The 60,948-nt window shown below is 35.3% G+C and overlaps 4 protein-coding genes and 1 pseudogene across 4 annotated transcripts in view; 1 reads left to right on the top strand and 4 right to left on the bottom strand.

Annotated features, from left to right (window-relative positions):
- Nucleotides 1-1,178: 1,178 nt before the first annotated feature.
- On the bottom strand, nucleotides 1,179-21,951 carry LOC18435281 (exopolygalacturonase). The gene is made up of 8 exons (XM_088852674.1): nucleotides 21,791-21,951; nucleotides 18,133-18,349; nucleotides 17,761-17,961; nucleotides 17,622-17,675; nucleotides 2,693-3,007; nucleotides 2,143-2,432; nucleotides 1,685-1,910; nucleotides 1,179-1,516 (listed from the first exon to the last, which is right to left on the bottom strand). Exons 1-8 carry the CDS (start codon nucleotides 21,949-21,951, stop codon nucleotides 1,289-1,291), a joined length of 1,692 nt encoding a protein of 563 aa, XP_088708800.1. The 3' UTR covers nucleotides 1,179-1,288.
- Nucleotides 21,952-25,771: 3,820 nt separating this feature from the next.
- On the bottom strand, nucleotides 25,772-27,541 carry LOC148779608 (exopolygalacturonase-like). The gene is made up of 3 exons (XM_088852672.1): nucleotides 27,368-27,541; nucleotides 26,322-26,636; nucleotides 25,772-26,065 (listed from the first exon to the last, which is right to left on the bottom strand). Exons 1-3 carry the CDS (start codon nucleotides 27,539-27,541, stop codon nucleotides 25,772-25,774), a joined length of 783 nt encoding a protein of 260 aa, XP_088708798.1.
- A 13,802-nt stretch (nucleotides 27,542-41,343) lies between these two features.
- Nucleotides 41,344-42,281, bottom strand: LOC148779607 (exopolygalacturonase pseudogene; annotated as a pseudogene).
- Nucleotides 42,282-49,495: 7,214 nt separating this feature from the next.
- LOC18435279 (exopolygalacturonase) lies at nucleotides 49,496-52,386 on the bottom strand. Its single transcript, XM_006845326.3, has 5 exons — nucleotides 52,185-52,386; nucleotides 51,139-51,453; nucleotides 50,592-50,881; nucleotides 50,085-50,310; nucleotides 49,496-49,916 (listed from the first exon to the last, which is right to left on the bottom strand). Exons 1-5 carry the CDS (start codon nucleotides 52,356-52,358, stop codon nucleotides 49,689-49,691), a joined length of 1,233 nt encoding a protein of 410 aa, XP_006845389.2. The 5' UTR covers nucleotides 52,359-52,386; the 3' UTR covers nucleotides 49,496-49,688.
- A 7,648-nt stretch (nucleotides 52,387-60,034) lies between these two features.
- Nucleotides 60,035-60,948, top strand: part of SCPL29 (serine carboxypeptidase-like 29) — a 4,596-nt gene continuing 3,682 nt past the window's right edge. Inside the window, exons 1-3 of the mRNA XM_006845325.4 lie at nucleotides 60,035-60,416; nucleotides 60,528-60,635; nucleotides 60,900-60,948. The exon at nucleotides 60,900-60,948 is cut by the window's right edge and continues 47 nt beyond it. Of these exons, the coding sequence (XP_006845388.2) occupies nucleotides 60,146-60,416; nucleotides 60,528-60,635; nucleotides 60,900-60,948 (428 nt within the window). The 5' untranslated portion in view covers nucleotides 60,035-60,145. The remainder of the gene's footprint in view (nucleotides 60,417-60,527; nucleotides 60,636-60,899) is intronic.

Here is a 60,948-nt window from a genome sequence, read left to right as displayed (position 1 = left end):
ATTCTAATTGAAATTTACATTTTCTCTTCTCTATAGCGATATATGAGAAATGGATGCTATCGGCACCACAGCAGTGGAATCAAACTTTAGACCTAATAGGTTGGCCCCATGACTTTTTAGATTTGAGGATCCCCATTGGCAACAACTACAGCAGAGCAAGTATTCAAATATCCACAAGATCTATATCAATTTTTGAGCTAAAATTTTTATAATGTTTAGTGCCATCTTAGTGATTTCCCATGCTCAAATTATTTTTGAGACAAGATTTCAAGATGATTGCTTTACTTTTTTTTATAAATCCTAGGTCTTTTTGAAATTGCACAAATTACTTCGCAATACTCTTTTCAAAATATTTGATGTGTCAAAAGAAAAAACAACACTGCTGGGAGGACATTTTCTCGTTTCCTAATGTCAATACCGCATTCACACGCTAATATTCAAAAGAAAAATGTCAATCGCATTGGCATGTGCATAATCGTGACCTAATTGAATGGTTATAGTCGGAAACTTGTACCATGATTTGTTTTTTTACCTAGGGGATTGTCCATAAAGAAACCATTTATCTTTTGTACATAGAGGTCACAATCATTCTCACTTATTAGATGTCAAATTAGATGGCTTAGGGTGAGTCATGAAATCTAATAATTTTTTTTTGGACTCTATTCAATGAAGTGATATTTTTGCCTCTAGGTTACATCATTTATTTTGTCCACATGGGACTCAAATTCGTGCATATAGGGAGAATTTGATGGAATTTTGTGGCCCTGCGGGTCCACCATTCTCCATCCCTTGTTGGTTCCTCTATTATCAAGGAATTCTGTAAGGGCTTTGGACTCATCCAATTGCGTAGAGAATTTTGAATGAGTCAAAGAGCATCTCCGAATCAAGGTTTGTATGTCGCATAGAAGAGAGATGCAGCTTTTGATTTTGGTGAAAACAGAGCAAAGAAGCTCAGTTCCTCTCAAAGAAACAAGTTATGCTATATATGTAAATTCACATTTTATGTTATATTTGATTTTTATGAGTTGGGTAGATGACACAGAATTTTTTATATTTTTTTCAGGTGAATCAGTGGGGATGATGAGCCCCTACCCGTTTTATTGAAATTGAAAAATAAGTAACACATATGACACACAATTTTTCACTTTCACATAAAAATATTCAATTCTGATCATATATATGGTACGTGCCACAACCCCATGTGAGGAAAGGCATCAAGCTGATAAAGACAATGGAGCATCCTCGTTCCAATAATCTTTGAAACCAATAGAAAGAGTGAGGATGGATTCTAGATGCAAGTTGGTGGAATTTGTATCCCAGTAGAGACCCCTTTTACATTGGTACATGAGGCCGACGAAGCTTCCCCTTGTCCATTGTACTCCAATTTGATGTCATCAAGCTTAACATTTTGGCACGGGAAAGCCTCACTGCACAATAGATTTACTGCAATTTTAGAAGCAGAGGTTCCTCTTATATTCTTGAAACTTAAATCGTTCATCTTGACTCGAGAGGGACCCTGCAACAAAAGCATGAGAAGGTTTGTTAAAAATCAGTTCTTCAGTGAATCTCAATGTATCGAACTCCATGGATGAATTAAAACCTCTATCGCACACACACACTCAATGCATGAGTGCTCTTGTCTTGCAAAGCCTTATGCAAGAAGTGGTACTCTTAAATGCTTTACCATTTGTGGGCAAGAAGAGTAAGGGCAATATTGCTGATCTACGATGATGGGGTTGGCCACATTGTTCATCACGATGTCTTCATATGTGAAATTGGAGGCCGAGCTGCTGTCTGAGCCTGCCCATGTCTTGATCCTCAGACCATTGGTGGTGTCTGAGATGGTGCAATTCTCCACATGAAGCCCTTGCACATCCTCCTCTTTGGGGAACTTGGCCAAGCTTCCAACACTAAAATTTATGAAGATATTTCAATGAGGCTCAATTTATTTTCATTTAACCTGAAAATGTCAGTTTAAATTCTTTTGTGTGTGTCGATTTTAAAAACAAAAAAAAGTTTCAAGTTTTCCAAAGTAAGTAAGAGCCTAGATGTAATTATTTCTTTTTCTATCTCCTAATTCTTTAAAAATTTGGATTCCTTTCCTCTTTTAAGATAAATGTTAAAAATAATGTCATAGCTCACCTAATGCCATGTCCTGGTCCACAAAACACGTTCTTCACGGTTACTTGGGTGCTTCCAGGCCCAAGGGAAATGCAATCATCACCGGTTCCAATGTGAGCTCTTGAGATCGTGATATTGGAAGATGATCCGATATGGATGCCATCAGTGTTGGGGCTGTCAGCTGGAGCTGAGATTTTGATGGATTGGACATTCAAGTTCTTGCAGCGAAATAATAACATATGAAAGAGCTTGCTATCCACTGAATGTATGCCCCTTATCTCCCCGTTTGTAATGAAATTGAATTTCAATGACTGCAGAAGTTTCAATTATCATGAGAAAACATTCATAATTCTCAATGAATTGTAACCTTGACAATTAGAAAATTTGTTGGTCTCTTCTTTTGTTGTTTTTTTGTTGTTGCGCCCTTACACAAGGTTGAAACGACAAATTCCCTTCAACTAAACATAAGACTACATCCAACAATGCTATAAGTTATGTAGTTAGGGTAAGTCTTCTAACCTAGAACAGTCTTATAAATGAGAATAGGATGGAGGAGGGAGATCATTTGTACCGTAGGGAGAAGTTTGCAGTGGGCTTTCTTAGGACACTGGTTGAGGCTCCATGCAGATGCTCCCTGGCCATCAAACGTCCCGCCCCCAGTTACCACGAGGCCATCTACATACTGGAACACGATCCATTCGTCGGAAGGGTATTTGCTCATATCTGTCAAAGCCTTCACTTTGCCCTTCACTTGTACAACCATGGGTGAGGCACTGGGGCACGGACCCTTGAATAGGACTGGACCAACGAGGAACGTTCCTTCAGGGATCAAAAGGCGTGATGGCCCTTTCCACTCGCATGCAGCCTTCCAGGCTGCTCCGAAAGCCTGAAAAACTTTCAAGCCACTATAAGCCAACTAACTTGAGGTTTGCAAAATGTAAACATTGGTATGTTGTTGCAATGGATGGACAGTTTCTGTTGAGTAAATCAAAATTTCATTTTGTTTTCAAAACCTTAAAAATGCTTTTTATATTTCATATTTTACACTCAAGTCCAACTTTTTAAGAGTGTATATTGTTATTTTAAAGTGTTGGATTACTCAGACAAGCCAACTCGGATGCCCGAGTAACTCGGACTTGCCACCCTAGCGAGCCTGAGTATCTCTGACCTGGATGGTCCAACTTAGGGATCTAAAAAACAAAAAAAAAAATTCAAAACATAAGAAATTTATGTGTAATATATTCTTTAATGAGAGAGAGAGAGAGATGACTTGATGAAGTTGATTGATAGGTTAATGGATATTTATTGTGAGAAGAAAGATGCTAAATGTATTTGCTAGCAAACCATACACACGTTTTTTTATGTAAGTGTTTTGCAGTTACAACTTCTCAACTCCTCTCCTCATTTTGTGTTAGCCTGCCGCCTTCTCTCTGTTCCCTTCATCTCCAACTGATTTTGTTTCTCTCTCTTTCTCTTCATCTGATCAGTTATTTAAGTATTTAATCTCATGTATGTTCATCATTGTTCCCGTCCTATTATTGGGCATGGGATTTAACAACGCTTCTCTCATGTAAGATAAGCCACACTCCTTTGCAACTAAAACTAAAACCAAAACCAAAACCAAAACCCGTTCAGTTTTAGTGGAACCTCCCCACATTTGTATGGTGGCAACTTCTTAGCCTTCGAAATGACCCGCGGTGGCAACTCATTACGCCCCTTTTAGCGGGGTTTTAGTTCCTGTTGATTCGGATAGGGAATAGTCGATCTAGATCTAATTTGGTTCTATGGGTGATTTAGATCAGGAATTGACGATCCTAATCGGATCTGATTTGTTTTGAATAAGGTCATTTCAAAGAGATAATGTAGGTCTAGTTCTAATTTACTGCAGCGAAAAAAAGAGTCTAGTTTTATAGAAAAACCCTCCCCACCATTATTTTCAACAATTAAATGAGAGAGAGCTTATGAAGAGCATCGATGTTTTAATTTAGAAATTTAAAAATGAAACACCACTGCATTTAATAGCTGTTTGGCGACCGTTAAGATGAGACAATTAACAATAAAAATATACGTTTCTTCGGGGAAATCACAACAAGTACACATATTTCTTTGTTGGGTGCGGTTTGTATAAAGCCGAGGCTCTTAACAATCAAAATAAAGCGAATTATCAAATAGTGTCAAGAAATGTGGTTTCAATACTAGAAATCTTAGTGATAGCCTTAAAATATATTTTCATCTCTAATTATAAAATTTAAGCTTCAAAAATAGTATAGATCGAGTCGATCTATGAAAACTTGAAAATCTTGAAAATTGACGGTCCAAAATACATTACAAGATGCACCATTTCCAAAACTTGAAATCCTTTTTTTTTCTCATGTCCATACATCTTGAGGTCGAAATGATCAATTCGATGATATTTGGCATCAAAACAACCTCTTCTAATAAAATTTTTAAAGTGTGCCCTAATTTGATTGTTTAGAGCCTCGCACTTGTATAAGCGTTTTCCTTCTTTGTTTGACTGCAACCTATACACTTTACATATAGACATCAAACCACTTGTTCAAGTCACGAGTTGATAAAAATTTTGGTTCTCTCTTGAGTTCTAGTATTACTAAAAGGATATGTCTTCCTAAAAGAGTCTGCAAATTAAGACTAAAAGAATATGTCTTCCTAAAAGAGTCTGCAAATTTTTTTTAGGGGTAATTCAGTGGGAAAGACATGCCCTTACCCATTTTTTCAAGTAAATTAGAAATTTTTAGAGGTAATTCAGTAGACCCGTTTTTTCAAGTAAATTAGAAATTTTTAGGGGTAATTAAGTGGGGAAAACATGCCCTTACCCATTTTTTCAAGTAGATTAGGAATTAGTTTTTTAAAAGTATTAGTAGGTTGGTGTTAGTGGTGGGAATGGAAACCACAATGTGGTGACTAGGAAGCATCTACGCAATGCCTATAGATGAAAGGTGACAGTGATTTCGTCCATTTGCGAATCACCGTCCAAAAAAATTGGAGGGTGTGTGTTTTTCGACCGCCACGGACCTAGCATGTCTGTGGCAGGTCGGGTACTGTCATGGACATATGAGGTTCATGAAATCCAAAAATTCATGCGGAATCGTAACGGACGGCACCATCTGTTGTGGGTCCATTCAATAAACCACCACAGACATAGCAAGTCCGCGACAAAAGCAAAACACTGTAGCATTTTGCCTATAAGTGTTTTTTAGGTTTTTTCTAATTCGACCGTTTGTTTTGTTGTTTTTGAAGGATAAATTGAACTCTTGGGTGGGGGAAAATCCAATCTCGAGAAAGAATCATCAAAACCAAATATCCTTATTATCATTTGTGCATTCGCAGTTCTCTCTCTAGTCTTCAACGGTGAAATTCGCACTCTACAGTATAGTTTTGTAGTCGTCTTCATTAACATAGTTACCCCACTGCCAGTGTTCCTTTACTTGAACTGAACTCGAAAACCGGCCAAGGGCCAAGTCTGAGTAATCGGTAGTTCACCCGGCCTAACAGGTCAGGTCCCAGCAGGGTAAAAAGGTGTTTAAAAATACAAAATAAATTTAAAAAAAATTTAAAAGTAAATTTATAACATGATTAAACAAACCACTTCCAAATGAAGTAGAAAAGTAGTGAAAAAAATGGATATTAAGAAATAGATTAGTGCCCACAGGTATTTTAAAAATAACCCAGAAAAGAATGAAAAATGTAAAAAAATTATATTCATGACCAAAACACTTTCCACTCTTTTTCAAATTAATAAAAAACATTAAAAATCACATTACAAATAAATTCCTTATTTTGGGGGATTTTATATATTTTTTAAATTTATTTTTTAAAATACCTAACCGGATCACCTAAATTGGCCAAAACCGGGTGCGCCCGTGACCTGATTTGACCGACCGGTTCCGAGTCAATCCGACCGGGTTGTCTCGCACTGCTATATGCATTCATCAAATTGTTGCCTCTTTTTTTAGGTGTCACATTTGTCTCTCTACTCTTTCGCACAATAGTTATGCCTTTACTTTTCAATGGTATCGCACTTTCACTATTAATTACTTTTAGTACTACTGAATTCACACACCAATCCCCGAACCGTGACAGATTTCTTTCAATCAAAAACTTGTTTGGCTATCGGTTGAATCGGTTAACCCAAGAAAATATTATTAAATAAATAAAATACAATTAAAATTAAAATAAGAGTTTATGGGTTGGGAATTGAAGGCACCTAAAAAAAATATTGGGTAAATTTTAAAAAAATAAGAACAATATATAATGGAAGTTTTTTTCGGGGGAGAGAGTAGTGTTCGGACTCATACCATTTCAAAACCAGTTCGGTCCCAATCAATCCCAATTCTAATTGTCTATCCAAATCAGGAATTGCCGGATCAAAATGCAAGAGGACTTTAGGAGTATGCAATGCAGTTGACATATTTATAGCTACTTCCACCTGCTTCAGATCATCTTTGAGTCCTTGCTGCTACGAGATCATAATGGAACGATTCTATCAACTTACTTAGAGCCGACGGGTGCAAGTCCAGTGAATGAGGCAAAAATAAGATATATTTAAAAAACCCACTATAAGGCGCCAGTTTTATACCATAAAAATAAGACGCACCTCAAAAAACCCATCATGAAAGTTTATTCTAATACTGGAAAACACTTCAATTGATTATCTTTACTTCAAGATGTATAGTCGTGAAAAAATAAAAATAGAATTTCAATTTCTAAAATTGTGTAGCCTACAAAACCTTATCGAGACCATCCATTTTCAATAATTTCAAGTGTTCATAGATTTACACAAACTGTACCACTTTTAAGCTTTAAAATTCACAAATAGAGGTGAAAGTAGATTTTGCAGCAGCTTCAGTAGAGGTTTTTGGCACCAAAACTACATTTTCTAACACGGTTTAGAGGTGTATCTTACTGTAATTGTTTAAGAACGATGGGTTTTATAAAACACTTCCCTCAATTAATACAAGTAAATGGTGTAAGTAGCATTTCAAAACCCAAATCGGTGGAACAAATTGTTCACCGACATATATGTGTCAGATCATTGGATTGCGATCTAGATCAAGTCAAGATCAGTTTGAATCGATGATTTAAAAAAATATTGAAATAAAATAAAAAGTAAAATAGAGATTTATGATGTGGGGATTTAGATAGGACTTAAGAAAATATTAGATAACTTAAAAAGAAAAAAACATATTAGTAGATTTTAAAGGGGAACCAGGCCGAAATCCATACCATTATGGAATCAGTTCGATTGCGGCCAATTTCTATCCAAATCAGCAGATCGAAAATCACGGGGCTTTGAAACACTCAGTGTAAGTAAGAATAAAGTGTACTATGGATGCTCCTTCTATTGATAGAGAGACATACAAAATAACCAAGCAGTAGATGACCTAAGCCAATTTTGGTATGAAGTAGCACCAAATTATATTGTTCAAAATAAAAAGTAAAAAGAAAAAAAGAAATAAGGGCAACACTTTCCCTTCTTAAGTATGGTCGACAGAGGGAAGGGGCTAAGGTCGTGGTGGTAGCACCCCACACCTAGTCACCACGTTATGGTTTCTATTCTTATCATTAACACTACTCCACTAACACATTCAAAAAGGTAACTTCTAATCTACTTGAAAAAAAATGGGTAGAAGCATGTATACCCCAATAAATTACCCAAAAAAAAATATGGTCTACACAGCAAACCATCCATGAGCAATGCTTCGCTTACTGCACAAAAAAAGCCACCCTTCTCATATCAATTCGTGCGGTTGAGGGTAAAAACCGGGAAACATGTCAATTACCAATTACACATCGCAATTTAGCTTATTAATGACGATCCAGTCATTGATTGGACGGTGATCACCCCTTGGACCACATTGCTACCGCAATATGGAAATTATGGTATCACAATGTACTATCCCGCAATAAAACCAAGGCAAAAAATCCAAGTAAATTTAAGGGAAATTTAGGCTAATATTTCTTAGTTTACGTGGAATTTAAAAAAACATGTCCTGTGAGGGCTTGTCTTCATTTTATTTGTGTGTATTTTTATATTTTTTGGACCACTCATTAAACGATTGAAAGTGGTTTTGAACTGTTACTTCTGGATCGCTCATTGTGAGGACTCAAAGTGCTATGGAACTCGAGAATGGGGTTGGGGTTGTGGTGGTAGCACTACTTATGCCCCAACTAAGGTTTAGGCATCAATTCTTATATAACGCCTTCAAAAACCACCAAATCGCCTGGTTCCCATATATTTTATCTTTGAAGTATTGTCTCACATATTTTATCTTTGAAGTATTGTCTTATGCAGGCAGGACCACATTTGTACAAGGAAAATTGTTTCATGAGGGCTGGACCTCATTTCTACATATGAAGTCCAGGAAGTGTAAGCATCCATCTTAAAGCAAACTAAAGGTCCAAATGTGTTTTTATTAGAATTATTATTTTTAATTTTTAAAATTTGTTTATGTTTTCATATTCATGATCTCCATGTTAGAGATCACATGTCTTTAAAAATTAAGTCTTAAAATCCATCTCAAAAATAGTTTTATTAATAAGCGTATGTGAGCTTGTCCGCATAGAAACTGAGTCCTTTGCACAATATGTGGTTCAAAGGTTGGGTTATTCTAATAAGGGTGAGGTTTGGATCATTCTAATAAGGGTGCAGTTTGGGTTATTCTAAAATGTTTGGGTTATTCTAATAAGGGTGCGGTTTTTATAGAGCCGAGTCTCTAAACAATCAAATTAGAGCCTACCTTCAATAATGTCGAGAAATGTGCTTTCATTATTGGAAATATTTGTGATAACCTTAAAAAATATTTTCATCTTTATCTATAAATTATAAAGCTTCAAAAATAGTGTAGATAGACAGATCTATGAAAACTTGAAAATTGACGGTCCAACAAAGTTCACTATATCGAAAACTTGAAATCCATTTTTTTCTCATGTCTATGCATCTTGATGTCGAGATGATTAATTTGAGGATATTTAGGCATCAAAACAACCTCTTCTGGTGAAATTTTTGAAGTGGCTTCTAATTTGATTGTTTATAGCCTCGCCTCTAAGTAAACTCATCCCGTCTAATAATAGAAGGGGGAAGAGAGAGAAGGTTTGCATTTTGAGAAACCTGACGGAACGAGTTTTGAGCAAGTTGAGTATGTGGGGTTGGTGAGGATGTGGAATGAGCAGTGGTTTCGCATGTGGTCAGGTCCAAGCTTAGTCTATCCACCCTCAATTCGTCAATGCAAAACATGCAACTCGTTTACATGAGACGAGGCATTATTAATTGCATTCAATTAAGAAGCTGCCCAAGCCCATAATTTATATAACGCGCGCTCGACTTGGAGGAGTTTAACCCGCGTCGCCTCGCATCCCCATTTGCGTGAGTGAGTCTACGTTTTCTCGATTTCGATCCCGTAGTTGGCAACAATGTTAGATTGCATATGGGCACTGGCCGATCCGGTTATGGTCGATTTTCATGATCCGGTCGAGTATTTTAGAAAAATAAAAAATTATATAAAATTATAAGAAATAAGAGATTTGTCTGTAATGTGGTTTTCAATATTTGTTTTTATCATTTTAACAAAAATTCGAAAGTATTTTGGCAATGAATAATTATTTGTATATTTTTTTTTTCTTTTTTAATTATTTAAAAAATCCTCCTCGGTACAATTTGATTTTTTTAAATTGATTTGTTTCAATATTTTTCAACTTCATTTGGATGAGTTTTATTTAATTATGCCTTAACATATTTTTTTGCATTTTTTAGTTCTTAACATTCTTTTTGAGAGGTCGGGACTTTCTCAATTAGGTCATGTGAACTGGTCACTTTACTAGGTACTTGGACTCGGACCTGACCCTTGCCCAGTTTTGAGTCTGGTTCAATTTGTCAAACACTGGTTAGCAACTACAATGCTCAGAATGTGAGACGTAAAATGAATGGCGTACAAATATGTTCCAAAATCATAATCGTAGTGATAAAGATTATTGTTGTAAAGAAATTGTGTATGTTGTACTACTAAATTTTTTTTTAACTAAAATCTATCTCCAAAATGGACTTTAGGAGGGGGATTGTATATCATGCATGGTATCAAGGCCTAACCAAATCATAGTTATCGGGAGCGGGAGCATCGGATCGACAGCTGCCCAAAGCTCGAGGAGCGAGGTCTGATGAGAGTGAAACTAGCAGATTGAGATCCCGAATGAACAGGGGGCATGTTCCCAATACATCAGAATCTAGATCCTTATTTAACGAGTACGCGTTCTAGGTTAAATGGGATCGTATTCCTATATTCGTTAGGATCGCGTTTCTATCGACAATAAAATCACAACCCCATCTAAGAATGATTGTCTTCCTATTTGGAAAGGATTGAGCCCCATTCAAGGAAGGATCGTGTTTTGTGCATGATTAGTTCGCTCTCCCATAGCGGAGCTCCACTTGTGTACAAATTTGGCTAAAAATATAATTATTTCGTTTTAAAAGATACTTTTATTTTTAAAAAATTCTTTTAATAAGTTCTGGGAATGTTGGGATGGAATTCCGGGAACGTAGGGATCGTGCTTCTAAAATTTTAGGAGCAGGGATCTAATTTATTCAAGAACAAGATCTACAATTTTAAGGAATGCGTTCCGTACGAAAGTGGGATCGTGTTCATTTGTGCATGGGATCGAGAATCCTATAAATAAGTGCCAGCTCCCGAAAACTTTAAAATAAGTTCCAGGCAAGATCCCGACCACAGAGTGCCAGCGCTGGGTTTCAGAGCAGGAGCGCCACCCTAGTTGGGCGCTCCCAATAACTATGAACCAAAGCAGTGGTAGAATCGGTTGGGTTGTTGATTTCTGCCTCAGCTAGTTTGATCCGAGGTAAAATAGGGTATGGTCGAAAATTGATCAAGACCAATATTGGATCAGTTTTGGCATGTCAGATGAGCAATTTTGACCTGTCCAACTAGCTAAATAAATGTGCAAAAAAAATTTATACATTCTATATCTTGAAGCTATTATAGAAAAGAAAAAGTTTATATAAGGTTGCAACCTTCAAATGTAGAATTACATATGCACCTCAAAAATATATCGGAAAGGTTGTTTTAATGTTGAAAAACCCTCTAATTGATCATCTCGACATTGAGATGTATTAATATGAAAAAAAAGGTTTTTGAGTCCCAGAAATAGTGCATCTTGGAACACATTATCTAGATCGTCCATTTTCAATATTTTCGTTTTTTTTATAAATCTACTTGATTTTACTCATTTTTGGAGTTTTAAATTTTCTAATTAGATATTAAATTACATTTTAAGATAATCCTAAGAATTTTTTACAATAAAATTACATATTATGGGCGTGCCTTAATTAGATTGTTTAAGGTTGCAACGTTGTAGAAACCACACCCTTATATAAAACTTTCTTTCCTTTTTTTTTTTTTAAATCGATCCAACCAATTCCACCAGCACCCTTTTTATTTAAAATCGGTCCAACCAATTCCACCAGCACTTGGACCACTTTTGACTTAACCATAGTCAATCACTGGTTCAGTGGTTTGTTTAATCCCGTTAGCATTTCTAAGAAGTAGGTTGGTGGATGCAGCAAAAAAAAAATAGTTATATAATATATGGTAAGCGACAAAGTATACTGTTGTATTATTGTATCCCATATGGACTTAAAGAAAAAAAAATGTTTCGGGATTGAGTAGAGACCATTACAATTTTTAGATGCTGAGATCTAAGTGCTAAAAACTCAAGCTTTAATTTTTTTAAAATTTTTTAGAGTAATCATATAGTAATCCTTAATTGCTTCCCAAAATTTCATATTGAAAAAATCATCCCAAGTAGGTCTTTTCACCCATTGAGCACAAGGAACCTATAATCCTGAGGGAGCACAATATATGTGCCCTTAAATCAAAAGGTGAAACCCGTCTAATTAAATTTCATTGAATTTTGAGAATTGCCTAAATGTTTAGATTAAATTGGAATGCCCTATTTATGTACTTATAACAAAAGAAAAAGGCAACATTACTGGGAGGATACTTTCTTTCTTTTTTCAAGGATGCCAAAAAAAAAAAGAATTAAATAAATAAAACATTTCTTTTAAAAAAATTGTTGCTTTTTAGCCGTGAGAGATTTACAATAAGGTTATTGGGGTTTTCAAAGTGGTTTTGAGTTGAGTTGTTGAGTATAGAAAAACGAAGTAGGAGCGGGGGATGAATTTTCTTACAAATGTTGGATAGATGGGTGAATAAGATTTTATAAAAGTAACAGGACAGGCAACGGGGCATGGGAAGCCCGGTTTCTCATTTTGAGTTTTGTGCAAATTTTGTTCCGTCCAACCGTATATGGTTACAACCCTATTTCAATAGATACGGCTGCAGCCCTATAAAAATTGGATCCTAAATTATTTCTCCCTTCCCAAACGAGTCCAGTAAGTTTCAGGATACTCGACTCAATAATAAAACGAACTTCAATTATTGGTACAAGAAAATAGGTAATGGATTGTATATGCATTCCTGGAAGCACTAGACGATTTGCAACGCTATGTCTTAAACTCATTTCTTACTGAAAGTCGGGCTCCTCTCCTCATTTACTCACCAAAAAAATTGTATTCCTTTAACATTAAGATTTTTTTAATAATAATTCTACAAGCATTCCTTAGAAGCAGCGGTCTTTTAACTTAACAATAAAAAGAACAGAAAATCCCTCGCTATCTGTCTTCGGATTAATGCTTTGTAGCTCCTTAGCGTGAAGTAAAAGATTGCCGTTGAGATTGGCCAGGCAGTTCAATGCCCCGTTCCGATGTGTGCTTGGGCGGCGATCCTGATGGTGTAGGCGGAGCCAAACCTCCTGGCCTCTCCAGCTCTCTCGTACTCGCTTGCCGCTCATATTCATAATTCTCTGCAAAAGAGATACCTGGAATTGATCTAGTTTGGGCTTCATAATTCTCTGCAAAAGAGATACCTGGAACTGATCTACTTTGTGCAGTCTTGAAGACAATGGTTGAAGACAGGAAAAGAACGAGGAGAAAGAGAGAGAAGAGCTTCATTTTGGGGACGAAACCTGCTCAAATCCCAAAACAAAACTGACTTTCTCCTGAGCACAAGACAGATGGAATGAGTAAGCTATTTTCCATTTCTTATATAGTACATGCGCATGTAGTATATGACGAGTATTCAACTGTGGTTACGAGTCAAATCGAGGAGGGTTGTTGGGGACTCTAGAGAGAGAAAGGGTTGTTAGGGCGTTATAAAAAAGAGAGAAGAGAGTCTATGGGTTTCTCCTATCTCCGCGTCAAAACTCTTTGTATATTAGTATTTAATGTTAACCAACGTTTGTATGAATGGGATACGGACAAATAGAGCAGTGGTTTTAATAACATGCTCGAAGCACAATGAGCTGACCATTAATCATTGGTTGATGACTCGGGGGCACAGATATGGTCCAATTCAGCATGGTCGGTCAAACTTTCATCGAAATATTGGCGACCTTTTCCTGCAATAGTGAAAATAAAGGGTGAGATTTCTTCAGCAAGTCGCGCACCTCGTAAAACTCGCCAAGACACTCTGTCTTACTTGTTTTCGACAAATTATAGATAACAATAATAGAAATAAATTTTATATTATATTCAAATTTATCATAAATACAATATATTATATTTATTTTTTCCAAATATACAGATTACAATATACATCATCCATATAAACTTGATGACAATATATATTTTTTTTTTACACTCCCCCTCAAACTCAAGATGCTATGAGAAAGAGCAGCCGGAATTTGAACACTAATTGCGGAAACGTGCAGTTAGATCTTCAAGTTTATATTGCTTGATCAGGAACTGAGACCCATATCAGAGTTGGCTTAATCTATCAGACAGAAATTCCAAACAAAGCAGTCGAAACAGCTGAGAGAACAGAATGACACTTGAAGAGCCAACCGAACTCGATGCATATCCGAGACAGATTCGACAATTCGCATACCAAGACTGACATAATCGAGTAACGGAATAACAAACTTGGTCATATAACAAATTTTCAGAGGTTTTTTTTTTTAAGGTCAAGTTTCAGATGATCAAGGAGCATGATCGAGCAATAGAGTAACAGACTTGATCTTACTAACAATAAAAAATAGTGTAAAGTTAAAATCAAAATAAATCATGATTTTTTTTTTTTTGGACTAGTTTTTTCACAAGAGTTTCAGAAGGCCAATAGCAATATCAGATCAGAGTGGCAGGGTGAGATTTTAGACAGATCTAGATCCTGAGATCAAGATCCAAAGGTAAAAACAGACAATAGCGGTTTTCTAGATGCGGCAGATCGGCCGTTGTAAGAGGCCATCTTTCAGAGTATTATATATAGGACCCTGTTTCTATGCAGCCCAGCCTGCATATGTAGAAATGGGGGCCTCTTAATAAATCTATTTTTGAGATGGATTATAAGACTTAATTTTTAAAGACATATAATCGATGATGAATATGAAAAAATAAATAAAATTTAAAAAATGGAAATAATAATTCTAGTAAAAAAACATATGAATTATTAGTTTTCATTGTTTTTAGATGGAACACCTACTTGCATCCATCATTAAGATGGCTGCTTTACATTTTTGGATCGCATTTGCAGCAATGCGGTCCAGCCCACATGAAACAATTTTCTATATATATGGAAAGAGAATTTTACCTGAAATATCTTTTTTGGGCTATTCTGATAATAGAGGGGGAAGAGAGAGAGAGTTAGTGAGGGAATGGTTCTTTTGGGAAAGCTAATGGAACAAGATATGGGTGGTGAGCAACTTGAGAACGTGGGGAATGTGAAGTGCTTTCACATGTGGCAAAGTCCAAGCTTAGTCAATCCAGAAGCCGCTCAAGGGCATAATTTAGAACGTGCTGGACATATCAAACACATTATTAATTACATTCAATTAAGAGGACAATCCAACTTGGAACCGGCCGATCAAACCAGCACCGGGCACTAGCCAATCAAGTTTCGACCGGTTTAGGTGGTATAGCGGAGTATTTTTTTAAAAAACAATTATATAAAACTTCAAAAAATAAAAGATTTGTTTGTAATGCGTTCTTGAATATTTTTTTGTCATTTTCATAAAGATTGGAAAGTGTTTTGGGCATGAATACTTATTTTTATATTTTTACTCATTTTTCACTTATTTCTAAAATACTCCCTGGGACAAATTAATTTTTTTAAATCCATTTGTTTTACTATTTTTCAAGTTCATTTGGATGAGGATTGTTTAATTATGCTTTAAATATATTTTTCATAATTTTTTGGATTTTTTTTGTAATATTGTTTTTACTGGGGGGGACCTGCTTGGTTTACTAGTTACTCGAACTCAAACCCAGCCCTTGGCCGGTTTTTTAGTCCTGTTCATTTTGTCAGACACTGGTTGCTACTCCAAAGCTACAAAATGTGAGACGTAAAATGAATATGTTTCATAAGTTTTTTAAATTTTTTTTTTTTTCCATATCCGTAATTGTTGTGATCAATAGTATTGATGAGTAAATTTTGATTATGTTTTACTAGTAAATTTTTTTATCTAAACTCTATATTTAAAATGGACTTTAGAAGGGGTCTGTGGTTCAAGCATAGGATCAAACCTAACCAAAGCAATGGTCAAATTGGTGGGTTGCCGACTAGTGCTTTAGTTAGTTTAGTCCGAGGTAAAATCGGGTATGGTTGAAAACCAATCGAGACTAATATTTAACCAGTATTTTCTAGTCAAAACTGGTTCAATTACATAAATAAAGTTGCAAAAAAACATTTAATACCTTTTACATCTTTGAACTACAACATAAAACTTTCGTTCTTTATTTCTAAAATTCGGTCCAACATGTTTCACTAGTAGTTGGATCACCGTGGTTTAGTGGGTTGTTTGATCCAAGTAACATACGTAGTAGGCTGGTGGATGCACCCAAAAATAGTTTTTTTCTTTTATATATGTAGTATGTGATAAGGTATACTAATTGTATCACATATTCATTTGAAAAAATAATAATGTCTCATAAATGAAATAGAGATCATCCCATTTTTAAATGGAGAGATTTAAGTACTAGAAAAGTCAATTTTTAATTATTTTATTTTTTAGAACAATTATCTAGTAATCCTTAGGTGGTTCCCAAATTCTCATATTGAAAAAATCCTCCCAGTAGGTCTCCTGACCAAGCGAGTAGAATATGTACCCTTAAATCTAAAGATGAAGCCTGTTTAATTAATTTTCATTGAATTTTTTAGAATTGCCAGATTTTTTAGATTAATTTGGAATGCTCTTTATAAATATTTTATAAAATAAAAGAAAAAGACAACATTGTTGGGAGGACATTTTCTTTTTTATTTTAAGGAAAAAAGTTGTTGCAACTTTAAACTCTAGAATTAGAATTAAGGTGCACCTCAAACATCTATCGAAAAAAGGCTGTTTTGATATTGGAAATTCCTCTACTTGATCATCTTGACATCAAGATGTGAGGATATATATATATATATATATATATATATATATATATATATATATATATATATATATATATATATATATATATATATATATATATATATATATATATATATATATATTCCAAAAAATAATGAATCTTGCAACACATTATTCGAACCATCTATTTTCAAAATTTTCATGTATTTATGATTTGAACCATTTTTAGAGTTTAAAATTTCCTAATTAGAGATAAAAATAGATTATCAAGCCATCTTAAAAAAAATTCACATAAAAATTGCATCTTATGCTAAATTTTGGAGGTGCAGCTTTAAGGTTGCAACTTTATGCAAACGATACCCTTTTTTTTAAACGTCAATCCTGAGGTCACACGCCAATATTCAGAAAGACAAAATTTGATCTCATTGGCATGCGTAATATATGAAAAATAGGCACTACAAGTACTGCAAATGATCTTGTTGCCTCTAGGATTAGAGTATTTTTATGCCATTCGAATTCGCTCATTTAGTGAACAATATGATATTGGTTATGCTCCATTTCCTTGAGCTTTTATAAAGACTAAACACTAAAGAGTCATTGTTTTCAAAATTTTCGAATTCGCTCATTTAGTGAACAATATGATATTGGTTATGCTCCATTTCCTTGAGCTTTTATAAAGACTAAACACTAAAGAGTCATTGTTTTCAAATTTTTCCTAATGGAAGAAATTCATTGGTTTTTAACCCCTGGCAAACTGAGAATTTGTTGGGATCTTGTGGACCTGCTGGTCTACCGTTATCCATTTCTTGCTGCCTCCTTTATTATCAAGGACCTGTCTGAATAGTGCCCCATCCATTTTGGTAGAGAATTTTGGAAGAGTGAAAGTGCTTTTCAGAATCAGCTGCTGTTTTTATTGAAAACAAAGAAACTCAGTTTCTCTCATAGAAACAAAATATACTGCATTTGGTAAATTCACATTATTTCATTTTCAAGAATCTGATAGCAAGCCTGCCAGACACAATTTTGCACTGCATAAAAACACTCAATTTTGATCATATCATGATGTGTACATGCCAATGCCCCAAGCAAGGGAAGCCATCGGCCAAATAAGGGAACCCATCAAGCTGAGGAAGACAATGCAGCATCTTAAACACCAGTGATGAAAGAGAGAGAAGATGGATTCTAGAGGCAAGTTGGTGGCATTTGTACTCCAGCAGAGATCCCCTTCACATTGGTACATGAGGCAATCGAAGTTTCCCCCTTTCCCTTGTACTCCAATTTAATACCATCAAGCTTGACATTGTCGCATGGGAAAGCCTCACGGCACAAGAGATTCACTGCAACTTCTGAAGCAGTCGTTCCTCTAATGTTCTTGAAACTTATATCGCTGATCTTGACTCGAGAAGGACCCTGCAACAAAAGTAAGAGGTGTGTTCATAATCAGTTCCCTCTCTCTCTCTCTCTCTCTCTCTCTCTCTCTCTCTCTCTCTCTCTCTCTCTCTCTCTCTCTCTCTCTCTCTCCTCTCTTTGTGTGCAAGTATGCTTGTGTCTTGAAGGAAGAAATGGTAATCTTTAATGTACCTTCTGTGGGTAAGAAGAGTATGGACAATATTGTTGATCTATGATGATGGGGTTGGCCACATTGTTCATCACAATATCTTCATATGTGAAATTGGAGGCAGAACTGCTGGCTGATGAATCTGCCCAAGTCCTGATCCTCAAGCCATTGGTAGTGTCTGAGATGGTGCAATTCTCCACATGGATCCCTTGCACATCCTCCTCCTTAGGGAATTTGCACCTTCATTTTTATTCATCTCTCTATAATCGAATATGCAATTTTAAAATTAAGAATTTATTTTGGTGATTAATATTTCGTACACGTGCATATGTTTAGGTGCAATCTTCCCGCATTATCACACGATTCTAAGGTCTTATTGTAGGGTGGCAACTTGTTAGCGTTCGAAATGGCCTGTGATTGCAACTTATCAAATACATGATGATAGCAGGGTTTTATTCCCGATTTACTCGATTTTGAAATAGTACAAATATTGTGTGGGTTCCAATTTTGTATAGACGTCTTATTTCATAGAGAGTAGGTGGGTTCAGTCCTAATTGATTAAAGGGAACGAAAGAGCTTAATGTGTATATCAATATCTGTATTCATTAAACAAAGCAAAAAGTTTATCTAAGGTTGCAACTTTAAAATGTAGAATTATATATGCACCTCAAAAATCTATGGGAAATGTTGCTTTAATATTGAAACCTCTAATTGATCATCTCGACATCGTATAAATATGAAAAAAAAAAAATTGAGTCGACTGTCCATTTTCAAGATTTTCATATGTTTATAGATCTACTTGATTGTAATTATTTTTGGAGCTTAAAATTTTTTAATTAAATATAAAAATAGATTTTCAGATAATCCTGAGAATTTTTTTCAACAATTCACGTTTGCAGGTGCAAAACGCAAAATCGCATCTCCTACACCTTTAGCTTGTGCGCAAATATGCTTTCCACATTTACACTCTGCATGGTAACTTTGTCGAAAGAGCAAAATGATCAAAAGTATCGTTACCGAATTTGTGAAAATGACCATTTGGTGACTTATTTCATGAATTGATGTAAAATGTTAAAACAATTTGAGTATTATGAACAAATGAATGCCTCAATATAAAGACCCACCTTCCATTCCCAGCATTAACATATAAAAAAAACAAAATAGTCACATTTCTTTGTTTGAACAAGAGCTACACTTTATATAAAGACTCTCATGTGAGGAAACATGATGAGGTAGCCTGCAAATGTTCTTTTACTAAGTTTTTTTAACAAACAAGGCATTCTCAAATCTAAATTGTCAATATAAATTATTTAATATTATATTTTATCCATACCAATGAAGCTGAAGGGTAAGTTCTATAGGGCCGCAGTGAGACCAGCTTTGCTTTATGGGACGACTTGTTGGGCGGTCAAAAAAACAATATACCCATAAAATGAGTATAGTAGAGATGAGGATGTCGAGATGGATGAGTGGCAAGACAAGAAGGGATAAAATTCAAAATGAATCCATTCAAGAAAATTTAGGCGTGGCACCAATAGGCAAAAGATGAGAGACAGTAGACTTAGGTACGTTGGCCATGTGTGACGCCGACCCAGTACATCACCTATTATGAGGTTCGGGTTAGTTCAAGTAAAAGTATTGAAAATGGCAAGGGACAATCCCAAAAGGACATGGTTGGAATGAGTATGAAAAGATATGGGGACTTTTGGCCTCAATGAAGGTATGACATTTAATAGAGCAGACTGACGGACAAGGACTCATGTATCTGACCCCAATTAATTGGAAAAATCCTATGATGATGATTAAGACCTGAATCCAGATGGAATCCAAATTCGGGCTTCAGATCCAAACTAGATAAACTCTCAACCCAAAGGTGTAATGTGTTCAAACTTCAAACCCCCTATGGACCGGAGGAATTATTAAATTTGACTCATCAAATGTCATTTGCTAGTGCAAGAAGATGCACAAGGGATTTGGAGTCCTATGGTGGATAAAAAATTTCAACTTATTAGAAATCGAGAGGTAATGGATCGAAAAGAAAGAAAGAAATAAGCAAGTTGATGAACTTGCAACTTGGGGCAGCCAGGGATTCTCTTCTAGTTGAGACTCAGAATGGGGGTATTTAGATAATTGCCTTGATGTCTGTGGGTATACGGAAGGACCATGATGTGGAGTAGACCAAGAGATTACAATACCAACATAATTTTGTTTGTGTTTTCTTCAATGTAAATTGTGTTTACGGTTTCTTGGGTTCTTTCCTGTAAAAGTGTGCACCTCTCTCGTTTTACAGATGCATAAATTAATCAATTATACCTAAATTAATGAAAATTCATTGAATTTCATAACAAATATTAGAATAATTACTATCAAACTGTAGAAATAACTGGATAAATTTTCTATCAATGTATTTTCTATCTAAAAATAAACTCAAACTACCGACACAAAATTAAATTAAAATAATGATCATGTACCAGGTATTATAGGGGAAGAAGGCGAGAGTAAGCAGCAAAAATTAGAGATTTTCCTCTACGTCAGTAATCTCTTTCTTCTGATTGAGATTTGAAGAGAGAGAAAGAAAATCCATGTTTCGTGGCGTGCAATCTCTCAAGCATATCGGCTACCATACCGTGTAAATATTGGCTCATTGGAGCTTTCATTTCACAATTATATCTCTGGCTTTTATGCAAGGAAAATATCAGCACAAGGCTTAAAAATTGTACTTTCAATTCTTAACGATCTTGAAATTTGAGGATTTGAAGGAAAAGAAAATAAAAAACTTTAATTGATAAATATTGTACCTTATAATACATTATCTAGAGTCTAGACAATCTACTTTTATAGGGATTGTCTATAAAGAAACCGTTTATCTTTGGTACATGGAGGTCACAATCATTCTTATCCCTTAAATTTCAAAATGGGTAGTTGTAAGAGTGCCGTTGAATAGACACAATGTTTTAAATTAAAAATTCTCTGACTTTGTGACTCAGCCCAAACCATCCAATTTGACATCTAATGAATGAGAATGATTGTGACCTCTATATACAAAAGATAAATTGCCTATTTACAGACAATTCCCTTTTTAAGTGTTCACCTATGCTTCGGAACCCAAAAATGGTTCTCCTTGTCACATCATTTATGTGTTAGTCGAGAAATGTTTTTCACAAATTTAGCTAATTGATTAATTTTTTCTAATGTAGGTAAAAAAGATAAAACTAGAAGGACCAAGAAAATAAAATAAAAATAAATTTATAGAAAATCTCTTTGGGTTTACATGGGAATTTATCCCAAAAACAATTTCACAAGATCAACAAATGATTTTATTTATTTTTGTTCAATACTATATTACTGTATATATAATAGAAGAACCTTAAGACCTAACTTGCTTCTTAAGAAATCCGAATTACAATTAAGTGTCATCCCTAGTCTATTTAAAATTATCGTTCCACCCCTCAATGTTGTACAATAAAAAAAAAGGAACAGAGACCGCAATGTGAAAAAATTAAAACCGGGTCCAAGAAGACCCGAACCCGGACAGTGGTCGAGGCAGCGTGAGGGTTGCCCCGAGGTGTGGCTCGAGTGGATGGATCACCAGCTTTGGTGCGTGTGTGGGAGGTGGCAGCCTTAGGGCCTCCTCCTCGATGTGTCAAGCCTGTTGTTGCAAGGGTGTGATGTGATAGAGACTGGGGGCTGGCCTTACAGCGACCCGCAGGATAACTGACAGTTGGGTTGCCATTTGCAAGAAAGGAAGGCACGGCTTTTCGGCTACCCCCAACAGTGGGACTAACAAGTGACTTACCAGTAGCTGGGTGCATGCGGTCTGTGGTGGCTAGTGCGCCACCCATGCAAGGTACATTGGTGGAGGGTCCACCAAGGCTAGGAGATGGGGAGTAAGGGACTTTTAGATCCCTCTTCACACCAATCCAGGTGAGGGCCTAGGAGCTTGACACTGGGTCAACACTCAGAAAGAAGGTTGGGAACGAGTTTCGTGGAACCTTTTCTTGAGGAAGACTCACAAGTGTGGGGATTAGAAAATCCCGGATTCTCATAAAGGGGATTAATTGATCCATGTGGTCTATATACAAAATAATAGATGTTTTTAATGGCCACATGATGAAGGAATCAAAAGCCTTTGGTAACAATTGATGCAGGCCAGGAAAACATAAAATAAAAATAAAAATAAAAAACAAAGTTGACAAAACATAACCTCTCTTTGGGCATGTAGGGAACCCTACCATCATAAATCCAATAATCAATTATTCTTTTTCTTTATCTTTTTTTGCTCAACGTTTGCATATTTATAGTAGAAAAACCCTAAGACACTGTTCTTAACAAATTGTAATCACAATTTAATTTCAGCCCTTGATCTACTTAAAATTAGACTTCTAACTCAAGCCGTTAGTTCTCTAAATAAGCAAAGATACAAATACCCTATGAGAAAATGACACAGAAGCAGTTACAAATTTTAATTTTATTATTGCAATTTTTATTTTTAGAAGTTAGGGGAGCTTTTTTATTATTTTTGTTTTATTAGGAGCAATTTTTAGAAATAAGGTTATTAGGGTTTTCTTTTAATTTTGATTGATAAAGTTATATTTTAGAAAATATATTTTCTTAGAAAAGATAAATCTTTTTTGTCGTTGTCTAGGGTGCGTATTATCTTTCATTCTTTTTGTATAGTTCATTATAGAAAGTTTATCTTGTTTTTGGAAGTTGGGTTTAGAGATAAATATTGACGTCTTTTTTTGTTTAGGAGAAGTTTAGGTTGGTTTTATTTGTTAAAGCCAAATCATCTTTTGAATTAGAAGAATAAGTTGGATATATAGGCAAAGGAGTTCGTTTGATTTCTTTAAGAACGAGAGTTGCAACAATTTGAAAGAAAGGAGGAGAGTAGTGCTCATGGTTAAGAACAGGAAATATTGGTTTAATAGGGGTGAGTATCTTATTTAGAAAGTTTGATAGAGGATATAATGGGAAGAGAAGAGGTTAGCGGGTTTTTGTTTTTGTTACCAAGTCTTTTCTTTTAGAAATATAGGACTTTTTATAAAAAAAGGATGTACACAATTGTAATGGGAGATTGAATTTTATGGAATAAACATAGTATTCTCCCATTGTGGGCCTTGTTTCATCTTTTGTGTTTATGGACCCGTGCCAGACCTGTATCAGCATGGTTTTTTCTTTTTTTTTGAGATTTTCTTCACGATTTTATTTTTCTCTCTTAAACGTGGCTATCTTTGCCGGTAAATTTTATATTGCGTCATAAAAGAATAAAAGAGTAAATCAACGTAACCTATTCTAGGCTGCAGGAAGAAAATAAAAATAAAAATAAAAACCTTAACTACAATATTTTTTCTATTGAGAAATTTGTTTAAATTAAAAGATGAAGTTGTTTAATTAATTCTAATTGAAATTTACATTCCCTCTTCTCTATAGCGATATATGAGAAATGGATGCTATCGGCACCACAGCAGTGGCATCAAACTTTGGACCTAATAGGTCGGCCCCATGACCTTTTAGATTTGAGGATCCCCATTGGCAACAACTACAGCAGAGCAAGTATTCACATATCCACAAGATCTATATCATTTTTTGAGCTAAAAATTTTATAATGTTTAGAGCCATCTTAGGGATTTCCCATGCTCAAATTATTTTTGAGACAAGATTTGAAGATGATTGCTTTACTTTTTTATAAATCCTAGGTCTTGTTGAAATTGCACAAATTACTTCGCAATACTCTTTTCAAAATATTTGATATGACAAAAGAAAAAGCAACACTGCTGGGAGGACATTTTGTTGTTTTCTAATGTCAATACCGCATTCACATGCTAATATTCTAAAGGAAAATGTCAATCGCATTGGCATGTGTATAATCGTGGCCTAATTGAATGGTTATAGTCGGAAACTTGCACCATGATTTGTTTTTTACCTAAGGGATTGTCCACAAATAAACCATTTATCTTTTGTACATAGAGGTCACAATCATTCTCACTCATTAGACGTCATATTAGATCGTTTGGGGTGAGTCATAAAATCCAAGATTTTTTTTTTTGACTCAATTCAATGAAGTGATATTTTTGCCTCTAAGGTAGGATCATTTTTTGGGTCCACATGGGACTCAAATTCGTGCATTTAGTGAGCAGTATATTATTTGTAATGCTCCATTCCCTTGTCTTATAAGGATTAATCAGTCAGTTTTTAAAATTCTATAAGACGATGAAATCCATTGGTTTTTGGCCCTTGGCCAATTGAGAATTTGATGGAATTTTGTGGCCCTGCGGGTCCACCATTCTACATCCCTTGTTGGTTCCTCTATTATCAAGGAATTCTGTATGGGCTTTGGACTCATCCAATTGCGTAGAGAATTTTGGATGAGTCAAAGAGCATCTCAGAATCAAGGTTTGTATGTCGCATAGAAGAGAGATGCAGCTTTTGATTTTGGTGAAAACAAAGCAAAGAAGCTCAGTTCCTCTCAAAGAAACAAGTTATGCTATATTTGTAAATTCACATTTTATGTTATATTTGATTTTTATGAGTTGAGTAGATAACGCAATTTTTTATAGTTTTTTTAGGTGAATCAGTGGGGATGATGGTCCCCTACCCGTTTTATTGAAATTGAAAAACAAGTTACACAGATGACGCACAATTTTTCACTCACATAAAAATATTCAATTCTGATCATGTGAGGGAAGGCATCAAGCTGATAAAGAGAATGAAGCATCCTCCTTCCAATAATGTTTAAAACCAATAGAAAGAGTGAGGATGGATTCTAGATGCAAGTTGGTGGTATTTGTATCCCAGTAGAGACCCCTTTTACATTGGTACACGAGGCCGTCGAAGCTTCCCCTTGTCCATTGTACTCCAATTTGATGTCATCAAGCTGAACATTTTGGCACGGGAAAGCCTCACTGCACAATAGATTTACTGCAATTTTGGAAGCAGAGGTTCCTCTTATATTCTTGAAACTTATATCGTTGATCTTGACTCGAGAGGGACCCTGCAAAAAAAGCATGAGAAGGTTTGTTAAAAATCAGTTCTTCAGTGAATCTCAATGTATCGAACTCCATGGATGAATCAAAACCTCTATCTCACACACACACTCAATGCATGAGTGCTCTTGCATTGCAAAGCCTTATGCAAGAAGTGGTACTCTTTAATGCTTTACCTTTTGTGGGCAAGAAGAGTAAGGGCAATATTGCTGATCTATGATGATGGGGTTGGCCACGTTGTTCATCACGATGTCTTCATATGTGAAATTGGAGGCCGAGCTGCTGTCTGAGCCTGCCCATGTCTTGATCCTCAGACCATTGGTGGTGTCTGAGATGGTGCAATTCTCCACATGAAGCCCTTGCACACCCTCCTCCTTGGAGAACTTGCCCAAGCTTCCAACACTAAAATTTATGAAGATATTTCAATGAGGCTCAATTTATTTTCATTTAACTTGAAAATGTCAGTTTAAAAATTCTTTTGTGTGTGTCGATTTTAAAAACAAAAAGAAAGTTTCAAGTTTGCCAAAGTAAGTAAGAGCCTAGATGTAATTATTTCTTTTTCTATCTCCTAATTCTTTAAAATTTGGATTCCTTTCCTCTTTCCAATTTTCAAGGTATAAATTCCTTAATAAACCTTTTAATCCTGTTAAGATAAATGTTAAAAATAAGATGTCATAGCTCACCTAATGCCATGTCCTGGTCCACAAAACACGTTCTTCACGGTTACTTGGGTGCTTCCAGGCCCAAGGGAAATGCAATCATCACCGGTTCCAATGTGAGATCTTGAGATCGTGATATTGGAAGATGATCCGACATGGATGCCATCAGTGTTGGGGCTGTCAGCTGGCGCTGAGATTTTGATGGATTGGACATTCAAGTTCTTGCACCCAAATAATAACATATGAAAGAGCTTGCTATCCACTGAATGTATGCCCCTTATCTCCCCGTTTGTAATGAAATTGAATTTCAATGACTGCAGAAGTTTCAATTATCATGAGAAAACATTCATAATTCTCAATGAATTGTAACCTTGACAATTAGAAAATTTGTTGGTCTTTTTTTCTTTTTTTTTTTTTGCGCCCTAATACAAGGTTGAAACGACAAATTTCCCTTCAACTAAACATAAGACTACATCCAAGAATGCTATAAGTTATGTAGTTACAGTAAGTCTTCTAACCTAGAACAGTCTTATAAATGAGAATAGGATGGAGGAGGGAGATCATTTGTACCGTAGGGAGAAGTTTGCAGTGGGCTTTCTTAGGACACTGGTTGAGGCGCCATGCAGATGCTCCCTGGCCGTCAAACGTCCCTCCCCCAGTTACCACGAGGCCATCTACATACTGGAACACGATCCATTCGTCGGAAGGGTATTTGCTCATATCTGTCAAAGCCTTCACTTTGCCCTTCACTTGTACAACCATGGGTGAGGCACTGGGGCACGGACCCTTGAATAGGACTGGACCGACAAGGAACATTCCTTCAGGGATCAAAAGGCGTGATGGCCCTTTCCACTCGCATGCAGCCTTCCACGCTGCTCCGAAAGCCTGAAAAACTTTCAAGCCACTATAAGCCAACTAACTTGAGGTTTGGAAAATGTAAACATTGGTATGTTGTTGCAATGGATGAACAGTTTCTGTTGTGTAAATCAAAATCTCATTTTGTTTTCATAACCTTAAAAATGCTTTTTATATTTCATATTTTACACTCAAGTCCAATTTTTTAAGAGTGCATATTGTTATTTTACAGTGTTGGATTACTCAGACAAGCCAACTCGGATGCCCGAGTAACTCGGACATGCCACCCTAGCGAGCCCGAGTATCTCTGACTTGGATGGTCCAACTTAGGGATCTAAAAAAAAAAAAAGAATTCAAAACATAAGAAATTTATGTGTAATATATTCTTTTATGTTTTTTATCATTTTGATAAATAATGAATACTTATATTTACATTTTTCCTTCTTTTTGGATTATTTCTAAATACCCCCCATCACAAATTGATTTTTTGAAAATCCCTTTTTTTCACTACTCTTTTAACCCCAGTTAGATGTGTTTTATTTAATTTTACTTTAAACATATTTTCTTATTTTTGGAAATTTTTTATTTTTAGCATTTTTTTGCCTTGGCCAGAACTCGGCCCAACCCAAGATGAGTTACTCAAACTCAGGTTTGATTATTCAGCTCGGGCCTGGGTTGAGTACCTGGCCCGAGTCAATCTTTCCAAGACTGGTATTTTAATCTACATATAATTAAGTTGTATTAGGTTTGATATGGTTTACCTCGCTGTTGTCCGTGGTTCCATCAGCAATGGCACCAAATTGCATCACATTGAACTCTCCAGCTGAAGAAGAGTTGCCATTTGCTGCCTCTACAGCAGCCACATATGCTATTGCTATGAAAACAACGTAACAAAGCAATGCCCATGCTTTGGAGTTGTTTTTGGAGAAACCCATTCTTATTTTCTTTAGTTGTAGCTATTAATGAGAGAGAGAGATGATTTGATGAAGTTGATTGATAGGTTAATGGATATTTATTGTGATGTAATTGTTTTACAGTTACAACTTCTCAACTCCTCTCCTCATTTTGTGTTAGCCTGCCACATTCTCTCTCTTCCCTTCATCTCCAACTGATTTTGTTTCTCTCTCTTTCTCTTCGTCTGATCAGTTATTTAAGTATTTAATCTCATCATTGTTCCCGTCCTATTATTGGGTATGGGATTTAACAACGCTTCTCTCATGTAAGATAAGCCACACTCCTTTGCAACTAAAACTAAAACCAAAACCAAAACCGGTTAAGTTTTAGTGGAACCTCCCCACATTTGTATGGTGGCAACTTGTTAGCCTTCGAAATGACCCGCGGTTGAAACTCATTACGCCCCTCTTAGCGGGGTTTTAGTTCCTGTTGATTCGGATAGGGAATAGTCGATCTAGATCTAATTTGTTTCCATGAGTTGGGTGATTTAGATCAGGAATTGACGATCCAAATCGGATCTGATTTGTTTTGAATAAGGTCATTTCAAAGAGATAATGTAGGTCTAGTTCTAATTTACTGCAGCGAAAGAAAGAGTCTAGTTTTATAGAAAAACCCTCCCCACCATTATTTTCAACAATTAAATGAGAGAGAGCTTATGCAGAGCATCGATGTTTTAATTTAGAAATTAAAAAATGAAACACCACTGCATTTAATAGCTGTTTGGCGACCGTTAAGATGAGACAATTAACAATAAAAATATACGTTTCTTCGGGGAAATCACAAGTACACATATTTCTTTGTTGGGTGCGGTTTGTATAAAGCCGAGGCTCTTAACAATCAAAATAAATCGAATTATCAAATAGTATCAAGAAATGTGGTTTCAATACTAGAAATCTTAGTGATAGCCTTAAAATATATTTTCATCTCTAATTATAAAATTTAAGCTTCAAAAATAGTGTAGATCGAGTCGATCTATGAAAACTTGAAAATCTTGGAAATTGACGATCCAAAATGCATTACAAGATGCACCATTTCTAAAACTTGAAATCCTTTTTTTTTGTCATGTCCATACATCTTGAGGTCGAAATGATCAATTCGATGATATTTGACATCAAAACAACTTCTTCTAATAAAATTTTTAAAATGTGCTTTAATTTGATTGTTTAGAGCCTCGCACTTGTATAAGCGTTTTCCTTCTTTGTTTGACTGCAACCTATACACTTTACATATAGACATCAAACCACTTATTCAAGTCACGAGTTGATAAAAATTTTGGTTCTCTCTTGAGTTCTAGTCTCACTAAAAAGAATCGTAACGGACGGCACCATCTGTTGTGGGTCCATTCAATAACCCACCACAGACATAGCAAGTCCACGACAAAAGCAAAACACTGTAGCATTTTGCCTATAGGTGTTTTTTAGGTTTTTTCTCATTCGACCGTTTGTTTTGTTGTTTTTGAAGGATAAATTGAACTCTTGGGTGGGGACAATCCAATCTCGAGAAAGAATCATCAAAACCAAATATCCTTATTATCATTTGTGCATTCGCAGTTCTCGCTCTAGTCTTCAACGGTGAAATTCGCTCTCTACAGTATAGTTTTGTAGTCGTCTTCATTAACACAGTTACCCCTCTGTCAATGTTCCTTTACTTAAACTGAACTCGAAAACCGGCCAAGGGCCAAGTCTGAGTAACCGGTAGTTCACCCGGCCTAACCGGTCAGGTCCCAACAGGGTAAAAAGGTGTTTAAGAATACAAAATAAATTTAAAAAAAATTTAAAAAGTAAATTTATAACATGATTAAACAAACCACTTCCAAATGAAGTAGAAAAGTAGTGAAAAAAATGGATATTAAGAAATAGATTAGTGCCCAGAGGTATTTTAGAAATAACCCAGAAAAGAATGAAAAATGTAAAAAAATTATATTCATGACCAAAACACTTTCCACTCTTTTTCAAATTAATAAAAAACATTAAAAATCACATTACAAATAAATTCCTTATTTTGGGGGATTTTATATATTTTTTAAAATACCTAACCGGATCACCTAAATTGGCCAAAACCGGGTGGGCCCGTGCCCTGATTTGACCGACCGGTTCCGAGTCAATCCGACCGGGTTGTCTCGCACTGCTCTATGCATTCATCAAATTGTTGCCTCTTTTTTTAGGTGTCACATTTGTCTCTCTACTCTTTCGCACAATAGTTGTGCCTTTACTTTTCATTGGTATAGCACTTTCACTATTAATTACTTTTAGTACTACTGAATTTACAGTCCGATCCCCGGTGAGAGATTTGTTTCAATCAAAACCTTGTTTGGCTATCTGTTAAATCGGTTAACTCAAGAAAATATTATTAAATAAATAAAATACAATAAAAATTAAAATAAGAGTTTATGGGTTGGGATTTGAAGGCACCTAAAAAAAATATTGGGTAAACTTAAAAAAAATAAGAACAATATATAATGGAAGTTTTTTTCGGGGGAGAGAGTAGTGTTCGGACTCATACCATTTCAAAACCAGTTCGGTCCCAATCAATCCCAATTCTAATTGTCTATCCAAATCAGGAATTGCCGGATCAAAATACAAGAGGACTTTAGGAGTATGCAATGCAGTTGACATATTTATAGCTACTTCCACCTGCTTCAGATCATCTTTGAGTCCTTGCTGCTACGAGATCATAATGGAACGATTCTATCAACTTACTTAGAGCCAACGGGTGCAAGTCCAGTGAATGAGGTAAAAATAAGATATATTTCAAAAACCCACTATAAGGCGCAAGTTTTATACCATAAAAATGAGACGCACCTCAAAAAACCCACCATGAAAGTTTATTCTAATACTGGAAAACACTTCAATTGATTATCTTTACTTCAAGATGTATAGTCGTGAAAAAAAAAAAATAGAATTTCAATTTCTAAAATTGTGTAGCCTACAAAACCTTATCGAGACCATCCATTTTCAATAATTTCAAGTGTTCATAGATTTACACAAACTGTACCACTTTTAAGCTTTAAAATTCACAAATAGAGGTGAAAGTAAATTTTGCAGCAGCTACAGTAGAGGTTTTTGGCACCAAAACTACATTTTCTAACACGGTTTAGAGGTGTATCTTACTGTAATTGTTTAAGAACGATGGGTTTTATAAAACACTTCCCCCAATTAATACAAGTAAATGGTGTAAGTAGCATTTCAAAACCCAAATCGGTGGAACAAATTGTTGACCGACATATATGTGTCAGATCATTGGATTGCGACCTAAATCAAGTCAAAATCAGTTTGAATCGATGATTTAAAAAAATATTGAAATAAAATAAAAAGTAAAATAGAGATTTATGATGTGGGGATTTAGATAGGATTTAAGAAAATATTAGATAACTTAAAAAGAAAAAACATATTAGTAGATTTTAAAGGGGAACCAGGCCGAAATCCATACCATTATGGTATCAGTTCGATTGCGGCCAATTTCTATCCAAATCAGCAGATCGAAAATCACGGGGCTTTGAAACACTCAGTGTAAGTAAGAATAAAGTGTACTATGGATGCTCCTTCTATTGATAGAGACACATACAAAATAACCAAGCAGTAGATGACCTAAGCCAATTTTGGTATGAAGTAGCACCAAATTATATTGTTCAAAATAAAAAGTAAAAAGAAAAAAAGAAATAAGGGCAACACTTTCCCTTCTTAAGTATGGTCGACAGAGGGAAGGGGCTAAAGTCGTGGTGGTAGCACCCCACACCTAGTCACCACGTTATGGTTTCTATTCCTATCATTAACACTACTCTACTAATACATTAAAAAAGGTAACTTCTAATCTACTTGAAAAAAAATGGGTAGAAGCATGTCTACCCCAATAAATTACCCACAAAAAAATATGGTCTACACAGCAAACCATCCATGAGCAATGCTTCGCTTACTGCACAAAAAAAGCCACCCTTCTCATATCCATTCGTGCGGTTGAGGGTAAAAACCGGGAAACATGTCAATTACCAATTACACATCGCAATTTAGCTTATTAATGACGATCCAGTCATTGATTGGACGGTGATCACCCCTTGGACCACATTGCTACCGCAATATGGAAATTATGGTATCACAATGTACTATCCCGCACTAAAACCAAGGCCAAAAATCCAAGTAAATTTAAGGGAAATTTAGGCTAATATTTCTTAGTTTACGTGGAATTTAAAAAAACATGTCCTGTGAGGGCTTGTCTTCATTTTATTTGTGTGTATTTTTATATTTTTTGGACCACTCATTAAAGGATTGAAAGTGGTTTTGAACTGTTACTTCTGGATCGCTCATTGTGAGGACTCAAAGTGCTATGGAACTCGAGAATGGGGTTGGGGTTGTGGTGGTAGCACTACTTATGCCCCAACTAAGGTTTAGGCATCTATTCTTATCTAACGCCTTCAAAAACCACCAAATCGCCTGGTTCCCATATATTTTATCTTTGAAGGATTGTCTCACATATTTTATCTTTGAAGTATTGTCTTATGCAGGCAGGACCACATTTGTACAAGGAAAATTGTTTCATGAGGGCTGGACCTCATTTCTACATATGAAGTCCAGGAAGTGTAAGCATCCATCTTAAAGCAAACTAAAGGTCCAAATGTATTTTTATTAGAATTATTATTTTTAGTTTTTAAAATTTATTTATGTTTTCATATTCATGATCTCCATGTTAGATATCACATGTCCTTAAAAATAAAGTCTTAAAATCCATCTCAAAAATAGTTTTATTAATAAGCGTATGTGAGCTTGTCCGCATATAAACTGAGTCCTTTGCACAATATGTGGTTCAAAGGTTGGGTTATTCTAATAAGGGTGCGGTTTGGATCATTCTAATAAGGGTGCAGTTTGGGTTATTCTAAAATGTTTGGGTTATTCTAATAAGGGTGCGGTTTTTATAGAGCCTAGTCTCTAAACAATCAAATTAGAGCCTACCTTCAATAATGTCGAGAAATGTGCTTTCAATACTGGAAATATTTGTGACAACCTTAAAAAATATTTTCATCTTTATCTATAAATTATAAAGCTTCAAAAATAGTGTAGATAGACAGATCTATGAAAACTTGAAAATCGACGGTCCAACAAAGTTCACTATATCCAAAACTTGAAATCTATTTTTTTCTCATGTCTATGCATCTTGATGTCGAGATGATTAATTTGAGGATATTTGGGCATCAAAACAACCTCTTCTGGTGAAATTTTTGAAGTGGCTTCTAATTTGATTGTTTATAGCCTCGCCTCTAAGTAAACTCATCCCGTCTAATAATAGAGGGGGGAAGAGAGAGAAGGTTTGCATTTTGAGAAACCTGACGGAATGAGTTTTGAGCAAGTTGAGTATGTGGGGTTGGTGAGGATGTGGAATGAGCAGTGGTTTCGCATGTGGTCAGGTCCAAGCTTAGTCTATCCACCCTCAATTCGTCAATGCAAAACATGCAACTCGTTTACATGAGACAAGGCATTATTAATTGCATTCAATTAAGAAGCTGCCCAAGCCCATAATTTATATAACGCGCGCTCGACTTGGAGGAGTTTAACCCGCATCGCCATTTGCGTGAGTGAGTCTACGTTTTCTCGATTTCGATCCCGTAGTTGGCAACAATGTTAGATTGCATATGGGCACTGGCCGATCCGGTTATGGTCGATTTTCATGATCCGGTCGAGTATTTTAGAAAAATAAAAAATTATATAGAAATAAGAGATTTGTCTGTAATGTGGTTTTGAATATTTGTTTTTATCATTTTAACAAAAATTCGAAAGTATTTTGGCAATGAATAATTATTTGTATACTTTTTTTTCTTTTTTAATTATTTCAAAAATCCTCCTCGGTGCAATTTGATTTTTTTAAAATTGATTTGTTTCAATACTTTTCAACTTCATTTGGATGAGTTTTATTTAATTATGCCTTAACATATTTTTTTACATTTTTTATTTTTTAACATTCTTTTTGACAGGTCGGGACTTTCTCAATTAGGTCATTTGAACTGGTCACTTTACTAGGTACTTGGACTCGGACCTGACCCTTGCCCAGTTTTGAGTCTGGTTCAATTTGTCAAACACTGGTTAGCAACTACAATGCTCAGAATGTGAAACGTAAAATGAATGGCGTACAAATATGTGTTAAAATTTTTTGTTTTTCCAAATTCATAATCGTAGTGATAAAGATTATTGTTGTAAAAAAATTGTGTATGTTGTACTACTAAATTTTTTTTTAACTAAAATCTATCTCCAAAATGGACTTTAGGAGGGGGATTGTATATCATGCATGGTATCAAGGCCTAACAAAACCATAGTTATCGGGAGCGGGAGCATCGGATCGACAGCTGCCCAAAGCTCAAGGAGCGAGGTCCGATGAGAGTGAAACTAGCAGATTGAGATCCCGAATGAACAGGGGGCATGTTCCCAATACATCGGAATCTAGATCCTTATTTAACGAGTACGCGTTCCATGTCAAATGGGATCGTATTCCTATATTCATTAGGATCGCTTTTCTATCGACAATAAAATCACACCCCCATTTAAGAATGATTGTCTTCCTATTTGGAAAGGATTGAGCCCCATTCAAGGAAGGATCGTGTTTTGTGCATGATTAGTTCGCTCTCCCATAATGGAGCTCCACTTGTATACAAATTTGGCTAAAAATATAATTATTTCATTTTAAAAGATACTTTTATTTTAAAAAAATTCTTTTAATAAGTTCTGGGAATGTTGGGATGGAATTCCGGGAACGTAGGGATCGTGCTTCTAAAATTCTAGGAGCAGGGATCTAATTTATTCAAGAACAAGATCTACAATTTTAAGGAATGCGTTCTGTACGAAAGTGGGATCATGTTCATTTGTGCATGGGATCGAGAATCCTATAAATAAGAGCTAGCTCCCGAAAACTTTAAAATAAGTTCCGGGCAAGATCCCGACCACAGAGTGCCAGAGCTAAGTTTCTAAGCAGGAGCGCCACCCTAGTTGGGCGCTCCCAATAACTATGAACCAAACCAGTGGTAGAATCGGTTGGGTTGTTGATTTCTGCCTCAGTTAGTTTGATCCGAGGTAAAATCGGGTATGGTCGAAAATTGATCAAGACCAATATTGGATCAGTTTTGGCTTGTCAGATGAGCAAGTTTGACCGGTCTAACTAGCTAAATAAAGGTGCAAAAAAAATTTATACATTCTATATCTTTAAGCTATTATAGAAAAGAAAAAGTTTATATAAGGTTGCAACCTTCAAATGTAGAATTACATATGCACATCAAAAATATATCGGAAAGGTTGTTTTAATGTTGAAAAACCCTCTAATTGGTCATCTCGACATTGAGATGTATTAATATGAAAAAAAAAGTTTTTGAGTCCCAGAAATAGTGCATCTTGGAACACATTATCTAGATCGTCCATTTTCAATATTTTCGTTTTTTTTATAAATCTACTTGATTTTACTCATTTTTGGAGTTTTAAATTTTCTAATTAGATATTAAATTACATTTTAAGATAATCCTAAGAATTTTTTACAATAAAATTACATATTATGGGCGTGCCTTAATTAGATTGTTTAAGGTTGCAACGTTGTAGAAACCACACCCTTATATAAAACTTTCTTTCCTTTTTTTTTTTTAAATCGATCCAACCAATTCCACCAGCACCCTTTTTTTTTAAAATCGGTCCAACCAATTCCACCAGCACTTGGACCACTTTTGACTTAACCATAGTCAATCACTGGTTCAGTGGTTTGTTTAATCCCGTTAGCATTTCTAAGAAGTAGGTTGGTGGATGCAGCAAAAAAAAAAGTAGTTATATAATATATGGTAAGCGACAAAGTATACTATTGTATTATTGTATCCCATATGGACTTAAAGAAAAAAAAATGTTTCGGGATTGAGTAGAGACCATTACAATTTTTAGATGCTGAGATCTAAGTGCTAAAAACTCAAGCTTTAATTTTTTTAAGATTTTTTAGAGTAATCATCTAGTAATCCTTAATTGCTTCCCAATCCTTAATTGCTTCCCAAAATTTCATATTGAAAAAATCATCCCAAGTAGGTCTTTTCACCCATTGACCACAAGGAACCTATAATCCTGAGGGAGCACAATATATGTGCCCTTAAATCAAAAGGTGAAACCCGTCTAATTAAATTTCATTGAATTTTGAGAATTGCCTAAATGTTTAGATTAAATTGGAATGCCCTATTTATGTACTTATAACAAAAGAAAAAGGCAACATTACTGGGAGGATACTTTCTTTCTTTTTTCAAGGATGCCAAAAAAAAAAGAATTAAATAAATAAAACATTTCTTTTAAAAAAATTGTTGCTTTTTAGCCGTGAGAGATTTACAATAAGGTTATTGGGGTTTTCAAAGTGGTTTTGAGTTGAGTTGTTGAGTATAGAAAAACGAAGTAGGAGCGGGGGATGAATTTTCTTACAAATGTTGGATAGATGGGTGAAGAAGATTTTATAAAAGTAACAGGACAGGCAACGGGGCATGGGAAGCCCGGTTTCTCATTTTGAGTTTTGTGCAAATTTTGTTCCGTCCAACTGTATATGGTTACAACCCTATTTCAATAGATACGGCTGCATCCCTATAAAAATTGGATCCTAAATTATTTCTCCCTTCCCAAACGGGTCCAGTAAGTTTCAGGATACTCGACTCAATAATAAAACGAACTTCAATTATTGGTACAAGAAAATAGGTAATGGATTGTATATGCATTCCTGGAAGCGCTAGACAATTTGCAACGCTATGTCCTAAACTCATTTCTTACCAAGAGTCGGGCTCCTCTCCTCACTTACTCACCAAAAAAATTGTATTCCTTTAACATTAAATTTTTTTTAATAATAATTCTACAAGCATTCCTTAGAAGCAGTGGTCTTTTCACCTAACAATAAAAAGAACAGAAAATCCCTCGCTATCTGCCTTCGGTGTTAGAACGAGTGAATACATTCGGATTAATGCTTTGTAGCTCCTTAGCGTGAAGTAAAAGATTGCCGTTGAGATTGGCCAGGCAGTTCAATGCCCCGTTCCGATGTGTGCTTGGGCGGCGATCCTGATGGTGTAGGCGGAGCCAAACCTCCTGGCCTCTCCAGCTCTCTCGTACTCGCTTGCCGCTCATATTCATAATTCTCTGCAAAAGAGATACCTGGAATTGATCTAGTTCGGGCTTCATAATTCTCTGCAAAAGAGATACCTGGAACTGATCTACTTTGTGCAGTCTTGAAGACAATGGTTGAAGACAGGAAAAGAACGAGGAGAAAGAGAGAGAAGAGCTTCATTTTGGGGACGAAACCTGCTCAAATCCCAAAACAAAACTGACTTTCTCCTGAGCACAAGACAGATGGAATGGGTAAGCTATTTTCCATTTCTTATATAGTACATGCGCATGTAGTATATGACGAGCATTCAACTGTGGTCACGAGTCAAATCGAGGAGGGTTGTTGGGGACTCTAGAGAGAGAAAGGGTTGTTGGGGCGTTATAAAAAAGAGAAATGACCTCTTCTTTTAGAGAGAGAAGAGAGTCTATGGGTTTCTCCTATCTCCGCGTCAAAACTCTTTGTATATTAGTATTTAATGTTAACCAACGTTTGTATGAATGGGATACGGACAAATAGAGCAGTGGTTTTAATAACATGCTCGAAGCACAATGAGCTGACCATTAATCATTGGTTGATGACTCGGGGGCATAGATATGGTCCAATTCAGCATGGTCGGTCAAACTTTCATCGAAATATTGGCGACCTTTTCCTGCAATAGTGAAAATAAAGGGTGAGATTTCTTCAGCAAGTCGCGCACCTCGTAAAACTCGCCAAGACACTCTGTCTTACTTGTTTTCGCCAAATTATAGATAACAATAATAAAAATAAATTTTATATTATATTCAAATTTATCATAAATACAATATATTATATTTATTTTTTCCAAATATACAGATTACAATATACATCATCCATATAAACTTGATGACAATATATTTTTTTTTTTTACACTCCCCCTCAAACTCAAGATGCTATGAGAAAGAGCAGCCGGAATTTGAACACTAATTGCGGAAACGTGCAGTTAGATCTTCAAGTTTATATTGCTTGATCAGAAAACTGAGAGCCATATCAGAGTTGGCTTAATCTATCAGACAGAAATTCCAAACAAAGCAGTCGAAACAGCTGAGAGAACAGAATGACACTTGAAGAGCCAACCAAACTCGATGCATATCCGAGACAGATTCGACAATTCGCATACCAAGACTGACATAATCGAGTAACGGAATAACAAACTTGGTCATATAACAAATTTTCAGAGGTTTTTTTTTTTAAGGTCAAGTTTCAGATGATCAAGGAGCATGATCAAGCAATAGAGTAACAGACTTGATCTTACTAACAATAAAAAATAGTGTAAAGTTAAAATCAAAATAATACATGATTTTTTTTTTTGGGACTGGTTTTTTCACAAGAGTTTCAGAAGGCCAATAGCAATATCAGATCATAGTGGCAAGGTGAGATTTTAGACAGATCTAGATCCTAAGATCAAGATCCAAAAGCAAAAACAGACAATAGCGGTTTTCTAGATGCGGCAGATCGGCCGTTGTAAGAGGCCATCTTTCAGAGTATTATATATAGGAACCGGTTTCTATGTAGCCAAGCCTGCATATGTAGAAATGGGGGCCTCTTAATAAATCTATTTTTGAGATGGATTATAAGACTTAATTTTTAAAGACATATAATCGATGATGAATATGAAAAAATAAATAAAATTTAAAAAATAGAAATAATAATTCTAGTAAAAAAACATATGAATTATTAGTTTTCATTGTTTTTAGATGGAACACCTACTTGCATCCATCATTAAGATGGCTGCTTTACATTTTTGGATCGCATTTGTAGCAATGCGGTCCAGCCCACATGAAACAATTTTCTATATATATGGAAAGAGAATTTTACCTGAAATATCTTTTTTGGGCTATTCTGATAATAGAGGGGGAAGAGAGAGAGAGTTAGTGAGGGAATGGTTCTTTTGGGAAAGCTAATGGAACAAGATATGGGTGGTGAGCAACTTGAGAACGTGGGGAATGTGAAGTGCTTTCACATGTGGCAAAGTCCAAGCTTAGTCAATCCAGAAGCCGCTCAAGGGCATAATTTAGAACGTGCTGGACATGTCAAACACATTATTAATTACATTCAATTAGGAGGACAATCCAACTTGGAACCGGCCGATCAAACCAGCACCGGGCACTAGCCAATCAAGTTTCGACCGGTTTAGGTGGTATAGCGGAGTATTTTTTTAAAAAACAATTATATAAAACTTCAAAAAATAAAAGATTTGTTTGTAATGCGTTCTTGAATATTTTTTTGTCATTTTCATAAAGATTGGAAAGTGTTTTGGGCATGAATATTTATTTTTATATTTTTACTCATTTTTCACTTATTTCTAAAATACTCCTTGGGACAAATTAATTTTTTTAAATCCATTTGTTTTACTATTTTTCAAGTTCATTTGGATGACGATTGTTTAATTATGGTTTAAATATATTTTTCATAATTTTTTGGATTTTTTTTGTAATATTGTTTTTACTGGTCGGGACCTGCTTGGTTTACTAGTTACTCGAACTCAAACCCAGCCCTTGGGCTGTTTTTTAGTCCTGTTCATTTTGTCAGACACTGGTTGCTACTCCAAAGCTACAAAATGTGAGACGTAAAATGAATATGTTTCATAAGTTTTTTAAATTTTTTTTTTTTTCCATATCCGTAATTGTTGTGATCAATAGTATTGATGAGTAAATTTTGATTATGTTTTACTAGTAAATTTTTTTATCTAAACTCTATATTTAAAATGGACTTTAGAAGGGGTCTGTGTATCAAGCATAGGATCAAACCTAACCAAAGCAATGGTCAAATTGGTGGGTTGCCGACTAGTGCTTTAGTTAGTTTAGTCCGAGGTAAAATCGGGTATGGTTGAAAACCAATCGAGACTAATATTTAACCAGTTTTTGCTGGTCAAAACTGGTTCAATTACATAAATAAAGTTGCAAAAAAACATTTAATACCTTTTACATCTTTGAACTACAACATAAAACTTTCGTTCTTTATTTCTAAAATTCGGTCAAACATGTTTCACTAGTAGTTGGATCACCGTGGTTTAGTGGGTTGTTTGATCCAAGTAACATACGTAGTAGGCTGGTGGATGCACCCAAAAATAGTTTTTTTCTTTTATATATGTAGTATGTGATAAGGTATACTAATTGTATCACATATTCATTTGAAAAAATAATAATGTCTCATAAATGAAATAGAGATCATCCCATTTTTAAATGGAGAGATTTAAGTACTAGAAAAGTCAATTTTTAATTATTTTATTTTTTAGAACAATTATCTAGTAATCCTTAAGTGGTTCCCAAATTCTCATATTGAAAAAATCCTCCCAGTAGGTCTCCTGACCAAGCGAGTAGAATATGTACCCTTAAATCTAAAGATGAAGCCTGTTTAATTAATTTTCATTGAATTTTTTAGAGTTGCCAGATTTTTTAGATTAATTTGGAATGCTCTTTATAAATATTTTATAAAATAAAAGAAAAAGACAACATTGTTGGGAGGACATTTTCTTTTTTATTTTAAGGAAAAAAGTTGTTGCAACTTTAAACTCTAGAATTAGAATTAAGGTGCACCTCAAACATCTATCGAAAAAAGGCTGTTTTGATATTGGAAATTCCTCTACTTGATCATCTTGACATCAAGATGTGAGGATATATATATATATATATATATATATATTCCAAAAAATAATGAATCTTACAACACATTATTCGAACCATCTATTTTCAAAATTTTCATGTATTTATGATTTGAACCATTTTTAGAGTTTAAAATTTCCTAATTAGAGATAAAAATAGATTATCAAGCCATCTTAAAAAAAATTCACATAAACATTGCATCTTATGCTAAATTTTGGAGGTGCAGCTTTAAGGTTGCAACTTTATGCAAACGATACCCTTTTTTTTAAACGTCAATCCTGAGGTCACACGCCAATATTCAGAAAGACAAAATTTGATCTCATTGGCATGCGTAATATATGAAAAATAGGCACTACAAGTACTGCAAATGATCTTGTTGCCTCTAGGATTAGAGTGTTTTTATGCCATTCGAATTCGCTCATTTAGTGAACAATATGATATTGGTTATGCTCCATTTCCTTGAGCTTTTATAAAGACTAAACACTAAAGAGTCATTGTTTTCAAAATTTTCGAATTCGCTTATTTAGTGAACAATATGATATTGGTTATGCTCCATTTCCTTGAGCTTTTATAAAGACTAAACACTAAAGAGTCATTGTTTTCAAATTTTTCCTAATGGAAGAAATTCATTGGTTTTTAACCCCTGGCAAACTGAGAATTTGTTGGGATCTTGTGGACCTGCTGGTCTACCGTTATCCATTTCTTGCTGCCTCCTTTATTATCAAGGACCTGTCTGAATAGTGCCCCATCCATTTTGGTAGAGAATTTTGGAAGAGTGAAAGTGCTTTTCAGAATCAGCTGCTGTTTTTATTGAAAACAAAGAAACTCAGTTTCTCTCATAGAAACAAAATATACTGCATTTGGTAAATTCACATTATTTCATTTTCAAGAATCTGATAGCAAGCCTGCCAGACACAATTTTGCACTGCATAAAAACACTCAATTTTGATCATATCATGATGTGTACAAGCCAATGCCCCAAGCAAGGGAAGCCATCGGCCAAATAAGGGAACCCATCAAGCTGAGGAAGACAATGCAGCATCTTAAACACCAGTGATGAAAGAGAGAGAAGATGGATTCTAGAGGCAAGTTGGTGGCATTTGTACTCCAGCAGAGATCCCCTTCACATTGGTACATGAGGCAATCGAAGTTTCCCCCTTTCCCTTGTACTCCAATTTAATATCATCAAGCTTGACATTGTCGCATGGGAAAGCCTCACGGCACAAGAGATTCACTGCAACTTCTGAAGCAGTCGTTCCTCTAATGTTCTTGAAACTTATATCGCTGATCTTGACTCGAGAAGGAACCTGCAACAAAAGTAAGAGGTGTGTTCATAATCAGTTCCTCTCTCTCTCTCTCTCTCTCTCTCTCTCTCTCTCTCTCTCTCTCTCTCTCTCTCTCTCCTCTCTTTGTGTGCAAGTATGCTTGTGTCTTGAAGGAAGAAATGGTAATCTTTAATGTACCTTCTGTGGGTAAGAAGAGTATGGACAATATTGTTGATCTATGATGATGGGGTTGGCCACATTGTTCATCACAATATCTTCATAAGTGAAATTGGAGGCAGAACAGCTGGCTGATGAAACTGCCCAAGTCATGATCCTCAAGCCATTGGTAGTGTCTGAGATGGTGCAATTCTCCACATGGATCCCTTGCACGTCCTCCTCCTTAGGGAATTTGCCCAAGCTAACACCGAATTTCCATGAGCCTCAATTTAGTTTTCATTTAGTGTGTGTTAAGTTTATAGAAAAAAGTTTCAAGGTTTCCAAAGTATGTAATTTTTTTTTTTTTTCTTCTTTTTCTTTTAAAATTATGATTCCTTTCCTATTTTCAATTTTCATGGTTTAAATCCCTTCGTAAAACCTCTTCAATCCTTGTAAGATAAATGTTAAAAACAAGATGCCATAGTTCACCTAATTCCATGTCCTGGTCCACAAAACACGTTCTTCACAGTTACTTGTGTGCTACCAGGACCAAAGGAGATGCAATCATCTCCAGTTCCATTGCTATGAGAAAACATTCCTAACTCTCAATGAATACTAAGCTTGCCAATTAAAAACATGCTGGTCTTTTACTTTTTGGAATACGATCCAGTCTTCTTGACAGAAAACTCTTTTATTTAAGGGAAATTAGAAGAAAAAAAATTGTTTTTTCATTATTGGAACTCAAAAATAGTTCCTCATTTTGTGTTAGCCTGTCACCTTCTCTCTCTTCCCTTCCTCTCCAACTGCTTTTGTTTTTGTTCTCTCTCTGTTAAGCTGATTTAGTTATTTTAACTTTTTAATCTCATGTGAGCCCACCATTGATTCCGTTCTGTTATTGGGTGTGGGATTTAACAGCCCATCTATCGTGTAAGGTAAGCCACGTTTCTCCGAAAACTAAAACTAAAAGTGATGAGCACATATAGTATGCTCTTGCGATAGCATACTGTGCACCTATTCCCTCATTCAAAAAAACCTATTGAGGAAGATTTTATTTCTAAAATTTTTGGGAATCACACAAGAATTACAGGTTGATTACTTTTATATGAAAAATATTTGAATTTTGAGACACTTAGATCTAGCCCTTCAAAAATTGGATAGCTATTCAATCCTAAGGCATTAGTATTTTTTTAGTACATAGAGAATTTATTTTAGAAATTATTTTTATATTATGGAGATTAATCTATTTGTTATTGAGATTACATTCCCAAAGAATATCCTTAGCATGTGTTTTTACCCGAGGTAGTAAATGAATAGTGTACTCCAGTTGGAATACGAAATCATTTAAGCAGGGACCTTGCCTCTTTTTTATTAAACGTATCTCTCGAATTTGAAAAAGTTGCTTCTCTCATTAAAACTCTTTCATCGCATATCTCTCATCTCTGAAATCTGAAAAGGGCATCCCACCTTAAAGCTCACGCACCTTCATTTTTATTCATCTCTCTATAATCGAATATGCAATTTTAAAATTAAGAATTTATTTTGGTGATTAATATTTCGTACACGTGCATATGTTTAGGTGCAATCTTCCCGCATTATCACACGATTCTAAGGTCTTATTGTAGGGTGGCAACTTGTTAGCGTTCGAAATGGCCTGTGATTGCAACTTATCAAATACATGATGATAGCAGGGTTTTATTCCCGATTTACTCGATTTTGAAATAGTACAAATATTGTGTGGGTTCCAATTTTGTATTGACGTCTTATTTCATAGAGAGTAGGTGGGTTCAGTCCTAATTGATTAAAGGGAACGAAAGAGCCTAATGTGTATATCAATATCTGTATTCATTAAACAAAGCAAAAAGTTTATATAAGGTTGCAATTTTAAAATGTAGAATTATATATGCACCTCAAAAATCTATCGGAAATGTTACTTCAATATTGAAACCTCTAATTGATCATCTCGACATCGTAAAAATATGAAAAAAAAAATTTGAGTCGACTGTCCATTTTCAAGATTTTCATATGTTTATAGATCTACTTGATTGTAACTATTTTTGGAGCTTAAAATTTTTTAATTAAATATAAAAATAGGTTTTCAGATAATCCTGAGAATTTTTTTCAACAATTCACGTTTCCAGGTGCAAAACGCAAAATCGCATCTCCTACACCTTTTGCTTGTGCGCAAATATGCTTTCCACATTTACACTCTGCATGGTAATTTTGTCAAAAGAGCAAAATGATCAAAAGTATCGTTACCGAATTTGTGAAAATGACCATTTGGTGACTTATTTCATGAATTGATGTAAAATGTTAAAACAATTTGAGTATTATGAACAAATGAATGCCTCAATATAAAGACCCACCTTCCATTCCCACCATTAACATATAAAAAAGACAAAATAGTCACATGTCTTTGTTTGAACAAGAGCTACACTTTATATAAAGACTCTCATGTGAGGAAACATGATGAGGTAGCCTGGAAATGTTCTTTTACTAAGGTTTTTTAACAAACAAGGCATTCTCAAATCTAAATTGTCAATATAAATTATTTAATATTATATTTTATCCATACCAATGAAGCTGAAGGGTAAGTTCTATAGGGCTGCTGTGAGACCAGCTTTGCTTTATGGAACGACTTGTTGGGCGGTCAAAAAAACAATATACCCATAAAATGAGTATAGTAGAGATGAGGATGTCGAGATGGATGAGTGGCAAGACAAGAAGGGATAAAATTCAAAATGAATCCATTAAAGAAAATTTAGGCGTGGCACCAATAGGCAAAAGATGAGAGAGAGTAGACTTAGGTACGTTGGCCATGTGTGACGCCGACCCAGTACATCACCTATTATGAGGTTCGGGTTAGTTCAAGTGAAAGTATTGAAAATGGCAAGGGACAATCCCAAAAGGACATGGTTGGAATGAGTATGAAAAGATATGGGGACTTTTGGCCTCAATGAAGGTATGACATTTAATAGAGCAGACTGACGGACAAGGACTCATGTATCTGACCCCAATTAATTGGAAAAATCCTATGATGATGATTAGGACCTGAATCCAGATAGAATCCAAATTCGGGCTTCGGATCCAAACTAGATAAATTCTCAACCCAAAGGTGTAATGTGTTCAAACTTCAAACCCCCTATGGACCGGAGGAATTATTAAAGATGACTCATCAAATGTCATTTGCTAGTGCAAGAAGATGCACAAGGGATTTGGAGTCCTATGGTGGATAAAAAATTTCAACTTATTAGCAATCGAGAGGTAATGGATCGAAAAGAAAGAAAGAAATAAGCAAGTTGATGAACTTGCAAGTTGGGGCAGCCAGGGATTCTCTTCTAGTTGAGACTCAGAATGGGGGTATTTAGATAATTGCCTTGATGTCTGTGGGTATACGGAAGGACCATGATGTGGAGTAGACCAAGAGATTACAATACCAACATAATTTTGTTTGTGTTTTCTTCAATGTAAATTGTGTTTACGGTTTCTTGGGTTCTTTCCTGTAAAAGTGTGCACCTCTCTCGTTTTACAGCTGCATAAATTAATCAATTATACCTAAATTAATGAAAATTCATTGAATTTCATAACAAATATTAGAATAATTACTATCAAACTGTAGAAATAACTGGATAAATTTTCTATCAATGTATTTTCTATCTAAAAATAAACTCAAACTACCGACACAAAATTAAATTAAAATAATGATCATGTACCAGGTATTATAGGGGAAGAAGGCGAGAGTAAGCAGCAAAAATTAGAGATTTTCCTCTACGTCAGTAATCTCTTTCTTCTGATTGAGATTTGAAGAGAGAGAAAGAAAATCCATGTTTCGTGGCGTGCAATCTCTCAAGCATATCGGCTACCATACCGTGTAAATATTGGCTCATTGGAGCTTTCATTTCACAATTATATCTCTGCCTTTTATGCAAGGAAAATATCAGCACAAGGCTTAAAAATTGTACTTTCAATTCTCAACGATCTTGAAATTTGAGGATTTGAAGGAAAAGAAAATAAAAAACTTTAATTGATAAATATTGTACCTTATAATACATTATCTAGAGTCTAGACAATCTACTTTTATAGGGATTGTCTATAAAGAAACCGTTTATCTTTGGTACATGGAGGTCACAATCATTCTTATCCCTTAAATTTCAAAATGGGTAGTTGTAAGAGTGCCGTTGAATAGACACAATGTTTTAAATTAAAAATTCTCTGACTTTGTGACTCAGCCCAAACCATCCAATTTGACATCTAATGAATGAGAATGATTGTGACCTCCATATACAAAAGATAAATTGCCTATTTACAGACAATTCCCTTTTTAAGTGTTCACCTATGCTTCGGAACCCAAAAATGGTTCTCCTTGTCACATCATTTATGTGTTAGTCGAGAAATGTTTTTCACAAATTTAGCTAATTGATTAATTTTTTCTAATGTAGGTAAAAAAGATAAAACTAGAAGGACCAAGAAAATAAAATAAAAATAAATTTATAGAAAATCTCTTTGGGTCTACATGGGAATTTATCCCAAAAACAATTTCACAAGATCAACAAATGATTTTATTTATTTTTGTTCAATACTATATTACTGTATATATAATAGAAGAACCTTAAGACCTAACTTGCTTCTTAAGAAATCCGAATTACAATTAAGTGTCATCCCTAGTCTATTTAAAATTATCGTTCCACCCCTCAATGTTGTACAATAAAAAAAAAGGAACAGAGACCGCAATGTGAAAAAATTAAAACCGGGTCCAAGAAGACCCGAACCCGAACAGTGGTCGAGGCAGCGTGAGGGTTGCCCCGAGGTGTGGCTCGAGTGGATGGATCACCAGCTTTGGTGCGTGTGTGGGAGGTGGCAGCCTTAGGGCCTCCTCCTCGATGTGTCAAGCCTCTTGTTGCAAGGGTGTGATGTGATAGAGACTGGGGGCTGGCCTTACAGCGACCCGCAGGATAACTGACAGTTGGGTTGCCATTTGCAAGAAAGGAAGGCACGGCTTTTCGGCTACCCCCAACAGTGGGACTAACAAGTGACTTACCAGTAGCTGGGTGCATGCGGTCTGTGGTGGCTAGTGCGCCACCCATGCAAGGTACATTGGTGGAGGGTCCACCAAGGCTAGGAGTTGGGGAGTAAGGGACTTTTAGATCCCTCTTCACACCAATCCAGGTGAGGGCCTAGGAGCTTGACACTGGGTCAACACTCAGAAAGAAGGTTGGGAACGAGTTTCGTGGAACCTTTTCTTGAGGAAGACTCACAAGTGTGGGGATTAGAAAATCCCGGATTCTCATAAAGGGGATTAATTGATCCATGTGGTCTATATACAAAATAATAGATGTTTTTAATGGCCACATGATGAAGGAATCAAAAGCCTTTGGTAACAATTGATGCAGGCCAGGAAAACATAAAATAAAAATAAAAATAAAAAACAAAGTTGACAAAACATAACCTCTCTTTGGGCATGTAGGGAACCCTACCATCATAAATCCAATAATCAATTATTCTTTTTCTTTATCTTTTTTGGCTCAACGTTTGCATATTTATAGTAGAAAAACCCTAAGACACTGTTCTTAACAAATTGTAATCACAATTTAATTTCAGCCCTTGATCTACTTAAAATTAGACTTCTAACTCAAGCCGTTAGTTCTCTAAATAAGCAAAGATACAAATACCCTATGAGAAAATGACACAGAAGCAGTTACAAATTTTAATTTTATTATTGCAATTTTTATTTTTAGAAGTTAGGGGAGCTTTTTTATTATTTTTATTTTATTAGGAGCAATTTTTAGAAATAAGGTTATTAGGGTTTTCTTTTAATTTTGATTGATAAAGTTATATTTTAGAAAATATATTTTCTTAGAAAAGATAAATCTTTTTTGTCGTTGTCTAGGGTGCGTATTATCTTTCATTCTTTTTGTATAGTTCATTATAGAAAGTTTATCTTGTTTTTGGAAGTTGGGTTTAGAGATAAATATTGACGTCTTTTTTTGTTTAGGAGAAGTTTAGGTTGGTTTTATTTGTTAAAGCCAAATCATCTTTTGAATTAGAAGAATAAGTTGGATATATAGGCAAAGGAGTTCGTTTGATTTCTTTAAGAACGAGAGTTGCAACTATTTGAAAGAAAGGAGGAGAGTAGTGCTCATGGTTAAGAACAGGAAATATTGGTTTAATAGGGGTGAGTATCTTATTTAGAAAGTTTGATAGAGGATATAATGGGAAGAGAAGAGGTTAGCGGGTTTTTGTTTTTGTTACCAAGTCTTTTCTTTTAGAAATATAGGACTTTTTATAAAAAAAGGATGTACACAATTGTAATGGGAGATTGAATTTTATGGAATAAACATAGTATTCTCCCATTGTGGGCCTTGTTTCATCTTTTGTGTTTATGGACCCGTGCCAGACCTGTATCAGCATGGTTTTTTCTTTTTTTTTGAGATTTTCTTCACGATTTTTATTTTTCTCTCTTAAACGTGGCTATCTTTGCCGGTAAATTTTATATTGCGTCATAAAAGAATAAAAGAGTAAATCAACGTAACCTATTCTAGGCTGCAGGAAGAAAATAAAAATAAAAATAAAAACCTTAACTACAATATTTTTTCTATTGAGAAATTTGTTTAAATTAAAAGATGAAGTTGTTTAATTAATTCTAATTGAAATTTACATTCCCTCTTCTCTATAGCGATATATGAGAAATGGATGCTATCGGCACCACAGCAGTGGCATCAAACTTTGGACCTAATAGGTCGGCCCCATGACCTTTTAGATTTGAGGATCCCCATTGGCAACAACTACAGCAGAGCAAGTATTCACATATCCACAAGATCTATATCATTTTTTGAGCTAAAAATTTTATAATGTTTAGAGCCATCTTAGGGATTTCCCATGCTCAAATTATTTTTGAGACAAGATTTGAAGATGATTGCTTTACTTTTTTATAAATCCTAGGTCTTGTTGAAATTGCACAAATTACTTCGCAATACTCTTTTCAAAAGATTTGATATGACAAAAGAAAAAGCAACACTGCTGGGAGGACATTTTGTTGTTTTCTAATGTCAATACCGCATTCACATGCTAATATTCTAAAGGAAAATGTCAATCGCATTGGCATGTGTATAATCGTGGCCTAATTGAATGGTTATAGTCGGAAACTTGCACCATGATTTGTTTTTTACCTAAGGGATTGTCCACAAAGAAACCATTTATCTTTTGTACATAGAGGTCACAATCATTCTCACTCATTAGATGTCATATTAGATGGTTTGGGGTGAGTCATAAAATCCAAGAATTTTTTTTTTGACTCAATTCAATGAAGTGATATTTTTGCCTCTAAGGTAGGATCATTTTTTGGGTCCACATGGGACTCAAATTCGTGCATTTAGGGAGCAGTATATTATTTGTAATGCTCCATTCCCTTGTCTTATAAGGATTAATCAGTCAGTTTTTAAAATTCTATAAGACGATGAAATCCATTGGTTTTTGGCCCTTGGCCAATTGAGAATTTGATGGAATTTTGTGGCCCTGCGGGTCCACCATTCTACATCCCTTGTTGGTTCCTCTATTATCAAGGAATTCTGTATGGGCTTTGGACTCATCCAATTGCGTAGAGAATTTTGGATGAGTCAAAGAGCATCTCAGAATCAAGGTTTGTATGTCGCATAGAAGAGAGATGCAGCTTTTGATTTTGGTGAAAACAAAGCAAAGAAGCTCAGTTCCTCTCAAAGAAACAAGTTATGCTATATTTGTAAATTCACATTTTATGTTATATTTGATTTTTATGAGTTGAGTAGATAACACAATTTTTTATAGTTTTTTTAGGTGAATCAGTGGGGATGATGGTCCCCTACCCGTTTTATTGAAATTGAAAAACAAGTTACACAGATGACGCACAATTTTTCACTCACATAAAAATATTCAATTCTGATCATGTGAGGGAAGGCATCAAGCTGATAAAGAGAATGAAGCATCCTCCTTCCAATAATGTTTAAAACCAATAGAAAGAGTGAGGATGGATTCTAGATGCAAGTTGGTGGTATTTGTATCCCAGTAGAGACCCCTTTTACATTGGTACACGAGGCCGTCGAAGCTTCCCCTTGTCCATTGTACTCCAATTTGATGTCATCAAGCTGAACATTTTGGCACGGGAAAGCCTCACTGCACAATAGATTTACTGCAATTTTGGAAGCAGAGGTTCCTCTTATATTCTTGAAACTTATATCGTTGATCTTGACTCGAGAGGGACCCTGCAAAAAAAGCATGAGAAGGTTTGTTAAAAATCAGTTCTTCAGTGAATCTCAATGTATCGAACTCCATGGATGAATCAAAACCTCTATCTCACACACACACTCAATGCATGAGTGCTCTTGCATTGCAAAGCCTTATGCAAGAAGTGGTACTCTTTAATGCTTTACCTTTTGTGGGCAAGAAGAGTAAGGGCAATATTGCTGATCTATGATGATGGGGTTGGCCACGTTGTTCATCACGATGTCTTCATATGTGAAATTGGAGGCCGAGCTGCTGTCTGAGCCTGCCCATGTCTTGATCCTCAGACCATTGGTGGTGTCTGAGATGGTGCAATTCTCCACATGAAGCCCTTGCACACCCTCCTCCTTGGAGAACTTGCCCAAGCTTCCAACACTAAAATTTATGAAGATATTTCAATGAGGCTCAATTTATTTTCATTTAACTTGAAAATGTCAGTTTAAAAATTCTTTTGTGTGTGTCGATTTTAAAAACAAAAAGAAAGTTTCAAGTTTGCCAAAGTAAGTAAGAGCCTAGATGTAATTATTTCTTTTTCTATCTCCTAATTCTTTAAAATTTGGATTCCTTTCCTCTTTCCAATTTTCAAGGTATAAATTCCTTAATAAACCTTTTAATCCTGTTAAGATAAATGTTAAAAATAAGATGTCATAGCTCACCTAATGCCATGTCCTGGTCCATAAAACACGTTCTTCACGGTTACTTGGGTGCTTCCAGGCCCAAGGGAAATGCAATCATCACCGGTTCCAATGTGAGATCTTGAGATCGTGATATTGGAAGATGATCCGACATGGATGCCATCAGTGTTGGGGCTGTCAGCTGGCGCTGAGATTTTGATGGATTGGACATTCAAGTTCTTGCACCCAAATAATAACATATGAAAGAGCTTGCTATCCACTGAATGTATGCCCCTTATCTCCCCGTTTGTAATGAAATTGAATTTCAATGACTGCAGAAGTTTCAATTATCATGAGAAAACATTCATAATTCTCAATGAATTGTAACCTTGACAATTAGAAAATTTGTTGGTCTTTTTTTCTTTTTCTTTTTTTTGCGCCCTAATACAAGGTTGAAACGACAAATTTCCCTTCAACTAAACATAAGACTACATCCAAGAATGCTATAAGTTATGTAGTTACAGTAAGTCTTCTAACCTAGAACAGTCTTATAAATGAGAATAGGATGGAGGAGGGAGATCATTTGTACCGTAGGGAGAAGTTTGCAGTGGGCTTTCTTAGGACACTGGTTGAGGCGCCATGCAGATGCTCCCTGGCCGTCAAACGTCCCTCCCCCAGTTACCACGAGGCCATCTACATACTGGAACACGATCCATTCGTCGGAAGGGTATTTGCTCATATCTGTCAAAGCCTTCACTTTGCCCTTCACTTGTACAACCATGGGTGAGGCACTGGGGCACGGACCCTTGAATAGGACTGGACCGACAAGGAACGTTCCTTCAGGGATCAAAAGGCGTGATGGCCCTTTCCACTCGCATGCAGCCTTCCACGCTGCTCCGAAAGCCTGAAAAACTTTCAAGCCACTATAAGCCAACTAACTTGAGGTTTGGAAAATGTAAACATTGGTATGTTGTTGCAATGGATGAACAGTTTCTGTTGTGTAAATCAAAATCTCATTTTGTTTTCATAACCTTAAAAATGCTTTTTATATTTCATATTTTACACTCAAGTCCAATTTTTTAAGAGTGCATATTGTTATTTTACAGTGTTGGATTACTCAGACAAGCCAACTCGGATGCCCGAGTAACTCGGACTTGCCACCCTAGCGAGCCCGAGTATCTCTGACTTGGATGGTCCAACTTAGGGATCTAAAAAAAAAAAAAGAATTCAAAACATAAGAAATTTATGTGTAATATATTCTTTTATGTTTTTTATCATTTTGATAAATAATGAATACTTATATTTACATTTTTCCTTCTTTTTGGATTATTTCTAAATACCCCCCATCACAAATTGATTTTTTGAAAATCCCTTTTTTTCACTACTCTTTTAACCCCAGTTAGATGTGTTTTATTTAATTTTACTTTAAACATATTTTCTTATTTTTGGAAATTTTTTATTTTTAGCATTTTTTTGCCTTGGCCAGAACTCGGCCCAACCCAAGATGAGTTACTCAAACTCAGGTTTGATTATTCAGCTCGGGCCTGGGTTGAGTACCTGGCCCGAGTCAATCTTTCCAAGACTGGTATTTTAATCTACATATAATTAAGTTGTATTAGGTTTGATATGGTTTACCTCGCTGTTGTCCGTGGTTCCATCAGCAATGGCACCAAATTGCATCACATTGAACTCTCCAGCTGAAGAAGAGTTGCCATTTGCTGCCTCTACAGCAGCCACATATGCTATTGCTATGAAAACAACGTAACAAAGCAATGCCCATGCTTTGGAGTTGTTTTTGGAGAAACCCATTCTTATTTTCTTTAGTTGTAGCTATTAATGAGAGAGAGAGATGATTTGATGAAGTTGATTGATAGGTTAATGGATATTTATTGTGATGTAATTGTTTTACAGTTACAACTTCTCAACTCCTCTCCTCATTTTGTGTTAGCCTGCCACATTCTCTCTCTTCCCTTCATCTCCAACTGATTTTGTTTCTCTCTCTTTCTCTTCGTCTGATCAGTTATTTAAGTATTTAATCTCATCATTGTTCCCGTCCTATTATTGGGTATGGGATTTAACAACGCTTCTCTCATGTAAGATAAGCCACACTCCTTTGCAACTAAAACTAAAACCAAAACCAAAACCGGTTAAGTTTTAGTGGAACCTCCCCACATTTGTATGGTGGCAACTTGTTAGCCTTCGAAATGACCCGCGGTTGCAACTCATTACGCCCCTCTTAGCGGGGTTTTAGTTCCTGTTGATTCGGATAGGGAATAGTCGATCTAGATCTAATTTGTTTCCATGAGTTGGGTGATTTAGATCAGGAATTGACGATCCAAATCGGATCTGATTTGTTTTGAATAAGGTCATTTCAAAGAGATAATGTAGGTCTAGTTCTAATTTACTGCAGCGAAAGAAAGAGTCTAGTTTTATAGAAAAACCCTCCCCACCATTATTTTCAACAATTAAATGAGAGAGAGCTTATGCAGAGCATCGATGTTTTAATTTAGAAATTAAAAAATGAAACACCACTGCATTTAATAGCTGTTTGGCGACCGTTAAGATGAGACAATTAACAATAAAAATATACGTTTCTTGGGGAAATCACAAGTACACATATTTCTTTGTTGGGTGCGGTTTGTATAAAGCCGAGGCTCTTAACAATCAAAATAAATCGAATTATCAAATAGTATCAAGAAATGTGGTTTCAATACTAGAAATCTTAGTGATAGCCTTAAAATATATTTTCATCTCTAATTATAAAATTTAAGCTTCAAAAATAGTGTAGATCGAGTCGATCTATGAAAACTTGAAAATCTTGGAAATTGACGATCCAAAATGCATTACAAGATGCACCATTTCTAAAACTTGAAATCCTTTTTTTTTGTCATGTCCATACATCTTGAGGTCGAAATGATCAATTCGATGATATTTGACATCAAAACAACTTCTTCTAATAAAAATTTTAAAATGTGCTTTAATTTGATTGTTTAGAGCCTCGCACTTGTATAAGCGTTTTCCTTCTTTGTTTGACTGCAACCTATACACTTTACATATAGACATCAAACCACTTATTCAAGTCACGAGTTGATAAAAATTTTGGTTCTCTCTTGAGTTCTAGTCTCACTAAAAAGAATCGTAACGGACGGCACCATCTGTTGTGGGTCCATTCAATAACCCACCACAGACATAGCAAGTCCGCGACAAAAGCAAAACACTTTAGCATTTTGCCTATAGGTGTTTTTTAGGTTTTTTCTCATTCGACCGTTTGTTTTGTTGTTTTTGAAGGATAAATTGAACTCTTGGGTGGGGGACAATCCAATCTCGAGAAAGAATCATCAAAACCAAATATCCTTATTATCATTTGTGCATTCGCAGTTCTCGCTCTAGTCTTCAACGGTGAAATTCGCTCTCTACAGTATAGTTTTGTAGTCGTCTTCATTAACACAGTTACCCCTCTGTCAATGTTCCTTTACTTAAACTGAACTCGAAAACCGGCCAAGGGCCAAGTCTGAGTAACCGGTAGTTCACCCGGCCTAACCGGTCAGGTCCCAACAGGGTAAAAAGGTGTTTAAGAATACAAAATAAATTTAAAAAAAATTTAAAAAGTAAATTTATAACATGATTAAACAAACCACTTCCAAATGAAGTAGAAAAGTAGTGAAAAAAATGGACATTAAGAAATAGATTAGTGCCCAGAGGTATTTTAGAAATAACCCAGAAAAGAATGAAAAATGTAAAAAAATTATATTCATGACCAAAACACTTTCCACTCTTTTTCAAATTAATAAAAAACATTAAAAATCACATTACAAATAAATTCCTTATTTTGGGGGATTTTATATATTTTTTAAAATACCTAACCGGATCACCTAAATTGGCCACCCCGTGCCCTGATTTGACCGACCGGTTCCGAGTCAATCCGACCGGGTTGTCTCGCACTGCTCTATGCATTCATCAAATTGTTGCCTCTTTTTTTAGGTGTCACATTTGTCTCTCTACTCTTTCGCACAATAGTTGTGCCTTTACTTTTCATTGGTATAGCACTTTCACTATTAATTACTTTTAGTACTACTGAATTTACAGTCCGATCCCCGGTGAGAGATTTGTTTCAATCAAAACCTTGTTTGGCTATCTGTTAAATCGGTTAACTCAAGAAAATATTATTAAATAAATAAAATACAATAAAAATTAAAATAAGAGTTTATGGGTTGGGATTTGAAGGCACCTAAAAAAAATATTGGGTAAACTTAAAAAAAATAAGAACAATATATAATGGAAGTTTTTTTCGGGGGAGAGAGTAGTGTTCGGACTCATACCATTTCAAAACCAGTTCGGTCCCAATCAATCCCAATTCTAATTGTCTATCCAAATCAGGAATTGCCGGATCAAAATACAAGAGGACTTTAGGAGTATGCAATGCAGTTGACATATTTATAGCTACTTCCACCTGCTTCAGATCATCTTTGAGTCCTTGCTGCTACGAGATCATAATGGAACGATTCTATCAACTTACTTAGAGCCAACGGGTGCAAGTCCAGTGAATGAGGTAAAAATAAGATATATTTCAAAAACCCACTATAAGGCGCAAGTTTTATACCATAAAAATGAGACGCACCTCAAAAAACCCACCATGAAAGTTTATTCTAATACTGGAAAACACTTCAATTGATTATCTTTACTTCAAGATGTATAGTCGTGAAAAAAAAAAAATAGAATTTCAATTTCTAAAATTGTGTAGCCTACAAAACCTTATCGAGACCATCCATTTTCAATAATTTCAAGTGTTCATAGATTTACACAAACTGTACCACTTTTAAGCTTTAAAATTCACAAATAGAGGTGAAAGTAAATTTTGCAGCAGCTACAGTAGAGGTTTTTGGCACCAAAACTACATTTTCTAACACGGTTTAGAGGTGTATCTTACTGTAATTGTTTAAGAACGATGGGTTTTATAAAACACTTCCCCCAATTAATACAAGTAAATGGTGTAAGTAGCATTTCAAAACCCAAATCGGTGGAACAAATTGTTGACCGACATATATGTGTCAGATCATTGGATTGCGACCTAAATCAAGTCAAAATCAGTTTGAATCGATGATTTAAAAAAATATTGAAATAAAATAAAAAGTAAAATAGAGATTTATGATGTGGGGATTTAGATAGGATTTAAGAAAATATTAGATAACTTAAAAAGAAAAAACATATTAGTAGATTTTAAAGGGGAACCAGGCCGAAATCCATACCATTATGGTATCAGTTCGATTGCGGCCAATTTCTATCCAAATCAGCAGATCGAAAATCACGGGGCTTTGAAACACTCAGTGTAAGTAAGAATAAAGTGTACTATGGATGCTCCTTCTATTGATAGAGACACATACAAAATAACCAAGCAGTAGATGACCTAAGCCAATTTTGGTATGAAGTAGCACCAAATTATATTGTTCAAAATAAAAAGTAAAAAGAAAAAAAGAAATAAGGGCAACACTTTCCCTTCTTAAGTATGGTCGACAGAGGGAAGGGGCTAAAGTCGTGGTGGTAGCACCCCACACCTAGTCACCACGTTATGGTTTCTATTCCTATCATTAACACTACTCCACTAATACATTCAAAAAGGTAACTTCTAATCTACTTGAAAAAAAATGGGTAGAAGCATGTCTACCCCAATAAATTACCCACAAAAAAATATGGTCTACACAGCAAACCATCCATGACCAATGCTTCGCTTACTGCACAAAAAAAGCCACCCTTCTCATATCCATTCGTGCGGTTGAGGGTAAAAACCGGGAAACATGTCAATTACCAATTACACATCGCAATTTAGCTTATTAATGACGATCCAGTCATTGATTGGACGGTGATCACCCCTTGGACCACATTGCTACCGCAATATGGAAATTATGGTATCACAATGTACTATCCCGCACTAAAACCAAGGCCAAAAATCCAAGTAAATTTAAGGGAAATTTAGGCTAATATTTCTTAGTTTACGTGGAATTTAAAAAAACATGTCCTGTGAGGGACATTTTGCGCTTGTCTTCATTTTATTTGTGTGTATTTTTATATTTTTTTGGACCACTCATTAAAAGATTGAAAGTGGTTTCGAACTGTTACTTCTGGATCGCTCATTGTGAGGACTCAAAGTGCTATGGAACTCGAGAATGGGGTTGGGGTTGTGGTGATAGCATTACTTATGTCCCAATTAAGGTCTAGGCTTCTATTCTTATCTAACGCCTTCAAAAACCACCAAATCACCCGGTTCCCACATATTTTATCTTTGAAGGATTGTCTCACATATTTTATCTTTGAAGGATTGTCTTATGCAGGCTTAACCACATTTGTACAAGGAAAATTGTTTCATGAGGGCAGGACCTCATTTCTACATATGAAGTCCAAGAAGTGTAAGCCTCCATCTTAAAGCAAACTAAAGGTCCAAATGTGTTTTTACTAGAATTATTATTTTTAATTTTTAAAATTTATTTATGTTTTCATATTCACGATCTCCATGTTAGAGATCACGTGTCTTTAAAAATTAAGTCTTAAAATCCATCTCAAAAATAGATTTATTAATAGGCATATGCGAGCTTGTCCGCATAGAAACTAAGTCCTTTGGACAATATGTGGTTCAAAGGTTGAAAGCATCCATCTTAAAGATGGATGCTAGGTGATCCATCTAAAAACAATTAGAAATTAACGGTCTAAATGTTTTCTTAACATAATTATTATTTTTAGTTTTCAAATTTTATTTATTTATTCATATTTATGATTTCCATATTAAAATTTATTTATTCTCTAAAATCTAAGATCGAATTCCATTTCAAAAATAAATTTATTAAGGGGTATGCGTTTCTACATGTGCGGGCTCAGCCGCATGCTAACCACAGCCTTTTATCTTTTGTTCTTTTCATTTTTAAAATTCTCACATTAGAGAATTGGTCTGATTTGCCAATCCATGTCAACTGTTCGCCGACCCAAACCAAATGACCGGTCACCGCCAACACAGGATTTAAAACACTGGTTCCAAACCATTTATTGCAAGGAATCGAAGCCGTCCGAGAGTGTGATAGAGTTGTAGATTGGGTCCCATCAAACATGTAGGTCTCATCCTCACACCATCACCGTCCAGGCCACTGATTGCATGGCGATGACCACTCTTTCATCATGGCCATAACTTTTTCCAAATAAAATGTGTGATGAAGTTAATTACTCAAAGTAAAAATGTGATGAAATTTTTTTCCCTTCTTCTTTTATTATTAGTTAGGCTTGGGAAGTAACGTTAATGGTGCTATCAAGTGGTTTAAAAAGCACATCGGTGCCCCAGATTGGACACCCCAAAAATCCTTTCGGATCAATGAATTGACGATTCGGATTGGAAATCAACTGAATTGATCGGATTAAGTTTTAAAAAAATTTTAAAAAAATATTAAAATTCATTATAAATGTTGTTTTTAAATAATTCAATAAGAAATCGGGGTACTACATTATTAATTTTCATTTTTTTCATCAATATGTGAATATTGAGTTTTTTTTCTCTGTATGAACTTATTTTAACAAAAATACTTTTTGTATTTTTTACAAAAATAAGAAATGAGTTTTTTTTACAAAAATATGAACTTATTTTAACAAAAATAAGAAATGAATTTTTTTTGACAAAAATACTTGTTGTATTTTTTTTTATAAGAACTTTTTATTTTTTTGACAATAATTTTTTATTTTTTATTTTTTTGACAAAAACCTTTTATTTTTTGACAAGAAAAGGAATTGATAAGAACCTTTCATTTTTTTTATACGAAAGTTTTATTTTGCAGATAAAAAAAAAAAATTGACAAAAAGTGAAATTGATAAAAACCTTTTTATTTTATTTTTTAGAATAAGCCTTTAATTTTTTTGATAAGAAAATTTTTTGACAAATAACGAAATTGATAAGAACTGTTTTTTTTTTTTTTACAAGAAAACCTTTAATTTTTTTGATAAGAAAATAATTTGACAAAAAAAAAAGGAAAAAAAATAGTTCCTCAATGAGAGGAATTGAACCCGCATCCATCCACACAATGAGAGCACACAATAACCAATATAGTACTTGCAACTTATATAGTTAATAAAACTGTTAACAAAATATATAATATATGAACGTTTTAAAGTATTACCTTTTCACATAGTCCTACATCGAAGAGAAAGAAACAAAATTATGTGAATAAATAGTTTTTTGTACCCACTTATTGTAACACCCATGCTTGAAAGAACAAGGCTCGGGTCTTGATGTTGAAGAATTTGAGCGAATCGAAGAAGACTCGACGACACCTCCGACTCGACTAGTTTTAAAACACTAGTGCAATCAAGTGCAAAGTTGGACCCTTTACCGAAGAACCCATAGACCGAGTCGAAATTATTGATTTTAAACACTAGTGCAATCAAATGCAAAGTTGGACCCTTTACCGAAGAACCCATAGACCGAGTCGAAACTATTGAATTTTTACATAAGAAGACTTACACCTCCGACTCGAGTCAAAACTATTGAATTTTTACATAAGAAGACTTACACCTCCGACTCGAGTCAAAACTATTGAATTTTTACATAAGAAGACTTACACCTCCGACTCTAACCAGTTTTAAAACACTAGTGCTATTAAACGCAAAGTTAGACCCTTCTTTACTGAAGAACCCATAGACCGCGTCAAAAGTACCGATTTTTACAAAAGAAGACACGATGACACCTCCGACTCGACCAGTTTTAAAACACTAGTGCTATCAAATGCAAAGTTGGACCCGTATCAAATGCAAAGTTAGACCCTTCTTTACCGAAGAACCCGTAGACCGAGTGGAAACTACCGATTTTTTACGGAAGAAGACTCGATGACACCTCCGACTCGACCAGTTTTAAAACACTAGTGCTATCAAATACAAAGTTGGACCCTTACAAAATTCAAAGTGAGACCCTTCTTTACCGAAGAACCCATGAACCGAGTCGAAACTACCGATTATGTTATGACTCAACGAGTATTAAAACACCGGTGCCATCAAATGCAAAGTTGGTCACTTTATTACGGTTTTCAACTTTAAACAGGATGAGGAAAAGTACCAAAAAAGGTACAACTTTTCCCAAAAAGTTTTGTTGGAATCCCAGATCCAACTTCACAAGAATCGTCCATCGACGACACCTCCGACTCGACCAGTTTACAACACTAATGCTATCAAATGCAAAGTTGGACCCTTATCAAATCCAAAGTTAGACCCTTCTTTACCAAAGAACGTCCGAGTCCAAACTACCGATTATGTTCCTGCTCGACGAGTTTTAAAACACTGGTGCTATCAAATGCAAAGTTGGACCCTTTATTACGGTTTTCAACTTTAAACAGGTTGCGGAAAAGTACCAAAAAGGGTACAACTTTTCCCAAAAAGTTTTGTTCGGATCCCAGATCCATCTTCAAAAGAATCATCCATCAGCTTGTCTTTTTTCCGTCAAAAACTCCACATAAATGGAACCCCTGTTTTGTTTTCCTCACGAACAATGACAGCGAAAACTGATCTCTAAGGCTCTCTAATAAGGGCTTGGGTGCTTTGCAGACTTTTTTTTCGTCTATTTGTTTGCACCAACAATGAAAAAGAAGGCATTTTGTCTTCTGTTTCTGATTCACCTGCATATTTTTCTTCAAGTTAAGGGAACCATTGTTGAGGGTGAGGACCGTGGGGCTTCACAGGTGAATGACAGGGTCCTTAAGCTACCTGGTCAGGCATTTGATGTGAGTTTCGCCCATTATTCTGGGTATGTTACAGTCAATAAGGAAGCCGGAAGAGCTCTCTTTTACTGGTTTTTTGAGGCGGTTGATGACCCATCTTCAAAGCCTTTGGTCGTGTGGCTTAATGGAGGTTGCCCCATATGTTGATTGATTGTTTTTTGTTTCTGTGATTTTTTTCTCGAATTTTTCGAAGTGGGTTATTTTGTTGAGGGCTGAATTTGTTGATAATTTGATCCCTTAGGACCCGGATGTTCGTCGATAGCCTATGGGGAGGCAGAAGAAATTGGGCCTTTTCATATTAGACCAGATGGGAAGACCCTTTATCTCAACCCTGATTCATGGAATCAAGGTAGAAGAACATTCATACTCTATAAATGAGGTGTTTTGAAATTTTCTTTGTAGTTACGGATTTATGGATCTCATTTTCTCTATCAGAAATAAAGTTTACTTCATATTTTGGAGCATGCCCATGTTGTAAATATGGTTATTATGTTATTTGTTTAAATTTAGACTCAAATTTTATGTTTTTTATATTGGGTCTTTAATTTTCCATTAAAATACTGAAAGTTTCAGGATATGACGAAACATTTTTCATTTGTTATGTGATTCGCAGTGGCAAACCTTCTCTTTGTGGATTCACCAGTTGGTGTTGGTTTTTCCTA

The sequence above is a fragment of the Amborella trichopoda genome, chromosome 12, assembly GCF_054954075.1.
Source record: "Amborella trichopoda isolate Santa Cruz 75 chromosome 12, AtrichopodaSantaCruz75HAP2 v2.0, whole genome shotgun sequence".
NCBI classification, from domain to species: Eukaryota; Viridiplantae; Streptophyta; class Magnoliopsida; order Amborellales; family Amborellaceae; genus Amborella; species Amborella trichopoda.
The sequence above is the reverse complement of the archived record's forward strand: the minus strand, read 5'-3'. Positions and strand labels throughout refer to the sequence as shown.

Excerpts from the sequence above, each read along its gene's own strand:
- LOC148779608 (XM_088852672.1), bottom strand. The coding sequence starts at position 27,541 with ATGGGTTTCTCCAAAAACAACTCCAAAGCATGGGCATTGCTTTGTTAC. Across the intron at positions 26,637-27,367 it reads GAACCACGGACAACAGCGAG|GCTTTCGGAGCAGCGTGGAA; the intron begins GTAAACCATATC and ends AAAGTTTTTCAG. Across the intron at positions 26,066-26,321 it reads ACTGCAAACTTCTCCCTACG|TCATTGAAATTCAATTTCAT; the intron begins GTACAAATGATC and ends AAACTTCTGCAG.
- LOC18435281 (XM_088852674.1), bottom strand. The coding sequence starts at position 21,951 with ATGGGTGGCGCACTAGCCACCACAGACCGCATGCACCCAGCTACTGGT. Across the intron at positions 1,911-2,142 it reads GGACCAGGACATGGCATTAG|TGTTGGAAGCTTGGCCAAGT; the intron begins GTGAGCTATGAC and ends CATAAATTTTAG. Across the intron at positions 1,517-1,684 it reads ACTCTTCTTGCCCACAAATG|GGTCCCTCTCGAGTCAAGAT; the intron begins GTAAAGCATTTA and ends CTTTTGTTGCAG.
- LOC18435279 (XM_006845326.3), bottom strand. The coding sequence starts at position 52,358 with ATGGGTTTCTCCAAAAACAACTCCAAAGCATGGGCATTGCTTTGTTAC. Across the intron at positions 50,882-51,138 it reads ACTGCAAACTTCTCCCTACG|TCATTGAAATTCAATTTCAT; the intron begins GTACAAATGATC and ends AAACTTCTGCAG. Across the intron at positions 50,311-50,591 it reads GGACCAGGACATGGCATTAG|TGTTGGAAGCTTGGGCAAGT; the intron begins GTGAGCTATGAC and ends CATAAATTTTAG.